Raw genomic sequence first — 71,116 nt, 5'->3', positions numbered from 1 at the left:
AATGCACAAGGTGGTGCATGCATCTGGAGTTTGTTTGCAAGTGGCTGGAGGCCCTGATGCACCCATTCTCTCTCTCTTTCTCTCTGTCTCTCTCTCTCTCCCTCTCTGTGCTTCTTTCTCTCTCCCTCAAATAAATAAATAAAGGTAAACTATTAAAAAAAAAAGTCCTGGCACACGCTCATATTCTCCCCCATTCTGTCAAATAAATACATAAAATAGTTTTTAAAAACCATCTACATATTTTCAACAATAAATATACGGATATTAGCAACAGGCTTAAAGAGGATATGCACAGTCACTGAAGAGTAACATTCCTTCAGGGTAAAATGTTTTTTTGTTGTTGTTGTTTTTTGGGGTTTTTTGTTTGTTTGTTTGTTTTTTCGAAGTAGGGTCTCACTCTGGTCCAGGCTGACCTGGGATTAACTATGTAGTCTCAGGGTGGCCTTGAACTCATGGCGATCCTCCTACCTCTGCCTCCCGAGTGCTGGGATTAAAGACATGCACTACCACGCCCAGGAGGACCAACATTCTTTTTTATTTTTTTTTAGGACCAACATTCTTTTGTGTAGGAGACATATGATAACTATCATGTATTTAGTCACCATTAAACAAAATAAACTTACAGATTCTAAAAAGCCATCTAATTCAATATATCCAACTATATATCCAAGTTTACACAACTCCACTGGAGCCTCTTTTTTTTTTTCCGAGGTGGGGTCTCACTCTAGCCCAGGCTGACCTGGAATTCAGTATGGAGTCAGGGTGGCCTCGAACTCACGGCAATCCTCCTACTTCTGCCTCCCAAGTGCTGGGATTAAAGGCGTGTGCCACCACGCCCGGGCTAGGAGCTTCCATTTTGAACTTAACCAAAATTAGTATATTATCTACCTGAATGACACACTTGCTGACGCCTGCCCTTTACTCATTTAGCTTGGAGAGGATTTTCTTGCCAGACAGGAAATGTACTGGTTTAAAGTCTGATGATTAAATTTTTATTTTTTTTTTTTTTGTGGTCAAGTGTAAACAGGCAAATCACTAGAACAGAACAGAAACTTTTTGTTTTTGTTTTTGTTTTTTAGTTTTTTGAGGTAGTGTCTCACTGACCTGGAATTCATTATGTAGTGTCCAGGTGGCCTCGAACTCAGTAATCCTCCTACCTCTGCTCCCCAAGTGCTGCAATTAAAGGCATGCACCACCATGCCTGGTCAGAATAGAAATTTTAAAGGCACACACTAATGTTTGCCAATACTTACTATGCCATAACTTTAACCACTGGAAAAATACTGGAATGAATGACCAATTATTTGGAAAAAAATATGATTTCTATCACATGTTTCCTACCAATGTAAAATCTAAATGCATTAAAGTTTTTAAACACAAAATATAGAGGCAGGTGTTGGAAATGAACAAAAGTGTTTGTTGAGTGAGGAAATTCTAAGCATGAGTCACAGTCAGGAGAAAGTGTTCCCTAAATAGCTCTTAATACTTGAAAGTTGTCAGAATCAAGGTGAACTCTCTCCAGCCAACACAAGCAAAATGAAATACAAATAAATAAATAAATACAGCTGGAGTTTGTGAAAGAAGGGCTCTTGTGGTCATCTCTCAGTTATGTGATGTATGGCAAATTTCCTCCATCGTGAAAAGTCTGAACAACTATTGCTAGCTTTATCGAAAGCAGCTGGCTTAATTCACAGATGGTATGGCTGGGGTCATCAGACCCCAGCCTGAGAGGTAGTCGCCCCCTGCACCAGCTGTATACAATACAAGATCTCATAACTTCAGGGGGCCGATAGAGGGTAAAAGATCTGGGAACAATGTGCTCCTCTGAGGCATGTCTCTGGAGTTTCCATGCTCTGTAAGTAAGCCCTTACCCACAGGCTGAGGAAGGAGTATCCATAGGGGTAATTCCAGTATAGTGAGCCTTCAGAAGTGCTGCCCTGTGGTCTCATGCTCCCAGACAGGGACAAGGAGCTTCTAAAAGTGGCCACAGGGGAGTTGTCATTCAGGGTGGAATGAGGCTTTGCTGTGGTGCTCTGTAAGGAAGCCCTCATCCTGATGGTGAGGAAGCAGCACCCAAGGAGGAATTCTGACACAGGAAGCTCCACCAAGGTGGATGCTTCAGGGACCCCACATTCCTGTTAGTAACCCCTGTTTATGCTCTGTGGCCCCCCAATAAGCTTACTGGTTCACAGAACTGGTGTTGGTGTAATCGTACTTTGGTCTGCAATCTAAGCCCTATTTGGGGTAAAGACATGTATCTGTGTCTCCCCAGGGTAAAAGTTTCCTATGACATGTGGAAACTTTACCAGACCCATGACCTATCATGGAGAAAACTGTTCTGTAAGAGCTTGCCCAGCCACTGTCTGCTCCAGCTTGGGTGCTATTAATCCTTGTGTCAGCTGTATTGTTTCAAAGCATGTCCTGTCATCATTTTTCCTTAAAGACTTCCTCCTGCCTCAACCGTTGAACATACAGGTTATCTCAGGATCATGCTCCCCTTGCCACAGTCCTCTCCTATGAACCTAACTAACCTCTGGGGACTTGTTTTCTTGTTCTTTAACTTGACAATACCAACTGCTGAACCATCATTTTAGATCAGACCCAAAAGTTGGGACCTGTACATTTTGTCCTTCTATCATTCTCTTACAATGAAACCTTACAAATTTGACAGGATTTTCCTCAGGAATAGGTTTAAATTGTTCATAAACATTGTTCTTTTATTCTCTTGTGGGATTATAATACATTTTAGACATTGGAAGATTTTTAGGTCGTAACAGGTTATAACTGAAATTTAAATGTACCCCCTTTTTATAAACAAATGTTTACTAGCAGAATATAAATAATGTGCCAGTGTTGGTGATAACTGTTCTGTTTCTCAAGTCCTGTATTCTCCAAATGCCTTTACCGGAGAGCTAGCTGTGTCCTTTGGGTGTTTTGCAGATGTGATGTCTTTGGAATGAAGCTTTCTCTCCCTTGCAGTAACTTGAGAACCATCCCAAGGTCTGTCATTCCATTGTTTAGACTGCCACTCATCAAGCCTTCATTGATCTGTCACAGCACCGACGCACATATTTCCTCTACACTCCAGACTGAAAGCTTCTTAGAAATAAAGAGAAAGAAAAAGAGCCAGATGTGGCGGCGCATGCCTTTAATCCCAGCACTCAGGAGGTAGAGGTGGGAGGACTGCTCAAAGGTCAAGCTACACATTGAATTCCAGGTCAGGCTAGGCTACAGCAAGACCCTACTTTGAAAAACAAAAATATAAAAAGAAAAGAAATGAAATGAGAAAGAGGTGAGAATTCTTCTCCACTCTCTGTATAGCCTGTGCCTGCAGGAAGATGCGTTACAATCATCATTTCTAAAATGTGTCAAAAACATCTGAAAAGAGTCAGCTTCTCTGGAAAAAACTCAGCCATCTTCACTCTGTATAACTTAATGATACATAAAAAAGGCTGGAGAGGCTGGGCATGGTGGTGCACACCTTTAATCCCAGCACTCAGGAAGCAGAGATAGGAGGACTGCTGTGAGTTTGAGGCCATCCTGAAACTACAGGTCAGCCTGGACTAGAGTGAGACCCTACCTAAAACCAACCAACCAACAAACAAACAAACAAAAACTGCTGGGCATGGTGGCACATGCCTCTAATCCTAGCACTCAGGAGACAGAGGTAGGAGGATCGTCATGAATTTGAGGCCACCCTGAAACCAAAAAAAAAAAAAAAAAGGTGGAAGGATGCTCAGGGGTGACGGCATTTGTTGTGTTCAATCTCTCAATCTCCAGCACCAATGTAGAAAGCTGGGCATGGCTGTGCATGCTGTGGCCCCAGTGTTAGTGATGTGGAGACAGGAATGTCTCTGGGGCTCCCTGCTCAGCCAGTTAACTATAAGAACCAAGAGGTTCAGTGACAGACTGTCCAAGGAAGGGAGGTGGAGGGGTGACAGAGGAGGACACCCAAAATCTTCCTCTGGACTCCACATGCATGTGTGCAAGGGCATGTTGTTTGGCACACACATTTCTACGCCCCCCCACACACCATGTGTTTGTACATGGGCACGTGCTTTGGCACACACATCTATACCCCACCACACACAGACCACATGCTTGTGCACAGGTCATGTGCTGGCACACACACGTGTATACCCCTCCACACACACAACACATAGTACACACACACTAAAAAGAAGAAGAAACTTGCCTGGGGAAGTTGCTGATGGGTAGGAGTGCTTGCTGAACAAACGGGAGGGCCTCAGTTCAATCCACAGTACCACATGAACGTTTTGAAGTGGCTGTGTGTACTGAGGGGTTGGAGGAGACAAGGTAGAAGGGAAGGACACCCAACAGCCTCCTCTGGCATACCGAGCATGTGCATCCACACACAAACATGCACACACTGTACACACACCTGTGCCCAACATATACTAGACACACACATCAAAGAAAGAAGTTCAAGACTAGCACTCAGTTGAAAGGCACATGCCCCACTGTAAAAGGAATGGCAGTGAGTTTTTTTTTTTTCAAATTTTTATTAACAACTTCTATGATTATAAAAAATATCCCATGGCAATACCCTCCCTCTCCACCACTTTCCCCTTTGAAACTCCATTCTCCATCATATCCCCTCCCCATCTCAATCAGTCTCTCTTTTATTTTGATGTCATGATCTTTTCCTCCTCTTATGATGGTCTTGTGTAGGTAGTGTCAGGCACTGTGAGGTCATGGATATCCAGGCCATTTTGTGTCTGGGGGGGAGCACGTTGTAAGGAGTCCTACCATTTCTTTGGCTCTTACATTCTTTCTGCCACCTCTTCTGCATTAGACCCTGAGCCTTGGAAGATGTGATAGAGATATTATAGTACATCTCTCATCTTACTTTGGGACATCCTTCTAGTCTTTTCTAGGACCTAATTGCTGCCAGGGTGACTTCTCTCAAGATGCTAGGGATGCCTACTGCAATTCCAGGAGGACAGTGTGGACATGTATTGATGAACGCGGGCCACAGAGCTGGAGTGAGAAGGCCTTGCTATAACCAGCCTGAAGTCTACTTGGATGTTCAGCAAAAAAGCAGAACATGAAGTATTGCAGTTCTTTAATCACACCATTAATTAAATAGTTGATATGAAGCAATAAGAGAATAAGTTAATGTTTCTCAAGGCAGTAAGGGAAGCTCTGCCACTCATTTTCAAAATCGAGGCCATGACTGTCACAATGAGCATAAGCCTCCAAACTGTCACTTTAGGGGGCATGGCCAGGGGAGGCTTGTGAAGCATCAGATAGAGCTATGTCTGCAGGGTTTAAGCTGCCCTGGGAGTGGGAAAGACAATCTAGAGGGAGGTTTGCAGAAGTGGGACACCCTATGCCAGGTCAGAGACAAAGCCTGAGATCTGCATGGGCAGGAGTGGTGTCAGCAAGCAACAAGGTCCGTGAGATTGCAGGCTCCAGCCAGTAAACAAGTGGCTTTACCAGTGCTGGTCTGGAGCTCGAGGATTGGGTGGCAAGAATCTCGAGTGCAAGTTCTATTATTCAGCTGTTTATGAAAAACACAGCTCTTGTTCCAAAGGGACTATGAAAGAGTTGATTCTGAGCCACATGTGAGGGGCCTTAGACTAGAAACATGGGTTCAGTTAACCCTGAATGACATGGTCAAACATGGAAGAGGTTTCATGAATGTTTATAGTCATAAAGAAAATCATACCTTGGAACATTTAGCAAATACACTGGTGGGCTCACAAGTCAGGTAGGCTATGGCAGAATGGGGACATCTCTGTGGTGGTTTTCAGCTGCTAGCTGATGACATTCTTAGTTTGGGGGCTGGTGGATGCCAGCAGTCTGCTGTTAATGCATTCTAAAAATTTTACTTAATAGTCACAGGTCAGATGTTAGGTCAGATGCAGACAGAGGTTTGTGTAAGTGGCTGCAAAGGGAACCAAAGACAGGCCAAGGTAATTCTGGCTCTGGGATCTGCTCACAACCCAAAAGCTGTAATCAGTCAGTTTTCAGGATCACACAGATATGGCTTTTACCAAGGATGTTAATTCACAGTCCACAGTTATGCATGGGCACTGCTGTCCCCCTGCTGAGCTTGAACATGCAAGGAGAGAAGACTGGCATTGTCCCCTTCCCTAGGTACAAGTAGTTAGTGCAGAACCAGAAAATGAGTAAGCCCACAGAAAAACATGTCAAAATATGAGGGGCAAAGAAGAGAGCTTCCCAGAGGGTGGCATGCTAGATTTTGGGGTCTGTGGAAAACAAGAGAGCTATGTGACTTACAGATACTACTGGTAGCAGGGGCCAGCCCTCAGGCTGCAGCACGGAAGCAGGGTGCAGCCATGGGCAGTATGCCGTAGAGGTGATGGCAAATCCAGACCTGGGAGAAAGAGGAAGGGGAGAAGGTGGAACCCGGACAAATAGATCTGATAAAGGGATGTGGTCAGATGCTGGATTATGGATAATGAGAACCAGGCCATGAAGACGCACAACCACCCAGAAAGACAACATGTGTGGCGATGAGCCATCTTCTCTATTTGTTTTTTGTTGGTATATATGTGTGTATATATTGGTTTTTCTAGGTAGGGTCTTGTTCTAGCCCAGACTGACCTGGAATTCACTATGTAGTCTCAGGCTGGCTTTGAACTCACAATAATCCTCCTACCTCTGCCTCCTGAGTTCTGGGATTAAAGACATGCGCCACCATGCCCAGCTTATTTAAAAAAAAATTTAAAAAATATTTTTATTTACATTTGAAAGAGAGAAAGAAGGATGGAGGTGGGAGGGGAGAGAGAGGGAGAGAGAGAGAGAGAGCGAGCGAGCGAGCATGGGAGCCTGTAGCTACTGCAAATGAACTCCAGACACATGTGCCACTTTGTGCATCTGGCTTTATGTGGGTACTGGAATTTCAAACCTGGGCCTGTCAGACTTGCAAGTAAGCGCCTTAACTACTAAGCCACTTCTCCAGCCCCCCCCCAAAATTGTATTTTATATTCTAACCATGTTACTACTTTTTTTTCTTTATTTTTCTTTGGGAGGTGGGGGAAATGAATGAGTACCAGGACCTTTTGCCACTGCAAACTGTGGAGAGCCCCTCGGGCCAAGCCCTAAAGATGGCGCCTGACGGAAGTTCTATGCTTGGGACAAACAAGTCCATATTTGGAGGAGCTCGCCCTCACCGCTGCTCATTGGCTTCTGATGCTTGCCTGGAGAGGTTGCGTAGCCTGGGGTGATTGGGCAGAGTGAGTGCGCTTATAAGGAAGCCCCGCCCGAGGCTCGGGGGAGATGAAGCTTGAGGTTGCCTGAATAAACTGCTGTAAGAACTGGTGGTTGTGTCTTCCTTGCTGGTCGAGGCGGACGCGACAGCAAACAAATTCCAGATTCATGTGCCATTTTGTCTTTTGTCATGTGCATCTGTCTTTATGTGGGTACTGGGGATTAAGTGGGTACCTGGGCCGTCAGGCTTTGCAAGCAAACACCTAAGTGCTGATCCATCTCTCCATCCCCCTCCTTTATTTTTTGAGAGAGGGTTTCTCAGTGGACCTGGAGCACACTGACTCAGCTAGACTAGCTGGTCAGCAAGTTCTGAGATCCTCCTGTCTCTGCCTTCCTGGTGCTGAGGGTACAGGTATGAGACCACACCTGCTTTCACATGGATGCTGGGGTCTGAACTCAGATCCTCATGCTTGTGTGACAAGCACTTTACCCACTGCGACATCTCCCCAGCCCCGTTTTGCTATTTCTATCCTCTCAACATTCATATTGCAGAGTATTTTATGAACACAGAATTCATGGCCCACTCATTTTACTCATTGCCACCTTGTGAGTTATGCTGAAACTTCTCACAGAGAATCTTTGCCACCTGTTCACAGACACAGGCTTGGTGCTGGGAACCATGGAAGGTGTCTGGCCTCAGTCCTCATTCTGATTTCTGGTGGAAAGTCTGTTCTTCACCTCTGGGCATCCTGTACCCACTACAAGGAAAGAACTCCATGTAGGTTTGTTGAGTGAGTACAAAAGTACACTGGTGGATAAATTAATCCAATAACAAATAACCAACCACAAAAGGCAAAATTTTAAGTTTGTTGTTGTTTCCACACAACCTGGGGTCAGGACATCCATCAGTCTCAAATATTTTTATGTTAAAACACAATTGAGGGCAGGAGAGATGGCTTAGCAGTTAAGGTGCTTGCCTGTGAAACACCAAGGTTCAATTCCTCAAAACCCACATAAACCAGATACACAAGGTGGTGCATGTGTCTGGAGTTTGTCTGCAGTGGCTTGATGCCCTGATGTGCCCACTGTATCTTTCTATCTGCCCCCCTCTCTCTCAAATAAAATATTTTTAAAAAGCAATGTACTTGTGAGCTGTATTTTAAAGTTATCCAGACTAATGCAAGAGTTATTAGCTCAGGGGCTGCAAACTCAAGTGCCAACTTGGACTATGTGGATGAGGTATGTAGGGAGAGACACAGTTACAGTGCTGGAGAGCTATTATTGCACAGGGGACTGTGGGAGACGGACCTTTTGGTCTCTATCAATAGAGGACCACACACACTGGCCTCCAGCATGAGGCTTGCAGTCTCTCCGTGCCATTGGTGCCTTCTGTGGAATGCGAATGATGTGATAGCACCACAGTCTATCAGCACCCTGTATGGCCATTACGTGGTTCTCTTGCTATATTACTAAGGTGGGCTGGTACTTGAGCTTCAGTCCCTGAATGAAAGGATGGAGAATAGTGTGAGAGAAAAGATCTGTTGGCCACTAAGCCATAGAAATGACTGGCTTCTGCAGCACAAGTGAACTAATAAAAACTGATATTGAGAAATTTCAAGCGTGATGGTGCAGACTGAGCCAAAGCATGTCTTTAGCTTGGAATGTTCCATTAAACATACTGACCACCCTCTACCTCAGAAGGCCAAGGAAACCTCCTGCAACACTAGATAGGCTGCCTCAAGCCTCACCCTGTGGAAGACTTTATCCTGCTTCAAGTGTTGGTACCAGTGGAGCACTGGTGGTCCCTGGCAGCCAAAACCATCCTGAGCCTCTTTGTGGGAACCTGGTTTTCCCACCACCTTTCTAGAACACCAAGATCTTGGAACACAGCTTCAGACCCCAGCCCTCAACGTCTTCTGTGAGACTGTCCTGCTTCTGAGCCCTGCTGAGGCCCAGAAAAGTTCAACCCAACTTCAGCTTGAGGGAGCAATAGACAACCCTGTCCTCTCTTTTCTAAATACCTGTGGTCCCTTCTTTGCTGGTGTGCAATGCTGTTTTCCCAACTGAGTGACTGTGAAGGATGCCCTGAAGTGTTTACAGGAATGGCAAGATCCCATGGGCTCATTCAATTTTGGGTATCACTCATGTTAAAAATGTGGCTGCCCTATGTTCTCTTACTTGCCACTCTGCCATATTTGTGGTGTAGGGTTCTAGCTGCCTTTGTTTAATGACTAAAGTTGAGAAGAGCAACCCAGAAAGGAGGAGTCCCGTTCAGCACAGGCAGTCTGTGGGTGGATGGCAAGAGCACTGGTCATCACAGAGCCCTGGCAACAGTGTCTCCTGGAATGCTCCCATCCAGTGAGGCTCTGAGCCCAGCCTCTGTCTGTCTGTACATCTCAGGCTGCCAATAGGCACGAAGCCTTGTTGTCATGAGGAAAGAATCTGCAGTCTTGCTATTTTTAGACCTTGGTGGATATGAGCCGTTTCCCTAGTGTAGTGAAACCCAGGCACTTGATGGAATTGGATCTGGAAGTCACAGCACACGCCACAGACCTACTTAGAAACTTCAGGAGGTCGAAAGGCTGTGAGACTAATTCACAAGACAAACAACCCCACCCCGAGCTCCCTCTGCTATCTCTGACAGGGAAACAGGTCCGCCAGGCCCTCCACTATCCTGGTCCATCCCATGCCAGTGCTCTGCTCACACAGCACCACTGACTACCAGTGCTGAGGCGGGTACACTGACCTGGCAAATTATACTAAGTGCCATCTTTACAGGTGAGGCCCCTCCTGAATATTCTGAGCCCAGTGGACCCTTCCCACTGAGGGGCCATTTCCTGCTCCACCCAGTGTCCCCCAAATCTGAAAACAGGACCTTGATCCATTACTTAGAACTCAGGCCCTGTTCCATCTCTTTCTGACCCACATCCACACTATCCCTGGTAGCTCTCCTTCAAAATCATGCCTTCTCCGACAAATACTTCCCAGCCCCCCCCCCCCATCAAAATGCTATACCTGGTTGCTAGGGCTCCAGCTTTGCTCTTTTCAATGGCATGCTGGCTGACCTATACAGACCAGTTCATCTGCACTGGCCTGGCTGAGCATTCACTCTCAAGTCCTCAGCTGTTACTGTTGGAGGGTCACCTGGCCTGGCCGAGCATTCACTCTCCAGTCCTCAGCTGTTACTGTTGGAGGGAGGGTCACCTGGCCTGCAAAGGCATCCAAGGTGGCTGCTCTCTGTAGGCTTACAAATGCTATGTGTAGAAGCTAGTAACTCAGCTGGATGTTGTGGATCACTCCTTTAATCACACTGGTGTGGCAGAGGCAGGAGAATTATCCTGAGTTTGAAGCCTATCTAGGTTAAACAGCCAGCTCCCAGTCAGTTTGGGCTACAGATAGATAAGACCCCCACATGGTGGGCAGGAAATAGAGAACTACTTGAGAGCTATAGCTGGGACCAGCTCCATAGAGCTGGGGAGAGAAGAGGTAGTCTGCCATTAATAGGAAGCCAGAGCCTGAACCAAGGGTGGATGGCAGATGTGCTGTCCCACCTCACGTTTAAGAAGAGGCCCAGGGCACCAGATGCTGACCCACTTTACTTCAAGGTGAGGAAGCTGCCTACCTGGGTGGAGCCACAGCTCCCTTACTCCTGCCATGGCACTGAGGCCTGCCACGGGACTGTCCTTACATGTGATTTCAGTCAGGCTGTCAAGCCAAATGCAAGTGTCCAGGGGTGGTAATGTTTGAGCTGATGTGAACTGTAGCACTAGGACATCACAATGTGTGGCCTCACACCACAGCCAGAAGAAACAATGAAGGGAGGCTGGCTATGAGATGATAAAAAAGAAATATTTTCCTGCTTTACTTTCATGTTGCTACTTGACATTTTAGATTGGTTACATCCACTTCAAACAAATGAAGACCAGGGAGCATTTCTGTAAACAGAATGTGTAACAGTAACACCCAATGTCAGGTCCTCAGTGTCAGGTGCCTCAGGGTGCATCCACCATCACCCACAACACCTTGCAGTGTTGGATCCGGTGTTCATGTCTGATCCTAGCCCTGTCCCCTTGGCAGAAACCTCATACTCTGGGGCTTCCCTCTCTCCCTGCCCCACCTTGAACCAATTATAGAACTTCGTGGTGATTTTACCTCCTAAACACTTTGTGGCAGAGCATCTTCCAGGCTCTGCTGGACTCCATTTGCAGCCTTCCTCAGCCTAGCTTCTGGGTGCAAGGATTGCACTGCCATCCTAGACTTGACTCTCAATCTCCTGAAGAGCTGCCTTCTGTAGACCTGGCCCTGTGCAGATCAGAGCTCTCTTGGGCTCTAGGGAATGGCAAAACTGCCTTGCAAAAGCATCTGGATCCCTGGGTGACTGCGTGGAGCCAAGCGGCAGCTTCAGGCTCCCTGACCAGCTGGCCAAGTTTCTTTTGCTCTACCTGAATCACAGGTAGGCAAGAATCCTTTGAATGCTTGGTCTCCAGCACCTGTCATTTTCCTTGGTTCTTCACAGCAGTGATTGAGGGGTGGTAGACACAGTGACAAGAGGCATCCTGCAATGTTATAGCTTCCATACAGGACTGCTTTGGCCCTTGGCAGTGGCCAGCACTATGGCTCTCAGTCTGAGGCTAATCACTTGGCCCTGAAGACTTAATAGTTCTCTGGCAACCAGATCCTGCAGGCTCTTTGCTGGCTCCTAACAGCACACTTACTGTCTGTTTCCACTTCTATTACCCTCCTGTCCTGACTGCTCTTGAACTATTCAGTTGCCCCTTCAGCTGTGGTGGCTGCTGCCGGGACTCGAAAGTACCTAGCTCTGTGGAGCCTGAATTTGAGAGTCAGGACACCCAGAAGGCTAGTCAGAAACTAGGCACTAGGTATGGCTAAAGCCACTCAGACAGGCATGCCCTCATAGGGGGTAGAGTCCCAGTGGGTGGCACCATCACCAGGCAGATGCAAGTTTATGGGGACTGTGGGTGGGCAGGTTCCAGGCCCCAGGGGCTCAGCAGCCACTTCTATAGCAATCAAGCAGCCGCCAGGATCATCGGGGGTACTGCACTCAGCCCAATCTTCAGCCTGAAGCTGAAGGGTACTGTGGGTGGCGTACTGTGACAAGATTTGTGGGGTGCTATACGATCCTCAGCAGTCAAGCAGCAGTTTCGTCAGCTGTCAAACTGCCATTAGCAGGTGCTGCTGGGCCTGGGCCGAAACTTGCTCAGTGGTCCAGCTGTACCCACTGACTTCCCTGCCATCCTCGCGGCTGCCCTCACCACTGCTGTCATCCTTTGCTGCTGCGTTCTTCCTGGCATTGGCACAGCCTGTACCACCAAACATAGGAAAGACCACTCAAGAGGAGTCTTTATCAGATATGTTGTTGGAGCACTATTGGCGGCAACACAGGAGAGTTCCTTGGCCGACTCCCTTGCTTCTACAGCCTGATAAGAGGCGCTTGGACCAATCCCAGCCTTGGCACAAGCAACAGTAGTCCCTCAGGGGAAGTGCATCCCCTTTGGCCAAGGTGGTTCAGAGGCTTTTGATCTCAGAAAGTCTGGCAAAAACTGTCCCAATCTGCTCTGGCTGGGGCTGAGCCTCCAGAAGCCAGGACAGTCTGTTACAAGTTTTTCGCAGTTGTGTCAAGGTGTCTATGGAGTGTTCAAGATGGCTAATGCTGGCAAAAAGGGTATTCTGGCGGTGTGTTTGTTCAAGGCAGCTTGGGCAGCAAGAGTTCTGTAGGTGCTAGCTGGGGAGACGAATGCCCTATCTCCCGTGTCATAGCTTTCTGAGAGGAAAAATGAACCTTAGAAGAGTGCTTTCAAGAGAAACTTAAAGAACTTACCAACACTGGCAGTGGTTCTCACTGAGTTTAACAGTGCTTCATGCCTGCCCAGGTCCAGGGAAGTGTGGGTGCTGGCAACCCTTCTTGCAGTCAATGCCTGAAACCCTTGATGACTGGGGACCTCAGTCCTCCTGTCTATACTCCTGGCCCCATCTTGTACCTACAATGATTGGGGTTGTAAAGAAGTAACTCTTAGTGTGCCACTCTGCTCCAACTTGAGACTATTTCCTAAAGAAACTGCAGCTACTAACCTTCATTTAACTCACTCTGAATCTGTCCACACCTAAACCTGCACCTACCACTGATTTTTTACTTGTCAGCAGGCCATGTCCCTTACCCTTCATCTCTACCTTTGGTCCTTCTTACATTTCAATAGATAAGTAGAGTGGCCTCTTTAGACACAGCCAGACTGGAGACACTGTCCCTAGGTGTAAGTCTTCATTTATTTTGAGAGAGAGAGAGAGAAATAATGAGAATGAATGGGGCACACCTGGACTTCTAGCCACTGCAAACAAACTCCAGATGCATGCGCCACCTTGTGCACCTGGCTTTATATGGGTACTGGGGAATTGAACTTGGGTCCTTTGGCTTTGTAGGAAAGTGCCTTAACTCTTAAGCTGTCTTTCTAGCCCATAGGTGTAAGGCTGTAAATTGGGTTCCCACAGTGCTACAACATGACATCCAGTACCCCCAGCCTCATTAGACTTCTGCTGTCCTTGCCTCGCTCCCTGTGCCACCACCTAGAATTCTCACTGTTAATGAGTCCCTGTATCCTCTGGAGTCTGCACCATTCCATGGTCCCCTTTTCCTGTCCTCCTCACCCACCTGTGTGTGCACCCCAAACCTGTCTCTGCTTTCTCCACCGAGAACTTTGGGTTCTCACACAGGGGCTGTGCTGGCCATCTGTGTGGACCAAACCCATAGAGAGACCAAGAGCACTCCCTACTTGTGATGAAAGTGTCTCTACAGAGACAAACAGCTTGGCTAACAATCTTTTTTATTTATTTATTTATTTATTTAAATTTTGGAGTGACAGACAGATAGAGGGAGAGAGAGAATGGGCGCACCAGGGCTTCCAGCCTCTGCAAACGAACTCCAGACGCGTGCGCCCCCTTGTGCATCTGGCTAACGTGGGACCTGGGGAACCGAGCCTCGAACCGGGTTCTTTAGGCTTCACAGGCAAGTGCTTAACCGCTAAGCCATCTCTCCAGCCCTTGGCTAACAATCTTGACACAGTAGTGAGCTGCAGAGGTGTTCTGTGGCCCTGACAAGAAACTGGAGGGCCACAATATCCTGGTGGGGTCTGAGGTTGACCTAAAAACCTGATTTTATCAGAACAGGTTTCTAATAACTGGATCCAAAGAAATCTGTTTTGTTTAAGCCTCTGTAGTAGGTTAAGGAGAGTTGTCTCAAAGATCAAAACCACCCAGAACCTCAGACCATGACCTTGTTTAGAAGTCTTTGCAGCTGTAATTAGTAAATGATCCAGAGATGAGACCATCCTGGACTTAGCAGGGGTCCTAAATCCAATGTTTGGCATTTTTATCAAAGGAGGAGGGGACACAGACAAATACATGGGAAGAAGGCCCAGCAGGCCATAGTATTTCCCTCTGGCGTATCCACACCTGGCATGTCTGACATGGCCTTCCATGTAAAGGTGAAAGCTATTCCCAGGCCCCATGGCTTGTGTCAAGGTTTGCCTCTCTCTCCCACTTTGGCTTACATGTGGTGGTGAGGCATGAAGGCATGCCAGTCTGAGCTTGTGTCTGCATGCTTCTGGCCCTGCTCAGCCACTCTGAGGACACACGGCCTTTGGATACGGAAGCAGTTGAAGTGTTCAGCAGGTGTTTCAGTTGCCTGCCAGCCAACTGGCAGCTGTGTGTGGCCCCTCTGAGGTAGCCCACTTTTGGCTGGCCTGATAATTGACCCAGAGCAGCAGAACTACTTGGCAAGTAAGATAACTTTAGAAATCTTAAAATACTTATTTGAAGTCATTAAGTTTGGGGACAGCTTGTTACCCAGCAGTAGCTGACCTTCATCTTTCACACTCCATCTTTCTGGTCCTTACATTACCTATTCAACATTAGTGGGCAATTGAGTTTGGAAACTCTGATCTAGGCTTTTACTGTATTTATGAATTATTCACGGATTTGACTTAGGAGAATATATATTGCACTCCTGGAGAGAGACTGATGAGCACCAGGCACCTACTTTGACCAGCACTGCTGATTCTGCTAGGTGGCCCATGGATACTTTGTAGAAGACGACCAGCACTGCTGATTCTGCTAGGTGGCCCATGGATACTTTGTAGAAGATGACCAGCACTGCTGATTCTGCTAGGTGGCCCGTGGATACTTTGTAGAAGACGACCAGCACTGCTGATTCTGCTAGGTGGCCCGTGGATACTTTGTAGAAGACGACCAGCACTGCTGATTCTGCTAGGTGGCCCGTGGATACTTTGTAGAAGTCGACCAGCACTGCTGATTCTGCTAGGTGGCCCGTGGATACTTTGCAAACCACTGTTTCATGGGGACAAAGAGCTAAAACCAATACAAGCTCTAACACTCCTCTTCCTCATATATGGGGGAGGGGGAAAGGGAGGGAGGCAAAGGGAGAAGCAGGGAGTAGAGATGAGAGAGGAGTTGCTGTAAGCCCCAAAGAGAAAATGCTGGGCTTCTCTGTAGAGATGGAAATGGTGACCAAAGGCAATGGATCTCATGGCCAGGGTCTCACTGATGGAATTTTACTGTAAGCATTGTTCCTTGGTTTGCACTAAGAAAGACATTGCTTCTAATCTTTACATAAAAGATTTGTGATCATGTACATAATGAACGTAACCCTTGCTCTAACTACAAAAGCATGCCTGGTGGCTAATGAATGCAGGAAGGAGGTCTCTCTAATGACACTGTAAAGACAGCATGAAAAGGCATGGAGAAAAGTGGAAAAGCCACAGGAAGTAAATGATGACATGGGGAACAGATCTTGGCAGTTAGCCAGGGCAACATTAGTCTCTGTCCATCCTGTCAGTGTTCACTGAGGGCCTGACCCCACTGCCACCTGGACACAAACCCTCTCCTTGTGGGCCTGCCATTCTAACCAGCTGAGGGAACCATACCAGCTGGTTCAGTGGGTGGAGTTGTATCTCTCCAGTGATGTCAAAGCCTCTGTCCTGGATGCCTGTGAATGTGGCCTTATTTGGACACAGGGTCTTTGCAGATGCCATCTGGTTAAAAAAGTCACTAGGGTATGCCCAGATACAACACAACAGGTGTCCTTACAAGACACAGACACAAGGAAAGGGCCATGGCGCTTCTACCAATGAATACCAAGGACTGACTACCAGGGAGGAAAGCAGGTGGATAGTTGTCCCTTAGAGCCTCCAGAGCATAGCCTGCTGACAGCTTGATGTCTTTAATCTTCACAATTGTGAAGGAGGGCTGAGAGATGCTTCCTTGTAGAGCCTCACAGCCTGGGGTTTAATTTCTCAGTAGTCCTGTAAAGCCAGATGCACAAGATGGTGCATGCATCTGGAGTTCACCTGCAAGGGCAAGAGGCCCTGGTGCACCCATTCTCTCTCTCTCTGCTCGCAAATATAAGTAAAACATTAAAAAGGACCATGAAGGCCAGTTCTTTTAGCCACCCGACCGGCTGGATTTTATTATAGGGCCCTATGAACTAGCAGGTAATATGCATATCAAGCAGAGAGGGGGGCAGGAATGCTACTGACGACAAAATTGGCAGTTTGAGTCACTTGTAACTTACAATATGAGAAAGGGCCCGGAGATAACTGTGCGCATGTCCGGGGGAGTGGGGGTGGGCAAGCAAGGCAAACAGCCAGGACAGCAAGTGCAAAGGACCCAGCCAGGGCAGCAGTGTGCTCTGAGCTCGAGGCTGGTGCCTTTGGGTGAGATCTAGGAGAGGTGTGAGGAAGGGGAGGAAAACAAGATAGGTCCTGCAGGTCACAGCAAAGCTGTCACGTTTCCCCCGTCCTGAAAGAAAGCCACTGGAGGATTTTGAGAAGACCAGGATGATTTGATTTTCGGAAAGTAACAACTTAAATCTTCGTGCATAAGAATCACTGGAACTGCTGTGTGGGGAAACGCTAAAGCGGGCAGAAATGGAATGTGAGATACACCGTTTTAAAACGGGCCGGAGTGGCATTTGAAAGGACGGAGTGGAAGGGGTACCAGTTTGGCTTTGGATGTTTCTGGCAGTAGAGCCAAGGGAAGAGGGATGACTCTGGGCTGGCTTGAGTTGGCAGCCATCTCGTGCCTCACCTTCTGAGTCCTGAGATCAAAGGTGTGCACCGCCCAGGACAGGCTTAACGCAGTACTCCAATCCGGCCGCACAATTTGCACAAGTACGAAATACCCGTGCTTGGGAAACGTCGGGTGTGGAGCGTCCTTACTTATCATTAAACAGCGCGTGCACGGACCCAACATTGGAGCATGGCCCTTCGGTGCTGGCGCCGAGGTGGAGGCGTGCGGCCGGCTAAGGCCCGGAGGCCCCGCTGCCGGCTGCGGTGCGCTGGCGGCGCTGGGGATCCGCCTGCACGCGAGCTCCCAGGGGGCCTCGGCCCCTGCCCGGGGGGAGGGCGAAGCGCCCGCCGTGGGCACCGGAAGCCATGTCCGGGGCGAGGGCCGGGCAGCCGGCGCCCCCGCGCGCGGACGCGGCGGGCGGTTTCGTTTCCTCGGCGGCACGTCAGCGCGGAAACTTCCACCGGCGCCGGGCCAGGTCTGCGCACGCGCGGGGCCGACGCCGGACGGACCCGGTCCTCAGCGCGCATGCCTGCCTGCACGCCCGCCCGGCACCCGCCACCTCCAAGGCCCAGCTCCGTCTGGTCTGGTCTGGTCAGGAAGGGCCCCGCCGCCGTCTGCCGGCCGCGCCTCCTAGCCGCGCGACTTTCCAGCGCGGCCCTGCCGCTGCCGCCGCCGCCGCCGCCGCCGCGGGCGCCCAGTGCGCAGGCGCGCGTCCCGGGCGCTGTCTAGTCAGGATTTGAAATCGGCGCGCGTGCGCACTGCGCCGCGGCCGAGGGAGGCCGTGCCCCCGCCCGCCGCCCCGCCCGCTCCTCGCTGGAGCGCAGGCTGCCCTCCCTCCTTCCCGAGTCCAGTCGCCTCCGGGTGTCTCTTCGCCGCCGCCGGAGCACGGAGCGTGCGGCGCGGGCGTGACTGCGGCCGGGCGCCGGGCGGCGGCGCCTCCGCGGGCCCCTGGGCCCGCCCCCTCGGCGCGTCGCCGCCCTCCATGGCCTCTCCCCGCGGTCCCAGTGCAACGCCGCCGCCGCCGCCGCCGCCGCCGGGGCTCCCGTGTCCTGCCCGCACCGCGTGAGCCGGCGCCCAGCCCGAGCGCCCCAGCGCGCCGCCGCCGACCCGGCCGGCTCCGACGGGGGTGCGCGCCCGCCGCCTCCGCGCGCCCAGGCCCGTCCGCCCGCCCGCCCGTGCGCGCGGCCCGCCCGGCCCGGCCCGGCCCGGGGCGCGGCGGGGGCGGGGCGGGGCCGCGGCGGGCCCCGGGGCGGCGCGTGGATGGATCCGCGCGTGGCCTGGATCCAGCCCGAGCAGAAGGGGCCGGCCAATGCCCTGTGGATGCAGATCTGGGAGACGTCGCAGGGCGTGGGCCGCGGCGGCTCGGGCTTCGCGTCCTACTTCTGCCTCAACTCGCCGGCGCTCGACACGGCGGCCGCGGCGGGCCCGGCCGGGCGGGGCGGCGGAGCCCCGGGCCCCGCGCCACCCTCCTCCGCGCCGGGCCCCGCCGCGCTGCTGACGGCGCTCGGGCCCGCGGCCGACAGCGCGCGGCGCCTGCACAAGTCGCCCTCGCTGTCGTCGTCGTCGTCGTCCTCGTCCAACGCCGAGTCGGGCACCGAGAGCCCCGGCGGCTCGTCGTCGTCGTCCGGCAGCGCCTCGCTGGGCCGCGCGGGCGGTGGTGCCTTCTTCAGCTTCGCGGACGGCACGCCCGGCGCCGCCGCTGCCAACGCCAACGGGCGCCCGGGGGCCCCGCGCGGCTCGGCGCCGCAGCACCAGTTCCACCCGGGCCGGCGGAAGCGCGAGAACAAGGCCAGCACCTTCGGGCTCAACTACCTGCTGTCGGGCGGCCGCGCGGCCGCGCTGAGCGTGGGGGGCGGCCCCGGGGCCCAGGCGCCGCGGCCCGGCACGCCGTGGAAGAGCCGCGCCTACAGCGCGGGCATCCAGGGGTGAGTGCGCGGCGCCCGCCGCCTCGGGACGGGCGTATTCGGGGCCTGCCGCCCGGCCGAGGGCGAAGACGCGTTCTCTGTGCCCTCCTGCCCAGCCCGGGAAGGTGGGAACCTACCCCGTTGTCAGTGGGGCGCAGAAGACGCTGGGGTGTCTGTTCCTGCCGGCCTTGTGTGAAGTGTGACAGTGCTGCCGCGTTGAGGGTAGATAGTAGCCTCCCTGTGGGAAAGCCCCTGTAAGGAACAGGTAGGAATTTTTGGTAGTGATACAGCAGATCTAGACGTAATTCGATGCGTGTGTGTATGGTATTCCGTTTTGGGTCGATGTCAGTTAACAGCTTGGGCTTCTAAAAACTGGCTAGTAGCACTGTTTCCTTTATGCATTTATTCTCTGGGAGGTGTTATTCTTATTTAAAATGTCCCCACAGAGCCCAGGGTGACATGAGATGTTTAATACAAGTTCGGCGTCCCTAATAGCTTCAAGGAATTACATAGTAGTGTGTGCGTGTGCGTGCGTGCGTGCGTGTGTGTGTGTGTGTGTGTGTGTGTGGTGGGGGGGTTCCTGGAATTGTCCCAGGTGACGCCGCTTAGGTACGATGCTACCTACCCAGGCCTTGGCTTTTCGGGTACTGGGTGTCAGCGTCTCAAGTCTGTGTCTGGCTTGCACAGCCTAGTACCCACTTAAAAGGTGCTGGGGCATTGCCCAGGGAGCGAGGCTTGTTGCAGACGTTAGTTACCTTTTCCTCTGGCTATGTGTCCTCTGTTGAGGTGTGTCAAGTATACTGAAGTTGACACTACTGTAAAGTGTGTTACATGTTAACAGCTGCACATTCTGTCACGAGCTGCACCTGGCTTGTGTTAGAAGCTTGCCTTGCCAGCTCTGAGACCTGAGCTTGTACTGCTGGCCGCTCTTGACCTCCTACTCTCGCGGGCCGACTTGCAGAACTTTCTGAGGCAGGTGTCGGGGAGCAGACATGTGAGAGGTCTCCAGACTTACATAACTGGAGTGGACATCATGTGTATGTGGTGTGTGTGTGTTTAGGGGCTGCAGAGATGGCTTAGTGGCTAAGGCGCTTGCCTGCGAAGCCTAAGGACCCATGTTCTACTCTCCAGGTTCCACTTAAATCAGATGCACAAGGTCACACATGTGCACAAAGTGACGTAGGCATCTGGAGTTCCATTGCAGTGGCTGTTGGTTCTGGAGCGCCAATTCTCTCTCATAAATATCCTTTCTTAGAAAAAAAAAATGTGTTTTGGCCCTGACAGCACAGTTGCATGTCTGTCCTTCCATGAGCAGGGGCAGCATTAGATGACTGTGTGTGTGTGTGTGTGTGTGTGTTGGGGGTGGGGGCTATGGCTCTTTGACCTCCAGCTACCCTGTAGACTTGCAGTTGGCTGGGTATGTTGCCTGCTCCCTTTTGTTAGTACCTGTGCTGCTGTGGGCTGCTGTGCGGTTGTGCCATTGAGGGCAGAGTTGCATGAGAGATACATGGTCTCATGACACTGACTGGCCCCCCTCTGGTGCTCTGTCTGGTGTACATGAGCACTGTTGTCCAGCTGTGCAGAGTGGGCTCCTGTCCCCTCTTCTGTCAAGTCCAGTCATTCATCAAGTACGTCTCTCCATGCCTCATCCCTGCCCTCAAACACGCTGGCTAGGTCCATTCTCACCTTTGCAGTATGGTGTGTAGGGCTTAAGAGAGGGCTCTGCAGCCTGCAGTCAACTCTGTCCTTATCTGAGTGGAGATGCTGCCTTCGAAGCCCCTTCTTTCCCTCTCTCTGTCTCAGGACCTTTCCTTGCCCCTATTAGGTGGCATATGTGCTGTGGAGGAGCCTGCTAGCCTGGCTTGCTTGGAGGATGGGAGGGCTGGGTGCCTCCACTTGGTCCCCACCCTGGCTGCTCACAGAGGGGACAAGGAAGGAAGAGTGAGCTGGAGCAGCAGTGGGACCAGGCTTGTGTTTTAGGGAGGAGGCTGCCCTGTGATTGTTTCCATGTGGCCTATTGGTCTGATGTGACCTGACATTGCACTGTCAGTCTGTAACCCTGTGTGAAGCTTTTCTTGTCACCAGCATGTCCACAGTGCTTTGAGCTGGAACTCAAGGCCCCTCTACTATGGCCTGGCCAGCGGTGAAGGGCCTATTGATGAGAAGCTGCTGTCATTTCTGGTCTTGGGACACACATTTCAAAAAACACCACCATAAGTCCTTAAGAAAGAACAAGCACTTTTGCCTGCTGTGGCGGGAATCTGCATAGGTCTGCCTTACCCAGCTGGGTGTCTGCCTGGTGGCCCACGTGGCACCTGCATCAGCCCTCCCTTCCTGGGAGGAGTTTTCTGCCCTTGGAAACTGCCTGGTGGCCTGGGCTTGTGCAAAGGCGGCCAGTTTACTTTCAGCCTCAAGTGGAATGAAGAAAAAGCAAGTCAAAGAGGCCTAGGCTTGGCATCATCAACTTAGAATGGAGAAAGTCAAACAGAGGGTGAGGTATGGTGCAAAAACCCTACAAGTAGGGAAGGCAAAGTCCTTGTGTGGAGCTGCTGTGGGCTGTGGATTTTTTTGGCTTAACTCCCAGAACCTTTCTTAAGGGCATGGTGTGCCCAGTGTGAGACTTGCCTCCTACTATGCTCCTGGCCTGGTGATGTGGGCAGGTGTATCAGGCCAATGGGACCTTGCCATTTTTATGTTTTAAGCCACTTGCACTTACTCTCACTTCTGTACCCACATCTCCAACCCAGCATGCAGTTTACTTTGCCTTGGTCAGTCCCCATTGTCTTTAGAAACCTCAGGTTAAAGGTAAAGAAAAATGTAGCATAAGTGAGATTGGAAGCAGGACCCTCACAATCTTGGCCCATCCTTCCTGGTGTGCTTAGCACCCTACAAGAATGTGCTTGGCTATAGGAAGACTCCAGCCCTGGCAGGCCCCTGGTCAGCTTTAGTTGAGTTTGGCACTGTGACGGTTGTGAAAGTCATGTTGTTCCAGGTGTGCCTGCAGCACGAAACAAAAATGGTCACATTGCACACAGATGCTTTGTGCCATATTGATGACATTAGAACCCGTTCAGACATTCCTCCCACTTGGTAATAGCATCCCTCTTTCCTGTCCATTGCATGGAGGTAGTACAGAGGAATTTGAAAGGCTAGTGCAAGATGATGTCTGTGGGTGAGGGAGGGAAGTCCTGGAGAATGATTTGAACCACATGCCAGCCAGCTCTGTTAGGAGAGCTCATGTCAGGGAAGGGGTTGCCCAGGAGGACGTGGGAAAAGGAAGACTAGGATATTAATCAGACTGGCATAGTGTTTTGGAAAAATGAGAGGCCTTAGGGTTAAGACTTAACTCAGTAGTGCAGTGGGGGTATGAAGCTAGGTATTCAGACTTGTGTGGCTTTGAGCCACCTCCCTAGTTCCCTGTTACTTAAATTTTAAAGTAATTTTATGAAACTATGTGGAAGAAAAAATACTTTACAATTTTTATTTAGATTTCAAGGTAAAGTTTCTGAGCTTTTAAATTTATGAATATAAGTTTTTGGTCCTCATCATGAGTCATGTAATTGGCTTGTGAGAGAGCCTTAGATGATCAGGGTGTTGTGCTTTGTCTGGGTAATGTAGTTTGGAATCAGATACTCTGGTTGTAAAGAAGGGTTGTAGCTTAAAAGAAAATTGACCTAAAGTGCTCATGTTCAGGGAAATGATTTCAATAATGCAGCCAGATTTCATACTAAAGATGATAGGATCACCTATTAGAACCTGTCACTGAACTCATGTGTAGTGGTGTTGCTGTCACTGGAACTCACATGGACTGGTGTTGCTGCCGAGAGAGACCAGCTTGTCAGTGTTGCTCTTTGAAGCAGAATTGGATGGGAAGCCAACACCTCCCTCAGGAGGCTCTGGAGAGTGAGGGCTTGAGTGAAGGCTGGTAGCCTTGGTCAGCACTGACTTGTTAGAGACAGCCTGCTCTGTGTGAACATGCACTGGGGGGGGGGGGGGGGTGGAGGGGAGAAAGCGCAAGAGCGAGCGCCAGGTGTCGGCTTCCCAGTGTTTGGCATGCATACTCCCTTGTGCAGTATCTTGTTCTTGATTTTTCTGTTCTTGTTTTCTGTGTTGTGGTAGCAAATGTCTACAAACTGAAGGATTTAGAAAATCTCTTGTCTGGTGGTTCCTGTGGGTTACATCAGGGATGGCTTGTCTGGGTTCTCTGTTTGACCTGCAAGGCTGAGCACTAGGTGTCCGTCTTGTCCTATTGGAGAATGACTTTCTTGCAGTTATGGCATCAATGCCCCTGATTTCATCTGGCTGCAGTGGTACTGTGTTTGGGGAGATGCTCTCCCCTTCTTCAGGTTTGTGACATTCTTTGGCTTTTTGACGTCGTCTGCTTCTGGGACAAGCCTCTGCCTCTAAGGGCTCAAGTGGGAAGGCCCACCCCAACAGCCTGCCCACTCTAGCTCATTAGTATTAGTACCTGGCTTCTAAATCCTGAACCTCAGTTTTCTCATCTGAGAAGCATAGTCTCTGATACTATTTAACAGCTCTCAAGTAAAAACAAAACAAAACAAAAAAACTTGGAAGCACTTTGTGAGCTGTTTTCAAGGGCTTCAATAGGCTGCTCTTTCCCTCTTTCTCTGTTCTGTCAGAAAATAGAAACCAAAAAGTAGACTCTTGGATGCCAACTGGAAAGCCTTTCTTTTAGTGTTTTGAAAATATGGACATCTATGTCTCAGGCCAAATTTTTCGGTTGAAGAAAGTAAATACTGAAGTTCCAAGTCCTAGAGGGGAGAAGGGGTGTGGACACACCAGAGACCACTGCTGCTGTGAGGTTTCTGGAAGTCTTCCTCTAATGCACTGACAGGCATCTTTGTGTTTTTAAATATTTTTATTTATTTGAGAGAGAATGAAAATGGACGTGCCAGGGCTTCCAGCTGCTGCATACAGACTCCAGATGCATGCACCATCTTGTGCATGTGGCTTACATGGGACTTGGGGAATTGAACCTGGGTCCTATGGCTTTGCAGGCAAGCATCTGAACCACTAAGTCATCTCTCCAGCCCCATCTTTGTGTGTTTAAAAATGTAAACAATATCTAGGCAATGTCTGTTCTGCAGCTTCCAAGTGAGAATTTTGTCTCTGGCTTCCCTGGGTGCTATGGTGTGTGATTTGTGTACATTCAGCCCTGATTTTTACCCCATGCTGATGGGATGAGTGCTGGGAGAGGCCTCCTGAGCTTTTGGCTGCTCCCGTCAGTGTCCATCGAGGGTGGAAAGCAGACAGCAAAGAGGACCTGGCCGCCAAAGGACCCTCTGCTGCAGTGCCCCATGTAGAGGGGAGCCTACTGTGTTTTCTGTCAATGGCCACTGGCCACGTGTGCTGGTCAGCACTTGTAGGGTGACCAGTACAAGGGAAGAGCTGAATTTTTGTTGGATTATTGATTTGATTTGTGGTGCTGGAGGTCAGACCCAAGGCCTTGAGCTTGCAAAGGAGGCCTCTACCCCTGAGCACCATCTCAAGCCTTTATTTGGCTTTAGTTAAAATTTAAATGACCAGATGTTTGGACAGAGCTGGCCTTATGTGACTTGCATTTCACTTTGAAACAGTTGAAGTAAATTGAAACTCAGCAGCCAAAACTGTTGCTCAGTAAGTGATACAGAGGGAAGTCTAGAAATTCTGTGTGTTCTTCAAAGGATGCTGACTTAACACAAGAGAAGTAACCTAGGCAGAGTACAACAGCTTTGTGGTGTGGAGCACCTCTGGTCCAGTCTGCAGGTAGTGATTGGCTCATGGTGGTTTTGCATATGGGTTCCCAGCATTAGTCCTCATGGGTTCTGCTCTCTTCCCTGTTTAGCAGTTTCCTCAGTCACCCATCACCCAGCAGCTCCAGTGGGGCAGGACTCTTTGAAGCTGGTGTGATGAGAGACTTCTCTAAGTTCCCAGATTATAGCCACAAATGAGCAATATTACTTGTGTTTTTCAGAAGAAACCAGTCTAGACAGGCTAGTGTAGTCTGGAAAAGAGGGCTGCACTTGTGAATGCCACCCAGGGCTTCTGCTGATTGAGGAACATAGGACATGGGGCCAGGGTGGAATTGAGCAGCCCCAGACAAACCTCTTATGGTTCTTAGTAAGTGGGCTTTTGTGGAGCCCCTCCTCCTTGGATGTGGCCAGACCAAAAGGGTGCTCTGTTGTGGACACTGGGCTGGAGCTTTTCCAGGCTTTCCAAAACTGGCCTGTAGGGAGGCAGCTGGGTGTGAGGGGGCGGGACTCTTGCCATCTAGCACGTTCTTCGAAGTTGAATTCTGTCCTGAGTGGAACAGTTGGTGGGTTGTTGACTTGCATGTTGTTTCATCTGACCACCATTGAGTAAGCAAGGCAGGGCAGCAGTCCTGCTGTTGGGAGTTGGGCACCGTCCATGAGTGCCATACTTGGATGTATGCAGTCCTTGTCAGTAGCTCATTTTTTTCTTTTCCAATTTTTTTCATTAACAACTTCCATGATTATAAAAAATATCCCATGATAATACCCTCCCTCCCCCCATTTTCCCCTTTTGAACAGAAGTTCATTTTAAAGAGAGAAGAATTAATTCCCTGGAGAGGCTCAGATCTTGCCCAAGAGGTGCACCTAGGAAATCAGAGAACTGGAGCCTGGATGCAGGCCTCCTAGCTTGGAAAGCCCATCCGCTTCACCAGTGTCTTCTCAAGAGGGGTGTGAGCATTTGAGTTGAGCCAGAAGGGAGACCTGGTGAAAGGCAGATGGGTAGGAATGGAGAGGTGCAACTGTGTCAAGAGTATTTGGATCAAAGACTTCTTGTCTAAATGAGCAGTGTGGGTTTTCATTGGCATTGACGAATATATGAGAGAGTGCTTATGCATGGCTTGTGAACTATAGCTATGTTACTCAGCTATGTTACTCCATGGACGAGAACAGAAAGTGATCTGGCAAGAGGTCATGGGCGTATTTGAAACACTGAGCCACAGAGACTTCTGCGTGTGCCTAGGAGGGGATCATAGCGCTGATGGGAATTCCTGAGCACTGTTGGGAAGTAAGAGTGTTGGATAGACTGAGCTTATAGAATTGCTCTTAATAAAGAGGGCTTTAAGGACGAATTTTGGAGTGAGACCCAGAACGTAAAAGGCCTGTGGTTACTGAGGACAGCCTACTGCTCCTGGAGTATCATTGACAGGTGGGAGCTGCCACTTTTTCTTTGTGTCCTCCTGGCAGCGATGTCCACTGCCTGCCAGTCTACTCATTGATGACCCCATACCTGGCCAGGCTTTGCTCTTGACCAACCCTTTATGCTCCTGCAGCCCTCAGGGATCCCCCCAGGAGGACCTCTGCCAATGTCAGGTGAGCAGGTGAGGCTTGATGCTAAACAGTGACCATCAGGGCCACACAGCTGACAGGGCAGAGCGGGCTTTGGAGGCAGCAGTCTGATTCGACGACTGGGCTTTGAAACTTAACATGTCACTAAGAAGGAGATGCCTAAGGAGGTAAGGCAGGAAGGAAGCAGTTACACTGAGGCCAGCCTCTTGGTTCAGAGGAGTAACACCCGGCTTCTCGGAGAGAGAAGACCAGTGTCGTCATGAAGCCCTGCTCAGCATCTGAAGGAGTTGCCTCCCTTCAGTGGACAACCAGGGCCTTGATGGCTGCAAGAGGAGTCAGTGACTTCTGGCAAAGTGCATACAGGATCTGGTGCTGGGTTCCTACTGACCTATTCACGATGCTGGTGACATCACTGTTGTGACACTTTATCTGCTTCTTTTCTAGCTATTTCCAAGAGTGCATTACACCATTTTTATTTTTACTTTTTTTTTTTTCATTGTTTTTTGATTTTTTGAGGTAGGGTCTTGCTGACCTAGAGTTCACGATGTAGTCTCTGGCTGATGTTAAACTCACAGCGATCCTCCTACCTCTGCCTTCCCAGTGCTGGGATTAAAGGCATGTGCTACCGTGCCGGGTGAAAAAAATTTTTTTTTAAGTGGAAACTTTAAAGTCACTCAGTCCCACCACCTGGAAATAGTAGTATAGTTGGGTGAGCACAGTTGTGGGTGTTCTCTAAGCTCCTGCAGGTGGCACATGGACCCAGCAACAGAAAGAAATCATTAGTCACCTTTTCTTTATTTAAATTTTGGCAGATTATTTATTTTGCTTGAAAGTGTGAGACGTGCAATTTCAGATAAAAATACCTGTTCCTAAGAGACGTTGCAGAGACCAAGAGTATAAACCCTGATAAAACTTTAAGTGGCTAAGTGCATAAAGCTGTGTTAAGAAAGTGTTGCTTGGCTTGGTGCCTTGTAGGTTGTTTAGCCCTGGTGTGTCTTTTCTCCTCCCGAATGAATGTTCATTCCGCTTCTGCATAGCTGTGGGCTTTGTGTTTTCTTCTATAGTTTGAGCACTGTTCCTCGCCCATGCCCATCCCCATTTCCTTACCTCTGTGGATTCCTGTTCTTGGGACAATCATTGAAGTCAGTGCTGTACATTTGTGTTGTCTTCCGGATTGAATTAGCGCTCTGCAGGGCCAGCCCTGGTTCCTCGGGTCGTGGTGTCCTGTGGCTGTGACCTGCATTGCTGCACTATGACCCTGTATCTGCTTTCTTTGCCTGAGGCCTGGTTTTCCCCTGCTTCTGCTCAGCAAGGCACAGCAGTTGCTGGCCTCACCTCCTTGTGTAGGCCTGAATGGCTGCCTCGCTCCTCCCACCTCCCACCTGTCTCTTCTGAACAGGATCCAGTCCTCCCTGGGCAAGTGGCTGGTTGTGATTGCTCACCTGCCCAGAGCACTGCTTCCTCCACATGTGGCTTCTGTGGGGGCAAACCTTCCTGGACCCAAGTCCCCCTTATAGTAAGCTGAGGTTGGCCTGAGGAGTAGGGAGTCCTGCCCGACATCCTTTGTCTTATCTTGCTGTCTTGACTTTATTGTGTGGCAGCATCTTGCTGGTCCTCCTTTCCTGGGTGCTGTTTGCCTTGGCTCTGTCACCAAGCTCAGTGGTCTGTTTACTTGTAGCTTTTCCTTCTGCATTTCCTTAAGTCCTGCTTTAGTGACCTGTCTTCCCTGTCTCTGCAGCAGTGAGGTGGCTTTTTCTTCATCATTAACTTCTCTGCTGATTTCTTTCTTACAGTCTAGGTTCCTTATGCCATCCCCTCTCCCTCTAATGCCCTCTCCCTAGCTGCCTGTCCTTCCCACTCCTGCAGGTTTGAAAATATGACTGTGTATTGTGCTCCTTTTCTGGAGCCTGCTGGCATCAGATGTGGACAGCAGAGGTATAGTGAGTTGGGGAGGCATCTTTCTTGGGACCTGGACATTGTGTCCTGAATTATTTCAGCTTTCTTTTTTTAAAATTTTTGTTTATTTATTTGACAGCAACAGAGAGAGAAAGAGGCAGATATATATAGAGAGAATGTGCGCGCCAGGGCCTCCAGCCACTGCAAACGGACTCCAGACATGTGCGCCCCCTTGTGCATCTGGCTAACATGGGTCCTGGGGAATCGAGCCTCGAACTGGGGTCCTTGGGCTTCACAGGCAAGTGCGCTTAACCACTAAGCCATCTTTCCAGTCCACAGCTTTCTTTGTTTTAAGGTTATACTTTCATATCCGCCCTCTCTGCCCCCATTGCACTGCAGGCCTTCCTTAGCAGGGTTACTGGCTGGCACAGGGTGGGGTTCTGAAGGCCTTCCAGGGCTCAGTCATCTTGTCTCCTTTGCTGCTATGTGGGGGGTGTGCTTGCTGATCCCTGTGGCTGCTTATCCTTTCTTCCCAACCTCAGCTGCAGGTCTTTGGGGAAACATTCATCCTGAAGTAGTCACACACCCAGCCCTGCACCAACAGTCTGAATGTCTACAAAGTGATTTTTTTTTTTTTGGCTTGTTTGTTACTTCTTTATTGTTCCCTCTTCATTGGATGGCTTCTTCCCTGTAGGAATGTCATGAGATCAAGGGACTTTGACTGGTTCACTGCTCTACCCCCAGTGTTAGGACCATACCTGCCACATAGTAGGTTCCTGAATTAAAAATGAATGTGCTAGTCACCTGCTTTCTACTAGAGCATTGATGGAAAAAAACCTCTGAGTCAGTTCTCTGTTCTCGCTCTTATTTGCAAGCAAAGAGAGAAGAGAAGACCGAGGGAAAGACAGAATGGGCGTGGCAGGACTCTAACTGCTGCAAACCAACTCCAGACACATGTGCTACTTTGCGTGTCTGACTTTGCGTGGGTGTTGGGGAATCAAACTCAGGTTGTGAAGCTGTGCGGGCAAGTGCCTTAACTGCTGAGCCATCTCTCCAGCCCTCTTACCTCCCCTCTGTTCCTGTTGTACCTTTTGATAGTTTTTGGCAGTTTCTCAGCCTGTTAGGTTTCCCTTTTTCTTAGAACTCTCATCCTGGTGGGTAGGCAGGTGCTACCTCTCTGGCCCTGGCTCTTACGCCAGATGCATGACTGCAGCAGGGGCCAGGTGAGCATGGACAACAGTGTTCATGACTGTATGTAGTGACGTGTCATGCAGCGAGGGCCTGGGCTCAGCCAGCAGCTGGTAAATGCAGTGAGCATGGACAACAGTGTTCATGACTGTATGTAGTGACATGTCATGCAGCGAGGGCCTGGGCTCAGCCAGCAGCTGGTAAATGCAGTGAGCGTGGACAACAGTGTTCATGACTGTATGTAGTGACATGTCATGCAGTGAGAGCCTGGTCTCAGCCAGCAGCTGGTAAATGCAGTGGTGGGAGCTCTGAGATATGGCATCTCTTTCCTGGCAGTATGAATGTATCTGCAGATCTTTGCTTGTGCCTTGGAGGGCAGGGACAGGGCTGCTTTCTCCTCCAGCTCTGCTCAGCTCCATCAGCGTGGGACTCCGGGAGTATGAGGTAGCTTTGAAGGGCCCTGGTTTTGCAGGTGGAATGAGGGCCATCTGAGGCGACTTCCTGTGCTAGTGACGAGTTGGAATTGGACTCAGACCCTTAGAGCTTGTGGACCCTCCGGCCTTGCTAGACTTGGAGAGGAGTGCTGAGACTAGGACCTACTCAGGGTGGTGGCTGAGCCAGAGGGACCCCCATGGGTTTAGATTCATGGTCTGGGTTGTTGGAGACAGGGCTTTGATGAAGACTCAAGACAGGCTCAGGGATATCTGCTGCTTGACCTTTGGGGTGAGGCCCCACGAAGTGGTGACAGGAAGGTACTACTGGCACTTTGGGCGCTTTTATCATAAAAGCAGTGACAACACATTGAAAGTTCAGAAAATACAAAAGAGAATCTATCCAGTATTTTGCCTCTGTTAATACTTGATACCTGTTTCCATTTTTATTGTTGCATTAATTTTGTAGCAAATGTATCACTTGTGCTTGTTTATTTCAGTCTGGTTCTAGATACACAGTTTCTTTTGTTATTGAAGTGTTTCTACCCAATTTTTAAGGAACGGTATGTTGTGTAGTGTGTTATAATAATGGGGTCACACATCAGTGCCCTTGCACTGAAAGTTCTCTGTCCAAGTGTGGTTCTAGCTGGGGTCAGAGCTCCGCCAAACAGCTTGAAGAACTTCAAAAAACATTATTTGTTTCAAGTAGAGAGAGAGGGAGAGGAACTCTTAGATGTATGCAACACATTGTGCATCTGGTTTTACGTGGGTAGTGGGGAATCTAACCCAGGTTGTCAGGGTTTTTAAATAAGCTCTTTAACTGCTGAGCCGTCTCCCCAACCCTTGAAGAGCTTCTGAGTTCAGGACTAAAGGTCTGGCTTCCAATCTAGGCTCTCTGGCACATACTCATTTAGTTTTCTCCTGTTTTGTAAAATGCAGGAAAAAGTATTTGCCTCAAAACTACTTAGGAAGATCCACTGAAAGTTTACATGTAGAGAGTGTAGTGTCTCAGAATCCAAGTGTTTTTACACTGCTGCTTCGATTACGGATATCCTAAAGGTGATCCTGCATTTTTCCTCACAAAGTGGTTGTCTGGAAGGAGAGAAGAAATGTAGCTATTTCAGTTTAGTGACTTCTTACTTTTGGTCTTTAGCCTTGGCTGACCTGGAACTTGCTGCTGTAACCCCAGGCTAGCCTTGAACTTGGGGAGATCCTCCTACCTCTGCCTCCTAACTGCTGGGACTAAAGGTGTGTGCTATCACATCCAGCTACCCAGCTTTGTTACAGTATGAAAAAGTACAGAGCTAACAAGCAAGACTTGGGGACCTTAGCATTCATACATAGCCCTGCGGTTTCACAGTGGCCATAATTCCCTCAAGAGCGCCCAGAGGTGGTCCTGAGCTAGCAAGGGAAGGAGCCAGTAGACAGGGGTCATCACAGGGCCTGGCCTCTTCTGGAGCCCCATCCACTGTCCTGCTGTCAGCTTTTGATGAGGCCTGTAGATTGTCAGCCACATTGTGGTTTCTTAGACACCACTGTTAGGAAATTGAGCCTTTAAAGCTCCAAGGGTATTTAAAAAATAGTTATATTTATTTATTTGCAAGGAGAGAGAAAGAGGGAGTGAGAGGGAGGGAGGGAGGCAGGCAGGCATACATGCCAGGGTCTTTAGCTTGCTGCAGAAAAACTCCAGATGCATGTGCCAGTTTGTACATTTGGCTTTAATGTGGGCACTGGGGAATTGAACTTGTCTTGTTAGGTTTTTCAGGCAAGCTCTTTAACCACTGAGCCATCAACCTATCCAAGGGTAGTTTTGCCCTGAGGTAGCTGAAAATGTGCTGAGCAAAGTGGGTGTATGGGCATATGTTTGCCCCAACTGGCCTCTGACAAATGGAGTTTCAGGTGTCTTAAGTGTAAAGTGGCCCAGTTATGGGGTTAAGTAGTGCCAACCCCTCTGCTGCATGCTTGTACCCTCAGTTCCTGAAGTGCCTGGACTGGTTTTCATCTGGTCCAGTGCCTCACCAGAGTTCTTTTGTGAAGTCTGGACAGAGACTACGCCTCTAGTCCTGCCTGCCCTGTCTCTCTCCCTCAGCGCTGTGGTAGGGTATGATAATTCCCAAGTTGAACACTGCTACCCTGGCATAACCACTATAAGCATCTAATAGCCAAGCTCCCATTTTCTGTGAGGAGAAACCTGCCCTGGTTCTGTCTCCTGAGCGATTCCAGGGCTTTTGCTTGGCTTTTGTACTGCTCGGGGTTTGTTGTGCCAGGATGGTAATGTTACATCCCCAAACACACACAATCACCTCTACTCCCCATTAGGCTAGGCTTCGGAAGGCTCTTGGACATCTGTCTGCTTCGGGGACCCTGGGGCTGATCCCAGGAAGACTCTGGGGAGGGATGGAAGGAGAGTGTGTAGTTTGAATGTATGGCTCCATAGACTCAGATGTTTTATTAAAATTGAGCTTGCAAGTTGAGCTTCTAGCAGGCTAGAGGGGACATGTCACTGGGGATCTTGGAGTCCAGCTGTAAGTTGTGTTTGGGGGTGGATCTTGTGTCCAGTTCTAAGGTGTGTAGAGAGCAGTTTGCAGCTGTGGCTGTTCATCTGTTTTGGTGTTTGCTGGCTATTTGATGGTGTTTCTTTGCTTTCATTGATGGAAATGAGTTGGCTGCTTCCAACGCTGATGGTGTTCCCTTGGACTTTGTAAGCCTGGAATTAACCCATTCCTTTAAAAGTGCTTCTGGTTGAATGTTTGTCCCAGCAGTGAGGGAGCTGACTGCAACAGAGAAGGAAGGATCACTTTCACTGGGAGCTGAATTTGCATGGACTCCAAACTTGGATTTGTTATAGCTAGGTGCAGGGATCTCTTGTCCTGGTTGGCTCATGTACAGTATGTGTGCACTAGCTGGTGTTACCCTCCAAGGCCCAGCCAGCTTTGGCTTTCCCAGGGAGTGCTTTGTACAAAGCAGACCTCATCTCTGGCTTGAGCTTCTGCTGCACCTTCTCTGCTCTCTGCCCTCCTCTCAGCTCACTTCTATAGGGCCTCACCACTTTCCATTTCCATTTGGAAACCATGTGTCTCAGCTTCATTCAGAGCCCTGCTTTGAAGACAGGTGCCAGAGAGGTCTTTGTAGTGGAGGAGTTGCAGCACTGACAGCAGCTAACACAGCCCCAGAAACACTGGATGGACTGAGCTCCAGTTCTAGGTCACTTCCTTCCCCTTGTTTTGAGCCTAGAGTTAAAGTTTGCTCAGTAGTTAAGGTGCTTGCCTGTACAGCCTAATGACCCTGGTTCGATTCCCCAGTGCCCACAAAGCCAGATGCACAAGTTGGCACATGCATCTGGAGTTCGTTTGCAGTGGCTAGAGGCCCTGGTGTAACCAGTCTCTCTGTCTCTCTTCTATCTCTCTCTGCTTGCAAATAAATAAATTATATATATTTATATACTTGGTTTTTCCACGGTAGGGTCTTGCTGTAGCTCAGGCTGACCTGGAGTTCACTTTGTAGTCTCAGGGTGGTCTCAGTCTCACAATGATCCTCCTATCTCTGTCTCCAAGTGCTGGGATTAAAGGCATGCCCCACCATGTTTGGGTAAATAAAATATTTTTTAAAAAAGTTTGAAGTCTGAAGCCGGGTGTGGTGGCACATGCCTTTAATCCCAACACTCAGGAGGCAGAGGTAGGAGGATTGCCGTGAGTTCAAGGCCTCCTTGAGACTATATAGTGGGTTCCAGGTCAGCCTGAGCCAGAGTGGGATCCTACCTCGGGGGGGGGGGGGGGTTTGAAGTCTGATCTGAGGTTTTTCTAATTTTGCAGGTGCTAGTGTACTATACTTAAAAGTACACTTGTCTGTAATGAATTTACTAACTGCATCAGTGAAAGGGTGCTTTGAAAGAGGATCATACACCCTCAATGGCAGATACTTCATCATTCCTTCCTTAGCTTAGCCACCCTTTCTTTCTTTCCAGTTACTGAAGAGGTCACAGTGACCCACAGCCTAGTGGAATCTGGATCTGTCATACTCGACTTGCATCCAAGCATACATGCATGTGTGCATGTGCACACAGTATAAGTTGCAATGGGTAATGCCCAATTTTTTTTTTTTTTAAATGAAGGAATTGTTTTCTAGCAAAAATAAGTCAGTAGGCATTGTGGAGCTGAAGGGAGGGGCTCAGGCTTCTGAGAAGGCACTCATGTTAAAGCATTGGAAGGAGAGGCTGGAGGAAGAAGAGTGAGGTCAGCTGAATATTTTGTTTGCATAGTGTGCCATTATGACGGAAGACACTGGAAACCACAGCGGTACACTTCACTACACCCCTGAGGAAAAAGAGGCGAGGGGTCACGGCGTGGGTAGGACTGCACACCTGGGTCCTAGTGCAGAGACTTGCACACTTTGGGTTAGGAGGCCAGCAGTGCTAGCAGCTCACAGGGGGAGATGCTGAGACAGCTTGCTGCCATATTGAAGGAGGTAGCACTCAAGCTTTCTGACCTTCCTTTTCTGGTAAGAAAAGGCCAAGTGAAATCTGACTTCCTAGCAAAAGTGTCTGTGTCCCCACTATTCTTCATGTTGTGTGGTGCTTTTGCCTCATGTTCTCTGTGGCTGATTTAAGTTCCTTTGCAGGGCTGTGGCTCTGCCCAAGTTCTTTGTTGTTACTTTGTGTCCTGTGTCCTTTACGTGTGTCAGCTCAGCTGCTGCCCTGGAGTTGAGTTCTGTAAGTCACCTCTGAGCAAATCAACACTTGTGCTTGGAGAGCTGGGGATGGGGGAGAACTGAGGGGCTGGGAGTGGAGGCCCAGCCAGCTTTGCCCAGGACAAGAGTGTTCTCCTTTGGGTGGAGGAAGGAAGGAGGGAAGGAAGCAGAGGAATGAGGGAACAAAGTATAGGGGCTGCCTCACCCCATGCATCCCCTTCAGAACCAGCAAGTCTGCCCCAATTTGAGTCTTGTAAGTTAGCCAGGACCACTTCAAGACCCTACTAGCGGTGCTTCAAAAGATGAAAAGCATCCTCCTGGTAACAATGTCTTTTTTTCTTTTTTTTTTTTTTTTTTTGGTTTTTCGAGGTAGGGTCTTACTCTGGCTCAGGCTGACCTGGAATTCACTATGTAGTCTCAGGGTGGCCTCGAACTCTCGGCGATCCTCCTACCTCTGCCTCCCGAGTGCTGGGATTAAAGGCGTGCGCCACCACACCCAGCCTTTTTTCTTTAATAGCTGTATTTGCTGTAAATTGATTTAGTTTGGGTCTGTAATTCTCTGGTCTTTCCTTTGCTCTTAAAATAACTCAGTGATTTGGGTTTTATGCTAAAACTTGATTTTGAGTACTAAAAGCAGACATTTATATGAGATTTACTAGAAATGTGCAAAGTCCACCACTATCTGGTGTTTCGAGACAAGTCTTATGTAGTTCATGATTACTGGCCTCACACTTTATTTAGGTTGTTGAGTCTGGTAGTTGGACAGTGGCAGGCCCCGGTGTTTCAAGACGCGATTCTGCCATGGTGAACAACACTGCTCTGAACACTCTAGCTCACCTTTTTGCCTCACTTTCCATGCTCCTGTTTGCCTTTCTCTGGCCTACCAGTTCCTAAGCCCCAGCAACTAGGTCAAAGCTCCAGGACATGAGTGCTGCTTCCACAGGAAGTCTTCTGAGACTGTCCTCTTGGGTTCCTGCCAGGTTCTCTGGCCTCTTGAAGCACAGTCCCTTAGCTGACCTTGCTGCCCACATGCACCCATGTGGATTTTCTCCCTGAGACGGAGCCTGTGTGGGATGCTGGGAAGTACACCTGCGGCTTACAAGGTTGTCATTGGCCACTTCCGTGAGCCATGGCAGTAGACTTTGTTCTCTGATGGTTCTGGCATAGAAATGCCCTGGACTTGGAGACTGAACATGAGGAGCTGAAGTGATTCTGAGCATTAAAGCATTGGGGACTAGATTATGGTGGATGAGGAGGCGCAAGTGTGGTTTTCGAGTGGATATCTTGTCAGCTGCACAGTTCCCTGGAGGATTGGAGAGTGTGAAGAATGGACTGATTTCTTTTTTTCTTTTACTGTTGAGTAGCAGTGCTTCCCATTGATGACTCCTGTGAAACCCTGTGGCAAAGTGAAAGTGTGATGTGCTGTGTTTGGAGTTGGGACTGTGGTTGGCAGTTCATTGCTGTTAAAGTGATCAGCCCTGGGTTGGCAGGTCGTATATCTATATATTGAATGTATAGGAAAAAAAATTACAGATGTGGAGAGATAGCTCAGTGGTTGAAGTGCCCACTGCTCAAGCCTGAATAACAGTTCTGACCCCAGGCCCCAGATATAAAATTCAGAAGCTTTGGCAGGCTTCTAGATGGGAAGCAGATGCAGAAGAGTTTCTGGAAGCTTAAGGACCAGCTAGTCTGACCAATACAGCAGTGAACAGCAAGAATGAGAGCGCTTGCCTCAAACAGGGTAAAAGTGAGGATCAACTTCAAAACTTGTCTTCTCACCTCCATACATGCTGTCCCACACGCACACCAACACTCAGGCATATGGAGAACATTGTCATTACTGAATCTCTTCACTTAGTGACCTGGTACTGACAGCTACTTAGAAGTGTTGTGTTATGTGCAGGTCATCTAGAGAATGCTGTGCACATAGGAGGAAGCATGCACCTATCAGCTTTGGTACCCATGAGCATCCTGGCACCAGCCTCCCCCAGATCTTGAGGATGACTACTTTGTCATGATCTTGTGTGCAGTTTGCTAAAGTGATAGAAATTATTGGCAATGTTAATATTATGTAAAATCCAAATATTTTCTTCAATGCTGTTGTCATTTTTATGAAAGGTTTCTTGGTTTTTGCTAACAAATCAAATTATCCAGAACAGGGTAACATGCTACTTTAAGAATGCTAATAACTTTTGATGTGATTTTATAGGTCATATAGATCAGTAACTACAAGGTCTTAAGTGAAATCTTTTAGCAGAAGGTGTTTGATTCATCCCCTCAGGCTTGACTGTTAACTGAGCACACTTTTCTTGGTGCTGGACACAGCCTCTTGAGCTATGAGTATTTTGCAGCTGGAGCCACCTTCCCTGATACAGGCAGATCCTAAGCCTTCTGTGTTTGCTGCCAGGAGGCAGTGACCTGGGCAGGATGTGGAGGGGTGTTGGTGGGGTTATCATTTCCCTTTTGCAGGTTGTCTTAAGTGATCCTGTCCCACAGTTCTTTCTCTGCTTGGTCAGTGGTTGGCATTGCTAGCTGGAACAGGAGGCTTGTCACATCACAATGATGCTGGCTAGGCTTTTCTGTTCCTGTCAACTGTTATCAGTCATCATACTTCCTGGGCCCTCCCTGGCTCTGAGTCTTTTGGTCTCTTGCTGGTCCTGCTTGTGTCCAGAAAGAGCCAGCAGGGGACTTGTCCAGGAATTTCTTGCCCAGCTTCCTCACTTAAGAGGCATCATTAAGCACAACTGAAATAGCTCAGTTGGGAGAGCGTTAGTCTGAAGAGGCATCACTGAGCAGACCACCAACAGTGTCCATCCTGCACTGAGAATACAAAGGGCAAATATTCTTGACTGATGAGTATTTCTCAGAGCAGTTGTTCATTATTTGCAGTTTCAGATAGGTATAGTTGTTGTCCTGCCTCACTAGTAGGGTGACAGCACTGGAACCAAGACAGCTCTGTGTTCCACTGGGCACCATTCCTTGCTTTGGGCACTTGGGCAGGCCTTGTTATTCCTGGAGGAATGCTAGCCACTCTCTTGCCTCCAAGCAAAGGAGCAGATATCTGAACAGGCACATGCTGTGCTTTGCTGATTGTGGACCATGATGTGTGTCATCTTTAGTGTCGAGGGAATTGTTACCTGAGGAAGAAAGCCCCACATGAGGCCAAAGGTGTAGGGAAGAGACTGTCTATACCATTAATGTTTAGATACAGCTTAAGAGACGGCTGTCAGTATACTGTGCTTGTGTAAGTATGGAGACCTGGAGTGATATCTTGGCTATTGGGCTTCCCCATTTACAAGAGGTTTGAATATGTTAAGCTTGTAGAGGGACAAACAGGGTTTTCATGGAGTATAACCTCCATGGTCTTCTGTGGCTTTGGACCAATTACATAGTTCTGCTAAGCCTATCTGTACTAGCATGTTTGAATTGTTCCAGTATGAGTTCCTGGGTTCTTATTCTCGAGTTTTCACGATTCTGGGCTTCTCTCCTGTGTCCTATAGTGTTCTGGTGGATAGCAGCTTTTACAGACCATGAACACTGTTGGGCTCCTGAGGAAGTACGTGTCCTTACCCTGCCTGGCCTATCATACCATCATTGCATGTTCCCGAGCACCCAGGGAGGTACACATGGGACTCAGGATGCCTGTGCAGCTTGGTATCTCTCCTTAGGTTATGTGTTATACTGTGCTGCATTAGCTGCAGGGTGTCTTTCGTGGGCACACATGTGTGCAGGTATGTACGCATGTGTGTTGAAGTCAAAGGCTGATGTTGGGTGCCTTCTGTCTTTTGCTCTCTACTTAATTGATGAGGCAGGGACTCTTACTGGACCTGGAGTTCACTGATTGGCCTAGTCTGGTCTGCTGCCTTGCTCTGGGGACTCCCTGAGTCTGTCCCCTACTGTGGGGATTACAGGTGGTCTGCCTCACCTGCCTGGATTTTACCTGGCAGTCTACACTCCGGTCTTCATTTTTGTATAGCAAGTGCTTTATCCACTGAGCTTGTGAACCACTGAACTTCATAATTTGATTGATTCCAAAGCTTCAATTTCATTATACTTCAGAGGAAAAATGAAGCTGAACATTAAGTATCCAGAAATTTGTTGATGTCATGCTGATCTAATGGAATGGAAGCTAGGGTTCTGATAAATTGTAACTCTCATCCTTTTCTCTTTTCTCCAACAGACTTCATGAGGAAATAATTGACTTTTATAACTTCATGTCCCCTTGTCCTGAAGAAGCAGCCATGAGAAGAGAGGTAGTAAAACGGATCGAAACTGTGGTGAAAGATCTGTGGCCAACAGCTGATGTGAGTGTCTTCTCTGTAACATGTTATGAGTCAGTAGGAACACACTATGATTGTCATATGTCAGCTGGATCCACTGACCCAAGGCAATGGCTCTCTGGGTGTCGTCCTGAGACCGCATTGCCTGGGAGCTTCCTAGAAATGAACATTCTGACCTACCCCAGCCTTGGAGTGTTTCAGCCATTGTTCATGCACTGATGCATGCGCTCCTGTGTGAGGACTGTTAAGTGCACTGATGCATGCGCTCCTGTGTGAGCACCATTGTTTACACACTGATGCATGCACTCCACTGTGAGGACCATTGTCTAAGAGATTTTATTTTCCTTTTGGTGTGAATATTTTTGTTTTAATTTCACCTTAAAATTTGAAATTTTACTTCTACTAGTGGCATACAGCATGATCAGATTGGAAGTATATCTTCATATATGACTTTCATATGAATAAATATTTGTGGAGATGAGGGCCTAAGTGTTTAGAGTGCCTGGCGCAGGTAATCTGAACTATGCCCTGTGACCAAATTGCTATTGCTTAAGCTGGAATTTTGTAATTGTCATAGATTTCACCTGTCTTCTCTACCCCTTACTTCAGGGTAGAAGATTTAGTAAGAAATGGAATTGTGGATTTGTGGGACATGGCAGAGGCCTGCCAGCTTGAACTGTGGAAAGTTCACTGGCTTGAGTATAACTCTGTGCTCTTTTTCTTGAACTGGGAGAAATCTATTGGTTTGAGTGTGAGCTCTGTGCTCTGTTTCTCAAATGTGAGCTGTGTGCTTTCTTTTTTAGGTGCAGATATTTGGCAGCTTTAGTACAGGTCTTTATCTTCCAACAAGGTGAGTGTCACACTGCTGCATGGTTTGTGTTTGTTTATTGGGGTGTATAGCAGTTACCTTCTTGTTGCTAGGTTAAAAACACCTGATTAGAAGCACCTTGTGGGAGGGAAGGGTTTATTTTGAGCTTACAGATTCTAGGACAGTTTCATCATGGTGAGGAAAGCATAGCAGGAGCAGACAGCCAGGCGTCACATTTCCTTACAGCCTCAGGGGTGAGAGTCTGCAAGTACTGGCAAGGAGGGCTAGACTATGAGATCCCAAGCCTGCCCTTAGTGACACACCTCATCCAGCAAGGTTCCAACTCCCAAAGGCCTTACAACTTTCCCGAATTGCTGTCACCTGGGGACCAAGTATTTAAAATACATGAGGCTCTGGGGACATTTCATTTTAACCACTGCAGAATAGGTGTTGTCTCTGTGCACATTAAAGCCTGAGTGCCTATATTAGTAATCAAATATGAGGCTAAACTGCCAGCAACAGGGAAAGATTGGAACACAGAGGAAAAATTTGCGGAGAGTAAATTTTAATTTAGTATAAGATAATTAATTATGTGCCTGGGTTTTGTCCCCTTGCACTTAATTTGTTGGGGAACAGTGTTGGGTACTACAGCTAGAAAGAAGATGAATGAGAAGAACCCTCATGAATGAGAAGACTGTCTTAGTTTTCTGCTGCTACAGCAGAGTACCCCAGATTGAGTAAATTCTAAACAATAGAAGCTTATTTGGCTCCCAGTTGTGGAACCTGGGAAGTTTAAATTGGAAAGGCCACATTTTGTGAAGGCCTTGTCTGCATCATTGAATGGTAGAAGGAGTTTGTCTTGGGGGGAAGTGAGTAAGACTTCCTCTTATAACTTACCTGTTCTTGTAACAATTCATAAAGACACCTTGTAAATTTAATCACTGTGAAACCCCTCCCACGGCAGCTTTGTTGTATTTGCAGTTTCACGGGGGGGGGGGGGGGGGGGGGTTGTGGGAGGTGCTCAGTCCACAACAGGGAGAGTGGTGGGAGTAAAGGCAGTCAAGACTATTTTGCTGATAGTTTGGTGCATGTTTTGGAAAAAATGGTATTATGAAGTTTTAATAGAGACTCAAGCACAATTCTTTTCTTTTAATTATTATTTTTATTAACAACTTCCCTGATTGTAAATAATATCCCATAGTAATGCCCTCCCTCCCCCCACTTTCCCCTTTGAAATTCTATTCTCCATCATATCCCCTCCCCCTCCCAATCAGTCTCTCTTTTATTTTGATGTCATGATCTTTTCCTCCTATCATGATGGTCTTGTGTAGGTAGGATTAGGCACTGTGAGGTCATGGATTTATAGGCCATTGTGTGTCTGGCGGGGGGGGGGGAGCCCGTTATAAGGAGCCCTACCCTTCCTTTGGCTCTTAAATTCTTTCCACCACCTCTTCAGCAATAGACCCTGAGCCTTGGAAGATGTGATAGAGATATTGCAGTGCTCAGCACTTGTGTCACTTCTTTCCAGCATCACGATGCCTTCTGAGTCATCCCAAGGTCACTGCCATCTGCAAAGAGAAGGTTCTCTACCAAAAGTGAGAGTAGCATTAACATGAACATTAAGAGAAGTGCTTACTGGGCAATTTGATGAGCATAGTATATACATTTAGCCAGACAGCAGCAGACGACACCCCTAGGGCTCATGACTACCCCTGTTTTAAGTTTTCAGTATCAGGAATGTATTCCCTCCAATGGAGTGGGCCTGCAGTCCAATTAGAGGGCAGTTGGTTTCCACCATGACAGATGTGCCATTATTGCACCTGTTGGCTCATTGGCCTGGCTGGCAAAATATAAGACTTGCAGTGTCCACTGTTGAGCATCTTCACTGGTGATCTTTCTCTCTCCAATTGAACTGCATACAGAATGGCTTCTTCCAGCTTTCTGTCAGCTGGTCTACATGGAGGAGGTTATCAGCTCAGTTCCAGCAGGATTTCTCAGTGGCTTTGCAGCCCGAGCATGTGGAGTCTTCAGCAATAGGGTCATACCATCTATTCCTGGTGGGAAATCAAGGGGCCTTGGCAATGGCCTATAATGTCAAACACAATTCTTTAACAGTATTTCAAGAGAATTTAAAAAATAAATAGTTTATGAGACAGAAAGAGAGAGAGAATGGGCATGCCAGGGCCTTTAGCCACCGCAAATTAACTGCCGATGGATGCTTCACCTTGTGCATCTGGCTTACATGAGTTCTGGGGAATTGAACCTGGGTCCTTAGTCTTCAAGACTTCATAGGCAAGTGCCTTAACCAGTAAGCCATCTCTTCAGCCCATTTCTGTTTTATGAGGCAAGCCCAACAAGCTTTTTTTTTTTTTTTTTTTTGGTGTGTGTGTGTGTGTGTGTGTGTGTGTGTGTGTGTAAGAGAGAGAATGAATGAATGAATATGGGCATGCCAGGGCCTCCTGCCACTGCATTCAAACTCCATGTGCATGTGTGACCTTGTGCAATTGTGTCACTGCATCTGGTTTACATAGAACTGAAGAGTCGAACATGAGTCCCTAAGCTTCACAGGCAAGCATCTTAACTGCTGAGTCATCTCTCTAACCCTTCACAAGGATTTTTTTTGTGCTAGAAAAATGTTAGATTTACATTCTGAAATTCCTCATTGAGTACTCTAATATCCACATCTTTGTGTATGTCATCTCATGTAGGTTTCTGTTGGCTTTTCCCACTAATGAGTAAAGAGTTTGTGGGCTGAAGAGATGGCTTAGTGGTTAGGGAACTGCCTGTAAAGCCTAAGGATCTGGGTTCTGTTACCTAGTACCCACGTAAAGCCAGGTGCACAGGGTGGCACATGTGTCTGGGGTTCGTTTGCAGTGGCTAGAGGTCTTGGCATGCCTGTTCTCTCTCACTATCTGCCTCTTTGTCTCTCTCACCCTCTCTGAAATATTTAACAACAACAAAAATGTTTGGAGGCTGAAGTGGCTGTGATGTTAGGATTTGAGTGTTGGCATTTGTAGGGGACAACTGGAAGTTGAATAGATTCCAGGTACTCAGGACACCTGGGCCAGCAAATACGAGCCAGTGTGAGGGCAGTGTAGGAGTCCAGGTTGGGACACGTGGACTGTTGTTTGATTTGGAGTGCAACATTTCCTTCTCAACTTCCTGGGTGATTGTTTCTGCCTTTCTGCTTTCTACTTGGTAATTTCTCCCAAAGGCTGAATCGCTTAGCGACTTTGTGTCACACCCTTGTTGGAGATGTCTGCAGCATGCTTGCTGTGGTATTGGCCTCCCACACAGGAGTGGCGTTGAGCAGTGGCTGATGTATGTGTGCTTCTTTCTGTCTAGTGACATAGACCTGGTCGTCTTTGGAAAGTGGGAACGTCCTCCACTACAGCTGCTGGAACAAGCCCTGCGGAAGCATAACGTGGCTGAGCCGTGTTCTATCAAAGTCCTTGACAAAGCTACAGTGAGTGTTTGTCTGATGCCCCCACCTGCGCAGTGACCACTTGCCTGAGTGCAGTTACTGGCTTCGTGGGTGGTGGTTCTATGCTGAAGCTTGAAGTTACCATCTTCATACTTAACGACTGTTCAGTGACATTCTGACCTATTGGCATGTATGGTAATTTTCAGGCTACTACTTGCTCTAAGACAGAGTTGTGCCCTATGTGTCACCTGGGGAAGTGCATTCTGTGCTGCGCATTATTGAGGGTAGCTGGGTGATCACAGATTTGTGGCTGTGGCACAAAATAGACCACTCACTATTTCCACTGAAGAAAGGAAAACTTAACTGTTCCTTGGGCTACTCAGAACTGGATCTGCTATGGTGGAAGAAGCTGGCTCCCATTCATAAATCCAAGCAGAAAGGGAAATCACCACCAGCTGGCAAACACCAAAACGCCGCAAGGTCCCAACAGAACTCAAACCTCCCTGCACACCTCTGGGCTGGAATTCAGATCCATCCGTTGACACACCCTCTGTAGCAGGAGTCCGCCTGCTAGGGGCTGAAGCTGCATGAGTCTGCAGGGCCAAACATCCAAACCACCGCAGCCTGATTCCTTACCTCATCTGTCAGTGCAAGCACTGTTGTGTGTGGAGTGGGTGTGGGTATCCTCTTGGTCTCCAGTGACCACTGAGTGGAACTCCTGACAAAGCTCCTTTCTTTTCTTTGCAATCTGATCTTCATGGTCTTAAATCCTTGTTCATGGGGAAAGGAAGTAGAAACCTCTATATGAATATAAAAACACGATGCCTGCCTGTGGAGGACACTGTATATTGAAGCACAGTGTTCTAAATTAAATCTTCCAGGTGCCGATCATAAAACTCACAGACCAGGAGACAGAAGTTAAAGTGGACATTAGCTTCAACATGGAGACTGGCGTCCGCGCGGCAGAATTCATCAAGACTTACATGAAGGTGCTGTCACTGTCATTTCTCTGTAAATGTTAAGCACTTTGAACATAGTGTAGATGTTGTTGGCATTATGGACTATACATAATAGTTACTCATCCTGGGATAGGACTTGTAGAGGGACTTGAAAATACATGGCTATTTTTCTGCTTTTCTTTTTTTTAATTAATTTATTTATTTGCAAGCAGAGATAGAGAGAGAATGGGTACACCAGGGCCTCCAGCCACTGCAAACTCCAGATGCATATGCCCCTGTGCATCTGGCTTACGTGGGTCCTGGGGAATCAGACCTGGGTCCTTTGGCTTTACAGGCAAATGCCTTAACCGCTAAGCCATTTCTCCAGACCCGCCCTTTTTTTAAAGTAAATTTATTTATTTGAGGGGGGGAGGCATACAAAAGAGTAATCTGTATGGGCACACCAGGGCTTTCTACTACTGCAAATGAACTCCAGACATATGTGTCACTTAGTGTATCTGGCTTTATGTGGGTACTGGGAAATTGAACCTGGAATGTCAGGCTTTGCAAGCGTCTTTAACCACCGAGTCATCTCTCCCACCCCAATTTACTTTTCATGAGAAACCATTTCCCAGAGTTGAAACGTCCTCTCTGGTTAGTGCACAGAAGCCTTGCTCCTTCACATTCACAAGTCTAGTCCTCGGTCCCTTGTCATTGGCCTGAGTTGTGATAAAGTTTAGGTTGGTTCATTTGGGACCTCAGTGCTGGCAGTGTGAGTGGGCTCAGTTCTTGAGCTGATATAATTTGGACTGAGCAGGGTGTTGGCCACTCAAGCAGGTTGTCTTTCTCTCCCGACAGAGCATAGGCACACCCAGCCCTGTGATCTGAGTTCTGTTGTCTATGTCTTCCAGAGTCTTCCTCCCACATTTTAAGCTTTTCTTCTGCATTATCTGGTTAGAAAAAGTACTTGCTCCTCCCTCCCCAGGCAAGACACCACTCTGGTGACTTCTCCCTGCCATCCTAGCCACTGCCCTTCCATGTCAAGAACTCCTTGCATCAGAGCCTTGCTCGTCCCCAAAGAATCATTGTCTGTAGAAAGACCTCTTTACAAGCCTGTGAGGAAAAATGTTTTTACACTCCATAAGTATGAGACTGACCCAGAGCCTGGAAGTGGACACAGGAGGGTTGATGAGACACTCCTTTATCTCATGTGAAACGTGACTTGTGCACACTAACCAGTCACCCTTCCTTTGGGATTTACAGAAATACTCACTGTTGCCATACTTGATCTTGGTGTTGAAACAGTTCCTCCTACAGAGGGACCTGAATGAAGTCTTCACAGGTGGGATTAGCTCCTACAGCCTCATCTTAATGGCCATCAGCTTTCTGCAGGTGAGCATGCCTTCTGTCTGGAACTTTGTGTTGACTTGGTGTGAGAGCACCCCACTACAGCAGGCTTTGCTCTTCCTGTCTCTGCTTTGACACTCATCACCAAGTGCTCTCGGGCAGTGTCGCTTTCTTATTTCTTTATAGGCAATAAAAAGCTGTTTCCCAGGTACTATATATACGGGAAAAATTAAGAAAGCCTTCAAAAAAATTTTTTTAAGTTTATTTATGTGGCATATAGTTACCCCAGGACCTCTTACCACTGTAAGCAATCACCGAGTTCTTGCACCATTTTTTTTCTCCCTTCCTTTAAAAAAATTTTACTTGTGAGAGAAAAATGTAAATAGAAAAAGAATGGACATGCCAAGACCTCTACCCACTGCAAAGAAACTCCAGAACATGCACCCCCTTGTGTCTTACATGGGTCCTGGGGAATTGAACTGTGGTTCTTAGGTTTTGCAGGCAAATGACTTAACCACTAAGCCATTTCTCCAGCCCCTCTTGCACCATTTTGGGTTTTTTTTTTTTTACATCTGGCATATATGGGTGGCTTGGGCATTGAACCCAGGCTGAAGCCTTTGCAAGCAAGTGCCTTTAACTGCTTAGCCTTCTTCCCTGCCCCAGGTTTTTTTTTGGGGGGGGTTGTTTTTGTTTTTGTTTTTGTGTGTTGTTGTTGTTGTTGTTGATGAGACAAGGTCTGTTATGTCATCCTGACTGGCCTGGAACTCACTGTGTAGCCAAGTGGCTTTGAACTTGGCATGATGCTGTTGCTTCAGCCTCTCCAGTGCTGGGATTGTAAGCATGAGCCACTGTTTCTGGAAACTGTTCTAAGATTGATGAAGCATCAGTATTTTGTTAAGTTAGCAATAGTCCTTATTTTGTGATGATGGAAAAATCAGTAGCTGGCCTACTCAAGTGTCAAGTACTGCCATGTGTCCATACCTCTGCTTGCTTGCTTGCTTGCTTGCTTGTTTATTTGAGACAGGGTCTCACTGTGTAGACTACCTTATCCTGGAATGAATGAATTAATTTTTCTGTGGGAGAAAAGGTTTTTTTGTTTTTTTTTTGGCTTACAGACTTGAGGGGAAGCTCCATGATGTTAAGAAAAAAATGATCATGAGCAGAGGGTGGATATCATCTCCTGGCTAATATCAGATGGACAACAGCAACAGAAGAGTGTATCAGACATTGGCAAGAGGAAGCTAGCTAGTAACACCCATAAGCCTGCCCCCAACATTACACTACCTCCAAGAGGATTTAATTCTCAAATCTCCATCAGCTGGGGACCTATCATTCAGAACACCTAAGTTTATGGCAGATACCTGAATCAAACCACCACATTCCTTCCCTGACCCCCATAAACTGATAACCACCCATGATGTAAAATACATAGGAGTTAGTCCAACTTTTTAAAAAGTCTCTGTACTTTTATCAATCCCAATGATGTCCATACATCCCCATAGTCCAAGATCTTTTAACTGAGTCATAATACCAAAAAACTCCCCCCTCCCAAAAAAAAAGAAACCCTAACGGCACAGAATAAGCATTCATACTGCAAAAGATGGCTGTTGCAGTCTGGTTCGCATTGCTGGTAGAAATCACCCAACTAAGAGCAGCTTCTGGGAAAAAGAGATTTATTTTGGCTTATAGGCTCGAGGGGAAGCTCCACGATGGCAGGGGAAAACGATGGCATGAACAGAGGTGGACATCACCCCCTGGCCAACATAAGGTGGACCACAGCAACAGGAGGGTGTGCCAAACACTGGCATGGGGAAACTGGCTATAAAGCCCTTAAGCCCGCCCCCAACAATACACTCCCTCCAGGAGGCATTAATTCCCAAATCTCCATCAGCTGGGAACCTAGCATTCAGAACACCTAAGTTTATGGGGGACACTTGAATCAAACCACCACAATGGCATTGGGTATAGCAAAGAAATTTTCACCCAATACAAGATTTAGACAGGACAAACATCAATCTCTGTGGCTCCAAGTCCAACAACTCTAGTCAGTGACAAAGTCTGATAATTCTAACTAGCAACAAGTCTCTGGAGTTCCATTTCTGCCTTTCCAGCTAGGCTACTAACAGTATCAGAAACATTCATCTAGTTCCAGCAGCTCTTTTTGGCAGCCATCTCATGGTCCAGGCACCTCCATTGGGTCTCCACTGAAACCCATGGTTCATCCTCATGGCTCCATTGGGTCTTCATGCAGGTTATCCAACAAACCTGCTAAACACTGCCCATGGACATAGCCAAAACACAAAACCATATTGCAAATTCTCTTTTCTGCATTTGTTATACTCCACAATGCCAGGTGGGCTACCAACTTGTTAATCCAGAGGGGAATAAAGCAGACTTTGAAGAGAGGACACTCCTTCAGCATTCAGGTTCCTTCAAGAGTCTGCACTCTTCCTGTTGTCCCAATGCAAGTCAGCTGACCCAATCTCAGTGGTTGTAATCTCCTAAAAATGCCACTGAACAGGCATTTTGTCCCAAAGATTTCATTTCTGTGTCATATCCCTCTGTTCATACCAGTCCATTTCTATGCAATGCAACCCTGCACAAGTTCTCAGGACACAGCCATAATGGCAAGCTTCTCACACAGACTGCTTCTAGCCCAGTCCAGGCAAATTTCTTTCTCACCCTCATATGCCAAACCTCATAGTCCATAGTTCTTACTGCATTTAGATCTTTGAATACTGACCAGAATAGTTCATCAAACTATACTTACAGCACTGCAGGGTATCCCTTAGGTCAATATTTCAAATCCTTACATTCCTCCCGAACGTCAGCTCCAAAGGGCCAAAAGCTACACAGTCAGGTCATATGACCAAGAGCAGCTTGTGGGATAAAAGAGTTTATTTGGCTTACAGAGTTGAGGGAAAGCTCTATGATGGCAGGGAAAAACAATGGCATAAGCACAGGTGGACATCACCTCCTGGCCAACAGATGGACAACAGCAACAGGAGAGAGTGCCCTGGAATTTCTTAAGTAGCTAAGTCTGGCCTCAAATTCATGGTAGTCCTGCTGTGGTCTTTTGAATTCTGGGATTGTCAGCATGATCCACCATACTTTATTAGTTTCATTTTTTAAATGTATAAAATAGTAATCACTTAACTTAATTAATTTTATTTTTATTTATTTGAGAACGACAGAGAGAGAGAGAATGGGCACACCAGGGCCTCCAGCCATCTGCACATGAACTCCAGATGCATGCACCACTTTATGCATCTGGCTACATAGGTGCTGGGGAGTCAAACTCAGGGTTTTAGGCAAGTGCCTTAACCACTGGGCCATCTCCATCCAGCCCATTGCCTGTATATTTTAATCACACAAGCTTATGCCTCCATTGTTACTACTAACTTTACATTTGCCTTTGTGCTAAGTAAGGGCTTTATATCTAGAATTCTTTATTTTTCTGTGATATCGGTAGTTGGCGAAGACAATTGTAGCTTTTCACTACATGAGCAGTGGCTCCCAAGGCATGTGTCCCCTGGGTATAGCTGTAAGGCAGGCTTTTCGTCCTGACAGTGCAACTGGCTCTGTGCAGTGTTCTTGTTGTAGTCAGATGGACCTGCCTTCCACTTTCCCTCCATGATGGGTCTGATAGCAATTCTTCCAAAGTACTTGGAGCCTCTGTTCTTACTTTGTTTATTCCTGATTTGAGCTATCTTAGCCTCTTGTCGTGACAGCCCTAACATACATGTTACATGTGTGGGGCCTACCCAGGATCTCTGTAATGCAGTCCTTGCAGCTCTGTGACCTCCACAGGGCTAAATTGAGCATGGGGTGATTGCTGTTGTCTCCCTGCTATGCTTGTATTAGGGTGTCTTGCCTTGGAGTTGGGCCTGGTTGGTTTCACATTTGTTTCACAGCTGACTGAGGGAAGGTGGGCAGACCCTGACCTGGGCTGACTTTCAGATAATTGATTTTTATTAAAAGGGAAAGAATAAGCAATAAAAGTGAGGTAAAAATGAGGCAATTCTATTTGTAGAGTGGAAATAAGCAAATTTTCAGAAGCAAAAATTCTTGTGAGCCCTCAAGTACTCATTGACTTCTGGTGTATTTTCTTGTGGGGCCTTGTATTTTGCATGGTGGTCATGGTACTGTCAGGACTGGAACCTGGATGTGCTTGACTCTTACTGTGTAGGTTGGCACTACTCAGTAGAATTTCTGCGCAGAGGACAGAGCTCTTTATCTTCATGGCCTTAGGAGTCCTAGGAGACCCCATGTGGCTGCTGGGTGTTTGAAGTATGGCAACCAGCTGCTGCTTCTGTTCCTCTCATGGTGCTAGCTGCACGTGTGCAGTACAGGTCTGAGCGGCAAAGGATTGGGTCTGCTAAGTCAGTGACAATTGGGAATTATCAGGGGTTGGAACGACCCGTGAGTTGCTTAAAGAGTGCTGAACTAGGGCTGATCGAGTGAATTCACTGAGAAGATTACGACTCAGAACTGCTTATCTAAGAATAATTATGCTTAGTTTTTCCTTCTCACATGGTGTGTACTGTTCAGTCTCATACTGCCATCTGTTGTTACATTTCAGAATGGTACTAAGATGACTAGAGTCTGTAACTTTACATCTACTGTCCAGATGACTAAGGTGCAGAATATGGTCAACTTACTTTGGATGGGTAGAATATATATGGTCAGCCTGCCTGTCAGTATTGGGCAGCTTTAAGCTGATTAGAAGCCTGTGTTTGGAGGAGCTCACTGTTAAGGATTATTACTTCCAAAAGCTTAATCATGATGGCATATTGTGGTCAAAGCATCCACTTTCTTTTGAAGTTCTCCATCCACAGAAGCCGCCCAGGCTGCGTGGGGCTCCTTGCTGCTGCTCATGCTTCCTCGTGCAGTGGTTCCTGAAGAGGCTGCTGGACATGTATGTTACTCAGGAGAGTTTGTTTTGCATCTGTCCACATTGTGGCTACATTGCTTTCACAGTTACATCCGAGAATTGATGCCCGGAGAGCAGATGAAAACCTTGGAATGCTTCTTGTAGAATTTTTTGAACTCTATGGAAGAAATTTTAATTACTTGAAAACTGGTATTAGAATAAAAGAAGGAGGTGCCTATATTGCCAAAGAAGAGATCATGAAAGCCATGACCAGTGGGTACAGACCGTCGATGCTGTGCATTGAGGACCCCTTGCTGCCTGGTAAGCTCACCTCTTTATGCATGGTTGGGAGCCAGGAGGCCTAGCAAGGGCTAGGAAAGTTGGGGAGGCCAACTGAGCCTGGAATGCCTGGGCCCCTTGTCTGCTATGGTTCTCTTCCTTGTGGACAGCAGACTTAACAGTGATGCTTTTTGAATTCCGAGTTCTGTTTATATGCTGTATTCAATCAGAATTAGGAAAGACGGGTTTGTTTTCAGAGTACAGAGATATTACAACTCACCCTAGACCGTTAACTTCTCAGAGAAGTGTGGACCATAGAAGAGTTAAGAATCTCTTAATCTCTTCCCATGTGGACATGTGTCTCCCATATTTTCCCTTTGGGGACATTTATAATATTACTGTTGTTTTAATGAGATGTGTCCTACAACACAAAAAGATTTTCAGCCCGTACTTTTGACCTCACATTTGATCTCAGACCCCCTCCTGCATGGAGAATGACGTTCTAGGTTGAAGACAGTCTCATGGAGCCTGCAACTGAGCTCTTATTCTCTGAGCTTTACTCCCAGTGCTGAGGGTGCTTTTATTTCCATACCTTGGCAACAATCTTGAAATCTTTGCCAATCTGATAAAACTGTGATGTAAATTTTTATTTTATATTTTCAATGATACTTCTTTATCAGTCCCACAAGTGTTTACTGAGCATCTATTAGTGAGACACGGTTGTTATTGTAGGTGATAGAATCAGTGGCCAATAGGCCGAAAAGGATGGGGAGGCGGGCGGCCAGCTCCAGGCCCTACTACTATATACTGGGTTCTTGTGTGACTTCAGTGCTCTTTCCATTTATCTGCTCAGCTGTCTCCCTGCTAGCTGTGTATGCTGGGGAGACCTTGTCTTGATAGAGCACTCCTACCCTGTTTCATTGGGTGTGCATAACGTCATACTCTACCTTCTTACTGTGTGTTTTCATTTTTATTTGGTATTTTTTATTGTTCTGTTTTACTTTCCTTAGTTTTTTAAAAAAAATTTGTTTATTTTTATTTATTTGAGGGCGACAGAGAAAGAGGCAGATAGAGAGAGCGAATGGGCATGCCAGGGTCCCCAGCCACTGTGAATGAACTCCATATGCATGCGCCCCCTTGTGCAACTGGCTAACGTGGGTCCTGGGGAATTGAGCCCCAAACTGGGGTTCTTAAGCTTCACAGGCATGCGTTTAACCACTAAGCAATTTCTCCAGCCCACTATCCTTAAATTTGATGAAGACGTTTATGTTGTTTGTGGCTTCTAGGGTGAGATCAACTTCCCAAAAAAATCTATGAAGGAAAATGTATGGATAGTTCTGTTTTGTTGCCTTTAAGTGACATGACATATTCATGGTTAGGAGGTCATGGCTTTTTGGCACCATGGTGACAGTGAATCACCTGTTCAAATATCTGTTGTACCTTCAGGTATCTAGTTAACTAAATTATCACTGGGGAATACTTAAACCTAAAAAAGATAAAATACACCTGCTGAAAATAAAGTCTATATCTAACCTGACTTGTGAGGATTAAAGTAAATGTCAATTAAAATTTAAAACTCTGCTTGATTGGCTTGTTATGTGACTTTAATGATGGCTTCATTTGGTTTGCTCTCCATGTAGCTTTTATCCTTGGGAGGTTATGTCTGGAATGTTCTACCTTTAAAGGGATTACTTCCTGCTGATGTGTAATTGTGTACTGAGAGTGAACTAGCCCCTTTGTCTCTAGCTGTGGGCCACTGGTCATGGCAGGTCCATACTGCTGGTGTGCATTTGGCCAGCCTTGGGTTTCCTGTCTTATTTTATTATTTATTTTTCAAGGTAGGGTCTCGCTATAGCCCAGCTGATCTAGAATTCACTGTGTGCTCTCAGGGTGGCCTTGAACCCATAGTGATCCTCCTACCTCTACCTCCCAAGTGCTGGGATTAAAAGTGTGCACCAACACGCCTGACCTCTTTTTTTTTATTTTGTTTATTTTTTATTTTTTTTAATTTTTATTAACATTTTCCATGATTATAAATTTTTTTTTTATTTTTGCTACTTGGGGAGTTAGCAGACTTTGATGAATTGCTACTTTCCCCTGTGACTGTCACTTCCCATTTGTGGCAGTAGACTGTAGCCATGTGGACTCTTTGTGCACTTATTTGCTGTGCTCTGTGATGAGTGTTGACTTAATGCTGAACTCTTTTTTTTTATTTTTATTTTTTTGTTTATTCTTACTTATTTGAGAGCGACAGGCAGAGAGAAAGAGAGAATGGACGCGCCAGGGCTTCCAGCCACTGCAAACAAACTCCAGATGCCTGTGCCCCCTTGTGCATCTGGCTAACGTGGATCCTGGGGAATTGAGCCTCGTACGGGGTTCTTAGGCTTCACAATCAAGCGCTTAACCGCTAAGCTATCTCTCCAGCCCAATGCTGAACTCTTAACACATGCCTGTTGTGCTAGCTGGTGGAGTTGGGGAAGTGTAGTGAGGAGGTCCTAATTCATAGTACTTTACATGAGAGGATCAGAAATGTCTGAGTGATGGCTCAAGTCTCAGGCAGTTTGACAGCTACCTTTCTGTTGCAGGAAATGATGTTGGACGAAGCTCCTACGGGGCCATGCAAGTTAAACAGGTGTTTGACTACGCCTACATAGTGCTCAGTCATGCTGTGTCGCCACTTGCCAGGTCTTATCCCAACAGGGATTCTGAAAGGTAACCAGTGCTGCATCTGGATTCTGGGCTCACCTCTGCTGGGATGGCATTTAAACTTGGCCTTGTATTTTGTGAACTTTGTTAATGGATGCACTGTCATGTCTTAGTAGACCTGCCACTCCCTACTGCACTAAGAGCCCCCAAGTGCCTGTCCCTGGGCCCAGTGTGGAAACACTGTAGACTATCTATATAACCCCACAGCCTCTGCCATTGTCACTGTGGGGGTCAGGTCTTGAAACCGTCCCTACAGTCTACCAGGAGTGGACAAGGCAGAGGGCACTGTCCCTTCAATTTCCATAGTCCTTCCTGATCTTCCTCCCATCTCCTTTCCTTGCCACCACCCTCCCCCAACACCACAATACCTTATCTGGGTAGGAGATAAAAAATTAAAAGGGGGAGAAGGAAAACAGAGCAGAGTCCTTGGGTAAGGATTCATTCCCAAGCTGATAAGCAGAGCTGCCCAAAGATGAGCATCACTTACTTCATAGCCTCCAGTCTGGGGCTCCCACTACAGCATCCCAGGTAAGACACTCTTCACGTCAGTCCAGTTCTTAGACAGGGGCCCTGGCTTTCCCACCAGGAGTGACATCAAGTTCCAACACTGCCACTCCCTATTGCAGTTGTCTTGGGTAGATTGGTATTGATCAAGGACTTCAGGAATCAACCCACTTTTCCTATATTGTGAACTCGGGTTGAGTTGAACATAATCAGACCTTCTGGACATGAGGGAAAAATTTTGAGATGTATTCTTCAGCATACAAAATGGCCATTCTAGGGTTATCTGCTCCCTTCAACTTGCCACCATGTGCCCATGTCAGCATTGTTCTTTGCAGTACCTTAGGAAGAATCATCAAAGTCACTCAGGAAGTGATTGACTACCGGAGGTGGATCAAAGAGAAGTGGGGCAGCAGAGTCCTTCCATCTCCAGACATGGGTGAGTTATAACTCTGGGTAGGGCACAGTTCCTTGGAAACCCTTTACCATGCATTGTTTAAGCTAAGTAGGAATCCTTAAGTCTGAAAACTCTGGACCCATATTTCCTAATGCAAATATAATAATGGAATATTAGTTTCTAGTGGCTGCATTAGAAATGTGGGAAGAATTAATTTTAATACTGTACTGTATTCAAGATTTTAACATTAAATGACAAGTTACTGAGATATTTATATCTTTTTTTTTTTTTTTTTGAGGCATTATCTTACTTTAGCCCAGGCTGACCTGGAATTCACTATGTAGTCTCAGGGTGGCCTTGAACTCATAGTGATCCTTGTACCTCTGCTTCCTGCCGAGTGCTGGGGTTAAAGGCGTGCGACACCATACCTGGCTTTTTATATCTTTTGTTTGTTTGTTTGTTTGTTTTTGTTTTTTCGAGGTAGGGTCTTAGTCTAGCCCAGGCTGTTTATATATGTGTGTGTATATATACATATGTGTGTGTGTGTGTGTGTGTGTGTGTGTGTGTTTATTGATAACTTTCATAATTTGAAACAATATCCCATGGTAGTAATTCCCTCCCTCCCCCCACTTTCCCCTTTAAAACTCCACTCTCCATCATATCCCCTCCCCCTCTCAATCAGTCTCTATTTTGATGTCATGATCTTTTCTTCCTATTGTGATGGTCTTGTGTAGGTAGTGTCAGGCACTGTGAGGTCATGGATAGCCAGGCCTTTTTTTTTTTTTTTTTGTCTGGAGGAGCACGTTGTAAGGAGCCCTATCCTTCCTTTGGCTCTTAACATTCTTTCTGCCACCTCTTCCACAATGGACCCTGAGCCATGGAAGGCAGTGCTGAGCACTTCTCTGTCACTTCTTCTCAGCACCATGGTGCCTTCTGAGTCATCCCAAGGTCACTGCCATCTGAAAAGAGAAGCTTCTCTAACCAAAAGTGAGAGTAGCATTAATATATGGTTATGAACAGTAAGAGAAGTGCTTACTGTGCAGTTTGGTGAGATACTTTTAACCAGACAGCAGCAGATGTTATACTCGTAGGGCTCATGACTACCCCTGTTGTAGGTTTTCAGTATCAGGGATATATTCCCTACCATGGAGCAGGCCTCCAGTTCAATTAGAGGGTGATTGGTTTCCCTCATAACAGATATACCACTGTTGGACCCATTGGCTCATTTGGCCTGGCTGGCCAATTATAAGGCTTGCAGTGTCCACTGTTGAGTATCTTCACTGGTGATTGCTCTGTCTCCCATTGAACTGCATGCAGTGTGGCTTTTTCCAGCTTTCTACATGGAGGAAATTTTCAGCTCAGTTCCAGCAGGGTTTCTTAGTGACTTTGCAGCCCAAGTATGTGGAGTCTTTGGCAATATGGTCTTACCATCTATACTTGGTGGGAAACCAAGGGCCTCAGCAGTATCCTGTAATGTTTTGAGGGCATCAGGGACCTCCCTGACCCACAACTCACTGGAAGGTATCCCATCCCTGGCATTGAAAATTTTCTAGTAACAATCTGTGGCTCCTGTGTGTTCCATTGTCCAAAAAAGTAGGTTTCTACATGACTTATTTATATCCTCTTAGATTGTGATTAGCCCTCCCTCTAACTTTCCTTTCTCAGTCTCTTCCCCTGACCTCACTTAGGCCTTTTCACCCCCATTAATCTATTCTTCTACTTGTATGTATACAATACCATCCTATTAGGTCCTCCCCTTCCTCCCTTTCTATTCCGTTTATATCTCCTTTCTAGCTTATTGGCCTTTGCTACTGAGTTTTCTTTCTGCTCATACAGAAGTCCAGTCATTTGTAGCTAGGATCCACATATGAGAGAAAACATGTGACATTTGTTTTTCTGGGCCTGGGTTACTTCACTTAGTATAATCCTTTCCAGATCCATTCACTTTCCTGCAAATTTCATAGCTTCATTTTTCTTTACTGCTGGGTAGAATTCCATTGTATAAATGTGCGACATCTTCGTTATGCACTCGTCAGTTGAGGGATATCTAGGCTGGTTCCATTTCCTAGCTATTGTGAATAGAGTGGCAATAAACATGGTTGAGCAAGTATCTCTAAAGTAGTGAGACAAGATATATGCCTAGGAATGCTGTAGGTGGGTCATATGGTAGATCTATTTTTAGCTGTCTCCGGAACCTTCACACTGATTTCCACAATGGCTGGACCAGATTGCATTCCCACCAACAGTGTAGAAGGGTTCTTCTTCTTCCACGTCCTCTCCAGCATTTATGATCATTTGTTTTCATGATGGTAGCCAGTCTGACATGAGTGAGATGGAATCTCAACATAGTTTTAATCTCTATTTCTCTGATGACTAGGGATATCGAACATCTTTTTAGATGCTGTCTGCCATCTGTGTTTCTTCTTTTGTGAACTCTCTATTTAGTTCCATTGCTTTTATTTTATTTTATTTTTTCGAAGTAGGGTCTCACTCTAGCTCAGGCTGACTTGGAATTCACTATAGAGTCTCAGGGTAGCCTCAAACTCATGGTGATCCTCCTACCTCTGCCTCCCAAGTGGGATTAAAGGTGTGAGCCACCATGCCTGGCACATAGCTCATTTACTGAAGAGGCTGTCTTTTCTCCAAAGACTATTTTTGGCATTTTTGTCAAATATCAGGGCTATAGCTACCTGCATTTACATCTGGGTCCTCTGTTTTGTTCCATTGATCTACATATCTGCTTTTGTGTCAGTACCATGCTGTTTTTGTTACTATGGCTCTGTTAAAATCAGGTATGATGATACCACCAGCCTTATTTTTCTTGCTCAAATTTGTTTTAGATATTCAAGGGGTTTTTGTGCTTCCATATGAATTTTTGGATTGTTTTTTCTATTTGCATGAAGAATGCCTTGGAATTTTGATGGGGATTGCATTAAATGTGTGGATTACTTTTAGTAAGATTGCCATTTTCACAATATTGATTCTTCCAATCCAAGAACAAGGGATGTCTTTCCATTTCCTAGTGTCTTCTGCAATTTCTCACTTGAGTGTTTTAAAGTTCTCATTGTAGAAATCTTTCACTTCCTTGGTTAGGTTTATTCCAAGGTACTTTATTTAGATTTTTTTTTTTTCTGCGATGCAATTGTGAATGGTGGTGTTTGATGTTAACATATAGGAAGACTACTGATTTCTGTGTATTCTTTTGTATCCTGCTACATGGCTGTAGGTGTTTATCGGCTCTAACAGTTTGCTGGTAGAGTCTTTAGGGTCCTTTATGTATGGAATCATGTCATTTGCAAATAATATAACTTGATCTTTTCCTTTCCAATTTATATCTGTTTTATGTGTGTCTCTTGCCTTATTTCTATGGCTAAGACTTCCATTATTATATTAAATAAAAGTGGGGACAGTGGACACCCTTGTCTTGTTCCTGATTTTAGTGGAACAGCTTCCATTTTTTTCCCATTTCTATTATGTTGGCTGTAGGCTTGTTGTAAATAGCCTTTTTATGTTGTGACATGCTCCTTCTATTCCCAGTCTCTGTAGGACTTTTATCAGGAAAGGATGCTGGATTTTGTCAAATGCTCTTTTTGCATCTAATGAGGTGATCATGTGATTTTTGTCCTTAAGTCCATTTATATAGTGTATTACATTTATGGATTTGTATATGTTGAACCATTCCTGCATTTCTGATATGAAGCCTACTTGGTCGGGGTGAATGATCTTTCTGATATATTCTTGTATTCTGTTTGTCAATATTTTGTTGAGAACTTTTGTATCGATGTTCATGAGGAATATTGGTCTGCAATTTTCATTTTTTGTTCTTTGTCTGGTTTTGGTGTCACGGTGATGCTGGCTTCATAGAAGGAGTTTGGTAGGATTCCTTCCTTTTGTATTTTATGGAAAAGCTTAAGAAGCAATAATGTTAGTTCTTCCCTGAAGGTCTGGTAAAATTCAGCAGTGAATCCATGTGGGCCTGGACTTAAGTGGTTAATCTCATCTTGATTTAATTTAGGTAGGTCATATAAATTAAGGAAATCATCCATTTCTTTTTCAGATTTTCAAACTTAGTGTATTATATGTTCTTATAATAGGTCCCTATGATTTTTTTCAATTTCTCTGGTATCTGTAGTGATGGCACCTTTTCCATCTTTAATTTTATTAATTTTGTTTCTCTTCTTTCTTTTGGTCAGATTTGCTAAGGGTTTATCATCTTGTCTATCTTTTTTGTTTCTGTTTTTGTTTTTTGAGGCAGGGTCTCACTCTAGTCCAAGCTGACCTGGAATTAACTGTGGAGTCTCAGGATGGCCTCGAACTCATGGCAATCCTCCTACCTCTGCCTCCCAAGTGCTGGGATTAAAGGAGTACGCCACCACGCCTGGCTTGTTTATCCTTTTAAAGCACCAACTCTTCATTGATTCTTTGGATTTTTTTTTTTTTGTTGTTTTGGTTTTTATTTCATTAATTTCTGTCCTAATCCTTATTATGTCTTCCAGTCTACTGATTTTCAGTGTGCCTTGTTCTTCTTTTTCCAAGGCTCTAAGGTGAAGCATTAAGTTATTTGTGACCTTTCTAATTTTTAACATAGGTACTTAAAGCTATAAATTTCCCTTTTAAGACTGCTTTCATTGTGTCCCAAAGGTTTTGGTATGTTGTGTGGTCATTATCATTTGACTCTGAATTGTTTGATTTCTTTATTGATCCATTGATCATTTAGTAGTGGATTTGATTAGTTTCCATGATTTTGCCTATGCTTAATAGCTTTTATTGTTATTGATCCCATTATGATTAGATAGAGGGCAAGGAATTATTTCAATTTTCCTGTATTTGTTAAGTTTTGCTTTGGGTCCTAATGTATGGTCTCTTTTAAAGAATGTTCCATGTGTTGTTGAAAAGAATGTGTATTCTGCAGCATTTTGGATGAAATGTCCTGTATATATCTGTTAAGTCCATTTGTTCTATAATCTCATTTAATCCAGATGCATCTCTGTTTATTTTTTGCCTGGATGACCTGTCAATTGATAAGAGTAGGGTATTGAAGTCACTCACTACAACTGTGTTTGGTGTTATCTGTGACCTTAGTTCTAATAGTGTTTGTTTGATGAAGTTGGGAGCCCCCATGTTAGGTGCATACACATTTAGGATTGTAATGTCCGCCTGGTGGAGTGTGCCTTTAATCAATATAAAGTGACCTCTATCTTTCCTAACTAATGTTGGACTGAAGTCTACCTTGTCAGATATTAGGATAGCAATCCCTGCTTGTTTTCTAGGCCTATTTGCTTGAAACACTGTTTTCCAACCCTTCACCCTAAAATAATGTCCATCCTTTGTAGAAAGGTGAATTTCTTGGCGGCAACAAATTGAAGGATCCTGCTGTTTAACCCAGTCTGCAAACCTATGTCTTTTGGTTGGGACATTGGGGGCATTGAGGCCATTGATATTAAGAGATATTATTGAAAGGTGTGTCTTTATTTTTTTACCTTTTTTCTTGTTTTGTAGTTCTTCCGGTTTTACTTCTGCTTTCTGTGTTAACTGGTATTTGAGTATGGTTTGTTTTTTCCAGGTTCCTTATATGTGTGTTTTTCTTTTTCTTCAGCATGGAGGATCCTTTCAAGTATTTTTCTGTAGAGCTGGTTTTGTCTTCAAATATTCCTTTGGCCTGGTTTTTTTTTTTTTTTTTTTTTTTTTTTTTTGTGTGTGTGTGTGTGTGTGTGTGTGTGTAATGTCCTTATTTCTCTGTCTATTTGAATGGATAGCTTTGCAGGATAAAGTAACCTTGGTTGACAGATGTTGTCTTTCAGAACTTGGAATTCATCATTCCAAGCCCTTTTGGCTTTGAAAGTTTGTGTTGAGTAATCTTCTGTGATCCTGATGGGCTTGCCTTTGTATGTGACTTGATTTTCCTATCTAACTGCTTTCAATATATTTTCTTTTGTTTGCATATTTGGTAGTTTAATTATATTATGGCAAGGAGAGATTCTTTCCAGGTTTTGTCTGTTTGGTGTTCTAAAGGATTCCTGTATCGGCATTGGCATTTCTTTCCCAGTTTTGGGGAAGTTTTCTTTTGTGATTTTGTTGAAAATGCCTAATATGCCTTTGGAGTAAAATTCTTCTTCTGCTATTTCTTGAATTCTTACGTTTGACCTTTTCATAGTGTCCCAAATATCTTGAAATTTCTATTCATACTTTCCTGTTAGTTTGTCTTTCTCCTTGTTGGATTGTATTAGATCTGCCACCTGGTCTTCCAGTTTCGATATTCTGTCCTCTCCTTTATCCATTCTGCTGGTGAGATTTTCTACAGAGTTTTTTTTTTTTTTTTATAGCCTGAGTGGAACAAAATACAGGCAGATTCTAAAATTTAAACAATGTACATACTCAATGAAAAACAGCACAGAGTATTTATGCAAGAGTAGGTATTATGACAACCAGATCCTCTAACAAAGTTACAGTCTCTTAGGATATGTGTTGCCCCACACCCTTAATCCTGTCAGCTGGGAGGTTTTCTGGTGTGCTGAGGGTTTCCAAGTCAGCACCATTGTGATCTTCCCTAATGAACAGCAGAAGTTGAAATAAAGGCACTATAAATCAGGAAGCAACAAATGACAAGCCCAAAATATAACTTATTTAAGAATGGCAACTCCACCCATCCATCATATTTAACATATAATTTATCCTGACATGGAAGGTGCAATTAGCACTTCTGATTCAAGCGTATGTACCAGGCTTATTTGGTGGGTACTGACCTGGTGTAATCCCAGTTACCTTTTGAGATGCTTTGGTCTCAGTTATGCTGCACTGCTGCTTGGGTCTCTCTTTGTTGCACTGTGGGCTCAGGTAGGCTGGCTGGGTTACTGAATTGAGGCTTTGATCACCTGTGCCTGGTGAGCTCCCCTCCCCAGGTCTCTGGTGCTTGCTGGCACTTATGCTGGCATGGGAAGCTGTGGATGGTGGTCCCCACAATCTTCTTCCTTACGAGCTGCTCCTCTGTTTTTCCCTGCCATCCTCCCTTCATGTTTTTTGAATTTGCAAGCAGCTCCAGTTCGAGTGGGAAGTTTCCTCACCTGGCTTTTTCTGTGGTAAGCAGGCCGAGCCTTACAGATGGGGCCACAGGGACCTGGTTCCACTGCTGCTGGAGCCACTTCTGCTTGCGTTTGTGGGCTTTAGATGCCATGGATCTCTCCTACTTCCCTGCTGCAGTTGATAATGTCTTATACACCTCACTTTTTAGTAGAAGAGTGTATTTTGCTGGTTGTGTGTGTTTTTTTTTCCTTTTTCCTCCCCTAGGCTGCTTTGGCATGGTCTCCTGTGCCACCATCTTAACTGGAAGTCTATATCTTTTTTAACGAATGTGTGAAATCAAGGTTTCTTTTTAAGATCAGGGCCTTGAGAGAGAGCTTAGCGGTTAAGGAAGGCACTTGCCTGCAAAGCCAAAGGACCTCGGTTCAATTCCTCAGTACCCATGTAAGCCAGATGCACAAGGGGGTATATGCATCTGGAGTTCATTTGCAATGGCTGGAAGCCTTGGCACTCCTATTCTCTCTCTCTCTCTGTGCCTCTTGCCATCTCTCAAATAAATAAATAAATATAAATAAAAAGATCAGAGTTATAATATGTCTTTTATTTTTATTAAATTATGAACTTTACTGTATGAACAAATTGAGTGTTCATCATCTTCTCATTAGATTATATTCTTATTTTTCTGTCTGTCCTGCCCTTGTTCCATTGAGGTTCCTTCTCATTGGGGTTGTTGGTATTCACTGTGGGGTCATGAATGCAGTAGTCATTCTCTGTGTGGGGTGGGGGGAGATAGTGCCTCAAGATACTGCTTCCCACAGGGAGAGGGATAGAGAGAATGGGCACACTAGGGCCTATTGCCACTGCAAATGAACTCTAGATGCATGGGCCACTTTGTGCATCTACCTTTATGTGGGTCTGGGGAATCAAACCTGGGCTTGTTCGGTTTGGCAAACAAGTGCCTTTAACCAATGAGCTGTTGCTCCAGCCCTATGTGATTTTTATTTAATAAAAGCTAAAGGTGAATGTTTATATGCCCAACATTGCTACAAACATATTTTAGTGTTTTCCCATAACTAATTGAGTAGTTTTTAGATTAGATGATTGAAATTGAAAATTTGGTTTGTCCATTACACTGGAGCATGTCAGAGCTCAGCTGCCCTGTTGCTGGGCACATTGCACTTCTCAGTAGCATGGGCTTTGCTCTCCTACCCCAGACAATAGGATTAAGATAATGGAGAGAGTCAGCACGTGCAACGGGGAGCAGACACAGAACCAAGAGCCTGGGTCACCCTACAGCCAGCGCCTGACTTTGTCCCTGTCCAGTCCCCAGCTCCTCTCTTCAGGTTCCTCTGCTTCTTCTGTATCCTCGCTTTCTGGAAGTGACATTGTGAGTATGCCCTCTCCCTTTGCCTCAACCTCCCCCCCCCTTTCAGGTCTGTTGAGTGTTTAGTGTTTTTGGTAGACATCTCTACAACTGAGTTTAAAACCTGTCCTTCCAGCTCAGTTCTAGAGTCTCGGGTTGGTTATGTTGGGGGTTGTCTGGCATGTGCCTTGAGCACTCAGTTGTTCATATGACTAGTCAAGGCAGTAGGAGCACTTGGGCAAGTTGTGGACTTCCTGGAGTAGTTTTTTAAAAACCTGCGTGGAGGTACAAGAAATTTAAATCTGAGTGTTTCATCTGTACCTCCTGAAAGCTAGTTTATTTTAATTTGGAAAATACTTAAAAGATGGTGCATAGGTTTGTACCACCTGCTGCTCAGAAGATCATTGGCTTTGGCAACTTTTCCTAGCATGCCTCTCCTCGGGCATTCTGTCCTAGCCCTCAGAAGAGTGCCTTTGGTATACAGCTCTATTCTCTTTCCTTTTTTTTTTTTTTTTTGTACTGGACATCAGGACTCAGACACACCGCCCTGCACCACGCCCAGTGTTTATCAGTTCAGCCTTCAAGCTCCTACAGCCCTGATGGCCAGCCTGCCAGCCGCCTTGCCAATACCCAGTGGCAAACCTCAGCCCACTGCTTCCAGAACGCTGATCATGACAAGCAACAATCAGGTATGGACTCCTTTCTGGGAGCACTATAGGGATAGTATCTGAGCTGAGCCATGCAGGAGCAGGTTAGTATTAACTTTGAGTTAATACACGTCTGTCTTCTCATAGGATTCTCTCATTTTGGTGGTAGACGGTAGCTCTGGTCATTCTGTGAAGATGTATTTCTGGCCTTAGTCAGTGAGGACCACACTATCATACCCGCAGCAAAGAGACCTGATGTTCTTGAGTACCAAAATGCCTGTGGCAGATGCTTCCTCATTGGCAGCACACGCCACTGTAGCAGTTACCTTCTTGTTGCTGGGCAAAGTACTTGACCAGAAACAGCTTACAGTTTTGAAGGAACTTTCGTGGAAGAGCAGGCAGCTGGGGTGCCTTAGCATCAGAGTAAGCTTGTTCTCCACAGCCAGTAGGGCTGGACTAAAAGTCTTGAAGCCTGTCATCAGCTGCACACCTCCTCAATCAAGACTCCACCGGCTGGGCACTAAGTATGAGGCTTAACCACAAACCCTTGAGGCTATGGGGAACATTTGCTGTTCAAGCCACTAGAGTCTACCCTGTGCTGGGTCAGCTTTGGGGAGAGCACTCATGCTGACTGCTCACCTATTTGGTGGAGGGAGTCTTTGTTCTACTTTCCTCTCAGAAACTCATTGGGTAGACTTTCATTATGTTATTAATTAGACATTATTTTGGGGAATTTTCTCTTTCTGACATTTGGATAAAAATCAACTTAAAAAGCCAGGCGTGGGGAGGGGGGCTGGAGAGATGGCTTAGCGGTTAAGCGCTTGCCTATGAAGCCTAAGAACCCCGGTTCGAGGCTCAGTTCCCCAGGTCCCACGTTAGCAAGATGCACAAGGGGGCGCACGTGTCTGGAGTTCGTTTGCAGATGCTGGAGGCCCTGGCGCGCCCATTCTCTCTCTCTCCCTCTATCTGTCTTTCTCTCTGTGTCTGTAGCTCTCAAATAAATAAATATAAATTAAAAAAAAAAAAAAAAGCCAGGCGTGGTGGCACATGCCTTTAATCCCAGCACTCGGGAGGCAGAGGAAGGAGGATTGCTATGAGTTCAAGGCCACCCTGAGACTACATAGTGAATTCCAGGTCAGCCTGGGCTAGAGCGAGACCCTACCTCAAAAAACCGAAAAAGAAAATCAATTTAAGAGATAATTTTGTAAATATTAAATATTGTGTGTACATCTTAATTATGTATTGGTGAATATGTATAAGTCCAATATTTTCATTTATTTGCAAGTGGAAATAACTTTTGAAATAGGGATTGAGTTTTAAGCAATAAAACAACATACAGATGTGTTTCTTGAAGTAATTTTTCTCAGCTAAAGAGCTGTTCCCACTGATACCTTGAGGCCTTTTGCTGCTTGAAGGCCCATGACTAGTGTTGACAAGTGTTTGCCACAGCTCATCCTGAGAGGTCTTTGTGCGAAAGCAGAGACGTGTGCATGGGATGGAAACATGGCTGCAGCTTTGAGACAAGGCTCTCACCAGGGCCTTTTGCTGTAGGTGAGACGAGTGCTGCCCACACTCCTTGTCTTTTCCCTGTGACCCCATGTTTCGCTCCTGTTGCAGTAGCACCCTACTTCTCATGCCAGGGGTCCTACCTACAGTTGGCTGTTTTGATGGCTTTCAAGGGGCTTTGGTCTTAAGAGAGTCTTAGAACTTCTGGACTTGTAATAGTTGCTTCATGTTGTAGTTAATGCTTCAGAAAATAAGGCATTTCTGGTATAAGGGCAATGTAATTAAGTTATAGTAAAAGCCAGCACTTGATAGTGTCTGTGCAGACAAGTGGCTCACTTACAGATGTTTGTTTTCTTCATAGACCAGGTTCACCATCCCTCCGCCCACCCTTGGGGTTGCTCCGGTTCCATGTAGACAGACTGGTGTTGAAGGAACTGCATCTTTGAAAGCTGTTCACCACGTGACTTCCCCAGCCATCCCCACAGCACCATCCAACCCGCTGTCCAGCCCTCATCTCTATCACAAGGTGCGTCTGCCTTCCAGGCTTCCTATTACAGCTACTACAGGTGGTCTGGGCTTTTCCTTCCCTTCTCATAAGAATTCCAGAGCCTACCTTCAAAGAGAAGTTTACTAGTCATTCGGCTTCATGTTTGCTTCTTTCATAGACAAAGCTTAAAAATAATCACTTATTGCTGGGCGTGGTGGCGCACATCTTTAATCCCAGCACTCAGGAGTTCAAGGCTACCCTGAGACTACATAGTGAATTCCTGGTCATCCTTGGCCAGAGCAAGACACTACTCAAACTTTTCCCCCTCCAAAGAAGTTCAGTTATTTTAAAATGTAACATTTTAGTTACCACAGTGCATATTCTTAATTCTTCAGTTGAACTTTACATTTCAGATGAAATTTAAAATGAAGACTTCCCTTGTTTTGTTTTTTTTTAATAATAAGCCTGGTGTGGTGGTGCATGCCTTTATTTTTTTTAATTTTATTTATTTATTTATTTATTTATTTATTTATTTATTTGAGAGTGACAGACACAGAGAGAAAGACAGAGGGAGAGAGAGAGAGAGAGAGAATGGGCACACCAGGGCTTCCAGCCTCTGCAAACGAACTCCAGACGCATGCACCCCCTTGTGCATCTGGCTAACGTGGGACTTGGGGAACCGAGCCTCGAACCGGGGTCCTTAGGCTTCACAGGCAAGCGCTTAACCGCTAAGCCATCTCTCCAGCCCCCAACTTCCCTTGTTTTATGATATACTTCATTTTAGTTTAGGCCATTTGGTCTTCAAGACACAAAGGATAAAACCAAGCCACATCTCTGATAGTGTGTTACCAGGCCGCTGGCTTCCCTGTCTGCAACTGAGTCACACACAAGGACACTTGAGTGCTCCAGGTCACAGACAGTAGGGATCCACAGAACCTTCTCATTCCTGTAAACAAACACATTGGAAGGGAGAGTTGAGCGGCTCTGGGCAGTTGGTACTTGCACTGGTTGGCTGAGTGGATCACCGAATGGAGATGTGATGGTCTGTGAACTGCCAGAGTGTATACTCCTGTTCCAGAGTTTCCTGCTGGAGGAACCTGGCAATGCTAATGGGGCTGCATGGTAATTGCTTGCACCTGCCTCTCATTTTCCATGATCGGTTAGGAGATGAATGTACTTTTTGACTGCTTGCCTGAGATTGTCATCTGACTCAGTAGAATGCTCCTGTGGGCAGTGTGGCTGGCTGGTTCCAACCCTGCTCTCCCTCTTTGTCTCTCTTAGCAGCACAGTGGCATGAAACTGTCCATGAAGGGCTCCCACAGCCATGCCCAGGGAGGCAGCTACAGCTCTGTGGGTAATGGAGGTGTGCGGCCCCCCGTGGGCAACCGGGGACATCACCAGTACAGTCGCGCTGGCTGGAGGAGGAAAAAGCATGCACACACACGTGACAGTCTACCTGTGAGTCTCAGTAGATAATGGCTCCTGGCCCCACCATCACAGACTGCCTGGTGGCCTTGGCCACTACAGGGGAACCAAGACCAGCATTTAGCACCTCCACCTCGGGCTGCAAGTACTGCCCGCCACTGGTCACTCTGCATGTTTCTCTGTTTGGTGGCCGCATCCATCTTACAGAACGGCTCCTTGTGCTCATCTGTGAAGCCTTACTAAACGTGGATGTGTGTCTGCTTGTCTAGAAGTCTTCGTCTGTGCCCAGCAGGGCAGGCTCGGAGCACAGGGCTCCAGATGTGTGCTCTTTTGGCTTCGTGGGAGCCGATCTGCTCTGGGCAGTTTGGAGCTCTTGTTTTATGTCTGTCACAGCAGCAGAGGTGTCAAGCCCTGTTTTCATGTCTTTCCAGCGGGGAGGGTAGAGGCCGTTGTTTTATCGCCCTCACGTCTTGTTTGAAACTTTGGAACTGTTTTTCTATGTAAATATCGAAAACATGATTTGTGCAATAACTCAGATATTTTTTATTTAATTTCATATTTTCACATAAGTTATATTTAAGGGAGGAGGGAATTTTTTTTAAGCAGGTTTCGATCCTTTCCCGATTTGCATTTTCTAAGTTGGGTTCATCATGTTGGCTGGTTGTCGGAGGAGCATCAATGCAAACACTGGTAGGAGGGGCTTGGGGGCTTGACTTTGATGCCTTTTTTTTTTTTTTTTTTTTTTTTTTTTTGGTCAGACGCCAGCCATCATGATATCATTGTGATGGCTTCTGAGGCCTTGGGCACCTGGCCTCTGGTGCATGCCTAGCAGCCCTGCCTTGAGCCTCAAGCTGTTGTCCTGCTCTGACAAGTTGTGACATTTTGGTTTGGGGTTTTTTTTTTAACTAGACAACAAATCCAGCATTTAAAGTGCCAGAAGTATAACTTTCTAGTGGGGGGAGAAGATGTCACATTATAAAATCTTTTAAACATGTGAACACGTGAATGCTTCAGTCCGTTTTAGTGACGTGGCCTGGGGAGCGTTGTTACAGACAACAGCACCCAGTTTTAGGAATGTGGAGAAAGGAATTTCATTGATTCCATTGAGGAATCGGCATAGCGGTATGCATTCGTTCTGTTAAGAGCAAATATCTGAACAGTACCTCCGCTGCTCAGGGCATGTGGGGAGTATTCTAATGCATCCCAGGAGAGCACAGCCCAGCGTGGGCCCAGGAGCACTGGGGCCCGCTATCAGAAGCATACAGGTATACTATGCAAGTGTATTCTGCCACCACAGCCACTGTCTTTGTTACCTTTTTGAACAACAGTATATCCATCCTGCCTAACTGAGGTTTTGCAGCATCACAGTTGTCCTGAGAGTGGCTTGCATCTTGTAGGCGCTGTGATTCCCAATTTTAAAGTAGAAGTTGTGGCCCTGCTAAACACTACAGGTAGGCTGATCTTTGAAGTCCACCAGTGGAGAAGATGGAGACAAGAAGCTGATTGCCATACTGTCTGATTGATGTGCAGCCGTGGCCGTTCTAGATCGATGTCTGAGTGTGATGGACACCTAGCAAGGATGAGCTCTGTGTTCTGAGTTTGCCTCTTCAAGTAGCACAGACCTGGATTATGGGGCTGTTGACTCCAGGAGGCATCCGGATCATAGCAGCACTAGGGCCTACCATTTGTGAGGATTGGGATCATTCAGAATATTTAAGAATACTTAAATTGTGAACCTATTTCTAAAGCATATTTACAAACACTGATCCATAGGCCTGTACTAATCTTTACACATTAGCAATATTGATTGTAACCTACATCAAAGGAAACCACTGCAGGGACTACAGGAATGTCCCATAGATGTGCATTTTAAAGTTCTACCCATAGAAACAGGTACTATGTCCATCCCTGTTACGGTGAACCAAATGAATTGGCCTGGCTACCACTGTGGCTGCATGCTACAGATTTAACAGAAGATATCATGTTTCAATTTTTTTGTGTGTGGACAACAATGTGGACACTAAAATTGACATATTTTTATGTAAAGTTTTTCTATTCTTTGATTTTTAATAAACTTTAGAAACAAGTTTTGTGTTTGATGCTTTACTGTTATGAGAAGGGGTGACATCTTTAGGCACTTGCTAGGAGTAACTAGGATTCTCAGAGGGGAAGGTTCCAGACCTGGTTGGTTATTTCACCATTGGCTCATTACACAGGGGTGTGCACACAGGACAGTTAAAGCCCACAGTATCAGTCCTCCATGGTCCTGGTGGCGGTGCTGACCGTGTGGAGACACTGTTAGATCTTCAGTCCTCTGTGGCCCCAGTGGTGGTGCTGACCATGTGGACAGTCCAGTGACACTGTTAGATCATCAGTCCTCTGTGGTCCCAGTGGTGGTCCTCTCCATGTGGACAGTCCAGTGAGACCTTGGCTTTCAACACTGCCTCACTCTTCAAACTGCTAAACATGTTATACCTGAAAATGTAGCTCATGTTCTTTATAATGAGCCATTAAGTGACAGGACTCCACATCCCAGGCAGCCTGACCCCTTGAGTGTGTGGTAAAGGTGGGTGTTGTGGACAAACACTTGCCTCTTTTTCCTTGATAGTTCTTTAGTCCTGTTGGTTTTAGAGAAGGACCAACTAGTGACATTTGAGGTTTCAGTATATACCAGGAAAGATCAAGAAATCCAGGCAAAAGGGAGACTGGGTCCTATCTTCAGAGGGCTCTTGCCTGTGGATGAGGTCATGCGAAGGGGTTCTCTAGGGTGGTCATTCACCGAAAGTGTGGAAGCCTGCTGGGACCTCCTGCCAGTTTGTTTCAAATATTTCCTAGAGAGCCCTGAACACAAGGCACAGGTTTGCTCCTCATGTCAGTGCTTGCTCTGTACCTACAAAGAAGGGCTCCACTAGTCTTCGTGTGAGGCTGTGTATTTTATAGTGTTGCTGCACCTCTGCCAGGGTTACTTTATTCACTGCTGTGAACAAATACCTAACAAGAAGCAGCTTACAGAAGAGGTTATTCTGGCTTACGGTTCCAAGGGGTACAGTCCACCCTGGCAAGGAAGATCTCGTGGCAGGAGCAGGTACCAGCTGGTCACATTGCATTCAGAGTCATGAAGCAGAAGGAAAACATGAGGCTATAAGACCTCAAGGCCTCCCTCAGTGACCAACAGTCTTACCTAGCATGCTATGCAACTGACCAGCCAGGCAGGACATGCCTACTGGTACAGTAGTGGCATTCCTCCCCATTCTCTAGCTCTTACTTATTTTTTGCTGAACAATAGGTTTAATATTTAAAGTTTTATTTATTTATGAGAGGGGGAGAGAGAATGGGCATGTCAGGTTGTCTAGCCACTGCATACGAGCTCCAGACACGTGTGTCACCCTGTGCATCTGGCTTATGTGGGTTCTGGAGAATAGAACTTGGGTCCTTAGGCTTTGCAGGCAAGCATGTTAACTGCTAAGCCATCCCTCCAACCCTCATAGATACTTTAAAAAAAAAAAAAAGCCCAAAACTTACTTGAAAAAGAGAAAGAAGCAGATAGAGAATGGTCATGCCAGGACCTCCAGCCACTGCAAACAAACTCCAGATACATGCACCACCTTGTGCATCTGGCTTTGCATGGGTACTGGGGAATTGAGCTCAGTCCTTAGGCTTTGTAGACAAATACCTTAACCACTAAGCCATCTCTCTAGCCCCTCTTAGATTCTTTTTATTTTATTTTAATGTCTTTTATTTGAGAGAGAGACAGAAATAGGCAGAGAGAGAGAATGGGCGTGCCAGGGCCTTCAGCCACTGCAAATGAACTCCAGATATGTATGCCTCCTTGTGCATCTGGCTTGCTTATGTGGTTCCTGGAAAGTCAAACCTAGATCCTTTGGCTTTGCAGGCAAGCACCTTAACTGCTAAGCCATCTCTATCCCCCTGTTAGATTCTTTATACTCCCTCTTCTACATATTTCCCTGAGCCTTAGAGGAGGGTGATATAGATATCTCATTTACCTTTAAGTACTTGAGTCACTCTCAGGACTTTGATAAATTTTGAGTGTCCCCAGTCATTACTTCCAACTGCAAAAAAAGCTTTTTTGACCAAATAAAGAACGGCAGTAATCTATGGGCATAAAATATTTATAAGGCAAGTTAATGGGTACAGTACACCTATTTAGCCCAAAAAGAATAACAGCTTCCCTCCAATTGCCCTAGGACCTCCCCAGGCAAAGCTTTCAATATTAGGCATGAATTCTGTAGAATCCAATCAAATCCAATCAGAGAGCAGTTGGTTACCTCCATAATAGTCATGCCACTATTGCACCAGTAGGCTCTGGTTAAAACAGTAAGGATTGCAGAAGCAGTTTTAGACTGCACGCTTGCTCCACATCCTTAGGCCTGGTATG

General features: G+C 46.6%; 1 protein-coding gene across 2 annotated transcripts; it reads left to right on the top strand.

Moving 5' to 3' along the window:
• Positions 1-18,558: 18,558 nt before the first annotated feature.
• On the top strand, positions 18,559-68,806 carry Tent4a (terminal nucleotidyltransferase 4A). Of its 2 annotated transcripts, none has more exons than XM_045139017.1 (13): positions 18,559-19,223; positions 38,903-39,026; positions 39,806-39,852; positions 43,156-43,276; positions 44,116-44,223; positions 45,436-45,564; positions 50,500-50,713; positions 53,257-53,383; positions 54,217-54,317; positions 62,507-62,679; positions 63,186-63,344; positions 65,170-65,334; positions 66,580-68,806. In XM_045139017.1, exons 1-13 carry the CDS (start codon positions 18,559-18,561, stop codon positions 66,769-66,771), a joined length of 2,325 nt encoding a protein of 774 aa, XP_044994952.1. In that variant the 3' UTR covers positions 66,772-68,806. The 2 variants fall into 2 exon arrangements, with proteins under 2 accessions (XP_044994952.1, XP_004666164.2); XM_004666107.2 differs by having other exon boundaries at positions 66,577-68,806.
• Positions 68,807-71,116: the final 2,310 nt, after the last annotated feature.

This window comes from Jaculus jaculus, chromosome 20, assembly GCF_020740685.1.
Source record: "Jaculus jaculus isolate mJacJac1 chromosome 20, mJacJac1.mat.Y.cur, whole genome shotgun sequence".
Taxonomy (NCBI): Eukaryota; Metazoa; Chordata; class Mammalia; order Rodentia; family Dipodidae; genus Jaculus; species Jaculus jaculus.
The sequence above is the reverse complement of the archived record's forward strand: the minus strand, read 5'-3'. Positions and strand labels throughout refer to the sequence as shown.

What these genes read in the sequence shown, in the direction of transcription:
- Tent4a (XM_004666107.2), top strand. Translation starts at nt 18,559, where the DNA reads ATGGATCCGCGCGTGGCCTGGATCCAGCCCGAGCAGAAGGGGCCGGCC. An exon ending in TACAGCGCGGGCATCCAGGG is followed by an intron (nt 19,224 to 38,902) that starts GTGAGTGCGCGG and finishes TTTCTCCAACAG; the next exon opens with ACTTCATGAGGAAATAATTG. An exon ending in TCATCAAGACTTACATGAAG is followed by an intron (nt 44,224 to 45,435) that starts GTGCTGTCACTG and finishes TGGGATTTACAG; the next exon opens with AAATACTCACTGTTGCCATA.